Here is a 72,089-nt window from a genome sequence, read left to right as displayed (position 1 = left end):
ATAATATCCCCAACACTCAACTCTCTCTCATAGGATTTGGATTTGGTGGAAAAAATATTTGAGTGGAAAGCAACTTGGGGAGGCTAGATATCAAGATTCATATGGTAGGAATGGAATATATTGGTCTCAACACAAGTGTAGGTGGTTCTCTCTCAGAAAAAATATAGGTTGGAAGTGTAGGTTTGTTCTGATGGATCTCTCCACGAATGAAGAGGGGGTGGAGGGGTATATATAGCCTCCACACAAAATCTAACTATTACACATAACTTCCCAAACTCGGTGGGACCGAATAGTTAAAGTCGGTCTGACCGATTTAGCAAAGCTAGTGACCGTTAGGGTTTTTCGGTGGGACCGACATGCAACTCGGTAGGACCGATATGATTAGGGTTAGGGCATAACGTAATCTCGGTGAGACCAATTACACAAACTCGATGAGACCAATTTTGGTAATAAGCTAACCAGAGAGTTGGTCAGGTAAACTCGGTGGGACCGGTCGCTCATTTCTGTGAGACCGAAATGTTACGAAGGGAAAACAAAGAGTTTACATTGCAATCTCGGTGGGACCGATCGCTCATGTCGGTGAGACCGAAATGTTACGAAGGGAAACAGAGAGATTACAACCCCATCTCGGTGAGACCGAGATCCCTATCGGTGTGACCGATTTGCCTAGGGTTTGTGGCAGTGGCTATGACATTTGAAACACGGTGGCACCGGATAGGAAAAATCGGTGGGGCCGAGTTTGACTTTTGGTTTAGGTCATATGTGGATGTGAGAAAGTAGTTGAGGGTTTTGGAGCATATCACTAAGCATTTTGAGCAAGAACCTCATTAAGCAACACCTCATCCCTCCTTGGTAGTATTGGCTTTTCCTATAGACTCAATGTGATCTTGGATCACTAAAATAGAAAATGTAGAGTCTTGAACTTTGAGCTTGAGACAATCCTTTGTCCTTAGCTTTTTGAGGGGTCCACTTTTCTCATCCATGCCATGCCAATCATTGAGCTTTCCTGAGATATTAATCTTGAAATAGAATTAGCTCAATGAGCTATATGTTGTTAGGAATTACCAAAACCACCTAGGGATAGTTGCACTTTCAATCGCCCCCTTTTTGGTAATTGATGACAACATATAGATCAAAGCTTCGAAAAATTATAATAAGAGTGAAAAACATTGTCGCTTTGAGAAGTATGTGAAAAGCAAGAGCTCCCCCTAAATTTGTGCATAGTTTAAGATTTGCTTTGGACTGCAAATGCATAAAGAGTTAGGATCATGGGTTACTCTTCCATGTCACATACATCTTGGTGGAGCGCTCAAAATGATAATAATTAAAATACATGCACTCATCACCAAGCAAAGTGAATGACCATATGGAATATAAAAAGGATAATGTCATCCAACAAGCATTAAGGTAGCATATGATCAAACACATGATCATCCAAGTATCACAAAGGCATAAAGTATCTCAACCAAGCAAATAAACGAAGTTTAACCACCAAACAAAAAGAGAGAATAAAAAAGCAATGCTCTCTCTCGAAGCCAATGATCTATACATTTCTCCCCCTTTGGCAAAAAGTTACCAAAAAGTTCATAAAAATGCATAGTGCTAAATCGACTCTCAGGCTTGGTCTTCAGGTGGTGGTGTAGACAGAACTCCAAGAACGAAGGCATCAGTCGATGTAGATGGAGCTGGTGGAGTAGGTGCTGGAGCCGGTGGCACTGAAGCTGTAGCTGGTGCAGATGAAGTAGCTCTGGTGTCTGGAATAGGCACTGCAGCAGACCTCGGACCTCTGGGCACTCTAGCAAAAGCATCAATGATTGTCTTTCCCTTCTTCTCCTGCACTTCATCCTGAAGTTTCTCAACGACTGACTGGATCTCAGTGACCTTCACATCTAGGTCATAGAACTTCTGCTCCACGATCCTCTCCAAGCTCTCCTGGTTTTGAGTCAGGGTGGCCAGTCCCTTATCAATCCTCAGAGTGGAGGCAATCAAGTAGCCAAGCTGATCTTGCTTTCTCTTCAGAAGATACTGAGATGCTTCTTCAGTAGTTGGCATCCTTGCAGCCTTTTCAGCCTTTGCCTTCTCCTTCTTGGCTTGTGCGTGCACGGAAGATGGTTCATTTTCATCCATCACCATAGTGTTCTCCTCAAAGTCTGGGTAGATGGGCAGGTGCTCCTTGTCCAGCAGATATGTGTCAGTGCCCATCTTGGAGTTAATCAGCTCCTGGATCTGTGGGGCATACCCACAACTCCTCTTCTGATCTGTAGCTGTCCTCTTTATGGTTTCCACTATTAGGCTCGTGACTTTGAACTTTTGTGGGACATCAAAGATGTGAAGCAAGTTAATTGCATGGCCTCTGATCATCTTGTGATCACCTGACTTTGGCAAGAGAGTGTGCCTGAGGATCTAGTTGATAGTTGGCAAGACTGACAGAAGGTAATGTACAGATCCAAACATGTGTGTCTCAAGAGCAGCATCTAGGATCTCCTTGTACATGTGTGCCATCGTGTTGTGATCCTTCTTCTTCTTGGCATAGACATCCAGGTCATCTTCACTCTCTTCTGGGGCATTGATCAACTTAGCCCATTCTGCAACTATGGACTGGTACCTAGTACCTTTAGACATCCAGACAATCCTTCCATCTGTGTAGAAGTGAGCCGTGGAGTAGAACTGCATGATGAGCTCATCATTCCATTTTGTGAGCTTCTGAGCCACAAACTCATCAACTCCACAAGCCTTGAAGCTGTCATATACACTAGGGAAGTGATCCTCATTTTCCTTAATGAATGTCCAATCGACCCATCTCATGTCACACACTATGGGCTTCTTGTCAAGCAAGATGGTCTCATAGAAGTCATGTTGTTCCTTTGTATGGAACCTGTAGTCCATAGCAGTCCTTCTCCTGGTGGCATATGGATCAGACTCTCTCCATAGCCTTAGACCAGAGTCCTTCCTGACTTTCATGTTCTCTGCAACTAGATGAGCATCATTGTGGTCTGGAATTTTTAGCTTCAATTTCCTTAAGACAACAGAATTATCTTCTTCTTCTATTGCAACTTCAGGCATTGGGGCCTTGTTCTTCTCTGCTGTTGGGATGTTCCTGGTGCTCCTCTTGGGTGCAGTTTTGGGTTTTGGAGCAGCTGGCTTAGAAGATCCTTTGGGCTTAGATGGAGCAGCCCCTGATCTTATGGCATCTCCCATAAGCTTCTGAGCCTTGGGTGCTGGTGCTGCATCCTCTTCCTCTTCCTCTTCTTCAGAGTCATTCATGATTGAATATCTCCCAAGCACTCTGGCAGTGGTCTTCTTGACCCTTTCCTTCCTTTTCTTTTCTACCACAACCTGCTCTTTGGGTGCAGATCCCAAAGTCTCTTGTGTAGATGTTCTGGCTTTAGACATTGGAGCTCTCTTGGCAGGAACCTTTTGCTTAATCCCTGTCTTGGTGGCAGCAGTTGTGCCATATTCCTTTTTCAGGACTTTCCTCTTTGAGGTGGTTTCTTCTTCCTTAGCCACATAGTCCTCATCCTCTTACTCTGAGGTTCTTTTCTTGCTGGCCCTGGTGGCAGCCTTTGGCAGATTGCTGGGTGTGCTCCTGCTTCCATCATCTGAGCTGCTAGAGGGACTAGTTCCCTCACTCATCTGAACCTGCTCCTCAGATTTGTTCGGACTGTCACTCTGATCTGACATGATGCAAATACTGACAGCGGACCCTGTGAATAGATTATATATGAGGTAGAGTGGATAAGCATCACAAAGTATAGAGGTTTTTGCAAAAGAATAAATTAAAAACTTAGTTTTAGTTTTCCACAGAAAGCATTTCGGATCTACCGATTTGCAAACTCGGTGATACCGAAGTAGCTTTTGGAACCTAAACTAGTGAACTCGGTCAGACCGAGTCACATTTCGGTGGCACCGAGACTGCTAGGGTTTCACAAAGTGCTGAACTTGGTCACACCGATTTGCAATTCTCGGTCAGACCGAGAAACACATGTGCAATGGCCTAAGCCAAATTGGTGGAACCGATTTCATCAACTCGGTTGGTCCGAGATGGTTTCGGCGGAAACCTAACCCTAAATTTTCAATTCACGACTAAACTACAGAGTGTTTTCGATGGATAGATTGATCTCAATCGTGGCAAGATACATGGCAAAGCAATGTGCTGGGGAATCGGAGTTAGAACAGCACAAAGTTCAAGTCCATACCCTAGTTCGGCGATGAACTTGCTACGGCGACAACGGCGGAGACGATCCCGCTGATGGCAGCGAAGACCAGCGATAGGAGGCGGCTGGCGACGAGGAGGATGATCCGGAGACCCAGGGATGCAGAGGAGGTTCGGAAAGTTTTCCAAAATTTGACCCATCGATATATATAGCCTGACCCTGTCGATGTGACCGAGTGGAACAACTCGGTGTGATTGAAAAGTTCAAATCGGTTGCACCGAGATTGAAAACCTAGATCGACTTAGTGATCTCGGTATGACCGAAATGGATGAATCGGTCAGGCCGAAACGCACAAAGAAGTTTTGGATTTTTAAGTCTACGACGAATCGGGGACTCCGAGTGCTCCTCACACAAAGTGGTTCGAATCTGACTTGATAAAACTTTGTGATGCAGCATGAATAGAGTTTGAGACGAGAAAAGCATAGATAGCTAGAGAAGGTTCTTAGGCATTCTTGTCCATCCACTTGGCAAAAGAAAAAGAAACCAATCAATCAAAACAACAAGTGGATGTCCTTGAATGAGTAAATTATGCAACCAACATGCTCACACAATAAAATGACAAATGAAATATGTGGCAAAGCATGCACAAACAATTCTAGCATCTATCAAGCAATTGGCGATGACTAGGTCATCTATATATGAGTATATTGACTTAGGAGTCAAATGAGAACATTTGATCGTAGGTCATACTCATTGTTTAAGCACAAGTGGGGTTACCACTTCGTTGTTGTGTTCACACCATTAGAGTTGCTTTAACTCAATTGTTAGAGCAAAGCTCCCCCTAGATGTGAGATCCCCCCTAAGAGGGATGAACTAACCTTGGGTTTTGTCGATGATGACTTCATGTAGGTGTTGAAGATGTGGATGCTCTAAGTTGATGTAGATCATTCGGAGCTATCCTTTGGAGTGAGTTGCACTTTCAATACCTACACAGGTTAGTCCCACAAGGAACAAACAAGGATATCCATAGACATAGAGTGATGCACACACAATATGATGTCCATGAAAGCATTAGGTTACCTTGTCCCTTGTCTTACCAACAAGAGGGTTTGTGACTCCTTGAACTAGTGCAAGATGTGGAAGTTGATTGCACTTGTTCTTGCCAAAATGATAAGAGTGAAGTATGTTGGCGGAGTCACCCTCAAGAACTCTCTAGTTCTTCTTCTTCAGGATCCACACCATCTTGATGGGAATCCTCGGAGTTGTAGTTGTACTTGATGAAGTGGAACTTGATGTAGTCTTGGGAACCCACTTGACCAAGGCCTTAGGAGCTTCTTCAAATGCATCAATTTCCTCTTGAAGCTTGTCCTTGCCTTTTTCCTTGTGGTCTTGTGGGAAGATCATCTTGAGCTTGTGTCCCTTTGAAAGAAGTAGGATCATACTTCTCTTGTTGAGGAACAAACTCCGTCTTGGGGTATTGATCTTCTTCCCACTCAAATCCATTGGCATTGAACTTTCATTCAAAACCAATACCTTGATTCTTCCGGTGACTTCCTTGCTTGCGTACAATTTCCTCGAATTGCTTACTCCTCGCAAGGCTCTTGTAAACACCTTTATCTATGATTCCCTTCAATAAGCTATTTTCTTGCTCAAGTGTAACTTGGCTAAGAGAATCATTAGTGGAATCAAGAGAACTACTAGAAGCAACAACATTGGATTTAGCATGATTATTGTTACTACTAGAGGAAGAATCCTTCTTGTTCTTGTTACTAGACTTGACTTAATGCATGTATGTGGATAAGAGTAAACGCTTGGCAATGTAAGAAGAACTTTTCTTGCGAAGATCATCATTGATTGCCTTTAAGAACTCATGCTCTTGCTCAAGATTGAGATTCTCAAAACGTAATTTCTCATGAGTCCTTAAAATTTGTCGATGATCTCCTAAGATAGTTTCATGAGCTAACTTAAGAGTGTTTAGTTCTTTAGTTAGAGACTCAATCTTCTCCTTATCATTATCATTCGTTTCATCTTGATTAGCATGATTAATTGATGTTTCATGATAGTAATCATCATTAGAGTTGTCAACAAGTAAATCATCATCACCTAACAAGTCATCTTCATCACTATTGAAATCAATATACTCGGGGTGTGATACCTTTGGGCCTTTAGCCATGAAGCATCTTCCAATTCCTTCATTTGGTGAATCAAATATGTCGTAGGAGTTGGTTGACACAAGTGCTAGACCGGCAATACCTTCATCTTGAGTATATTCGGAGTCGGAGTGATAGCTTCTCTCGGAGTGACTGTCGGAGTCTGAGCCAGATACCCATTCACCAACATGATCTTGATGTCTTCGTTTTGTGTAGATCCTTGATGACTTGTCCTTCCTTTCCGAATCCTTGCTTCTCCGGGAGGGTCTTCGTTCATAACAATCATCCCTACTCCTTCTCTCCCTCGACGGTGATTCTTCTCTTCTACTTCTTCTTTTGGGAGAATCTTCTCTTCTCTTGTGGGGAGCCGTACACTCATTGGAATAGTGTCCGGGTCTTCCACAATTGTAGCAGTTTCGCTCTTGACTAGAAGATCTTTTGTCATTGTAGGACATTGACTTGGAACTTCTCTCTTTGCTTCTATTCTTGTAGAACTTGTTGAAGTTCTTCACCATTAGGCTCAATTCTTCATTGAAGGTTTGTTTCTCACTTGATGATGTGGGAGCTTCACATGAGGCTTTGTAAGCACCACTTGACTTGTTATGGAGCTCCTCCTTATCCTTGAGCGACATCTCATGAGCAACAATTCTTCCAATGACTTCTGTTGGCTTGAGATCTTTGTAATTTGGCATCATTTGGATCAATGTGCATACGGTATCGTATTTTCCATCCAAGGCTCTTAGGATCTTCTTGATGATGAATTTGTTGGTCATCTCTTCACTTCCTAAGCCGGCAATCTCATTTGTGATAAGAGCAAGCCTAGAGTACATTTCAGCGACACCTTCACCATCCTTCATTTTGGACTTGTCAAGTTGACTTTGAAGCACATCCAACTTGGATTCCTTGACGGAGTCGGTACCTTCATGCATATCAATCAAAGTATCCCAAATTTCCTTTGCATTCTCAAGACGGCTGATTTTGTTGAATTCTTTGGGGCACAATCCGTTGAAGAGGATATCAAAAGCTTGAGCATTGTATTGTAGCATCTTCAACTCTTCCGCGGTAGCTTCACAGTTCGGTTCTCTCCCATCAAAGAATTCACCTTGCAAGCCAACACACACAATAGCCCAAATGGCGGTGTTATGTCCAAGAATATGCATTTTCATCTTATGCTTCCAACTAGCAAAATTAGTACCATCAAAGTAAGGACCTCTACGGTGGTAATTTCCCTTACTAGACGCCATACTCTCCTAGGTTGTGAAACCAAGGCTATGACTTCCAAAAGCTATGAAAATCAAAGCAAATGGAGACCAAAGCTCTGATACCACTTGTAGGATCGAAAGTATGTCTAGAGGGGGGGTGATTAGACTACTTGACCAAATAAAGATCTAGCCTTTTCCCAATTTTAGTTCTTGGCAGATTTTAGCAACTTTGGACAAGTCAAGCAATCTTAACACAATTCAAGCAAGCATGCATAGAGTATATGAGCAGCGGAAAGTAAAGCATGTAACTTGCAAGAATGTAAAGGGAATGGTTTGGAGGATACAAACGCAATTGGAGACACGCATGTTTTTGTCGTGGTTCCGATAGGTGGTGCTATCGTACATCCATGTTGATGGAGACTTCAACCCACGAAGGGTAACGGTTGCGCGAGTCCACGGAGGGCTCCACCCACGAAGGGTCCACAAAGAAGCAACCTTGTCTATCCCACCATGGCCATCGCCCACGAAGGACTTGCCTCACTAGCGGTAGATCTTCACGAAGTAGGCGATCCCCTTACCCTTACAAACTCCTTGGTTCAACTCCACAATCTTGTCGGAGGCTCCCAAGTGACACCTAGCCAATCTAGGAGACACCACTCTCCAAGAAGTAACAAATGGTGTGTTGATGATGAACTCCTTGCTCTTGTGCTTTGCTACCTCTTGAGCACTGCGTTGGTTTTCCCCGAAGAGGAAGGGATGATGCAGCAAAGTAGCATAAGTATTTCCCTCAGTTTGTGAGAACCAAGGTATCAATCTAGTAGGAGGCTACGCGCGAGTCCCTTGTACCTGCACAAAACAAATAAATCCTCGCAACCAACGCAAATAGGGGTTGTCAATCCCTATAAGGCCACTTACGAGAGTGAGATCTAATAGATATGATAAAGATAATATTTGTTGGTATTTTTATGATAAAGATGCAAAGTAAAATAAAGGCAAAGTAAATAGCAAAGGAAATAACTAAGTAGTAGGAGATTAATATGATGAAGATAGACCCGGGGGCCATAGGTTTCACTAGTGGCTTTTCTCGAGAGCATAAGTATTCTATGGTGGGTGAACAAATTACTGTTGAGCAATTGACAGAATTGAGCATAGTTATGAGAATATCTAGGTATGATAATGTATATAGGCATCACGTCCGAGACAAGTAGACCGACTCCTGCCTGCATCTACTACTATTACTCCACTCATCGACCGCTATCCAGCATGCATCTAGAGTATTAAGTTAAAAACAGAGTAACACCTTAAGCAAGATGACATGATGTAGAGGGATAGACTCATGCAATATGATGAAAACCCCATCTTGTTATCCTCGATGGCAACAATACAATACGTGCCTTGCTGCCCCTACTGTCACTGGGAAAGGACACCGCAAGATTGAACCCAAAGCTAAGCACTTCTCCCATTGCAAGAAAGATCAATCTAGTAGGCCAAACCAAACTAATAATTTGAAGAGACTTGCAAAGATAACCAATCATACATAAAAGAATTTAGAGAAGATTCAAATATTATTCATAGATAGACTTGATCATAAACCCACAATTCATCGGTCTCAACAAACACACCGCAAAAAGAAGATTACATCGAATAGTTCTCCACAAGAGAGGGGGAGAACATTGTATTGAGATCCAAAAAGAGAGAAGAAGCCATCTAGATACTAACTATGGACCCGTAGGTCTGAGGTAAACTACTCACACTTCATCGGAGGGCTATGGTGTTGATGTAGAAGCCCTCCGTGATCGATGCCCCCTCCGGCAGAGCTCCGGAACAGGTCCCAAGATGGGATCTCGTGGATACAGAAATTTGCGGCGGTGGAATTAGGTTTTTGGCTCCGTATCTGATCGTTTGGGGGTACGTAGGTATATATAGGAGGAAGGAGTACGTCGGTGGAGCAACAGGGGGCCCACGAGGGTGGAGGGCATGCCTGGGGGGTAGGCGCGCCCCCCTACCTCGTGGCCTCCTCTTTTCTTTCTTGACGTAGGGTCCAAGTCTCCGGGTCTTATTCATTGAGAAAATCACGTTCCCAGAGGTTTCATTCCTTTGAACTTTGTTTGATATTCCTTTTCTTTGAAACCCTAAAATAGGCAAAAAAACAGCAATTTTGGGCTGGGCCTCCGGTTAATAGGTTAGTCCCAAAAATAATATAAAAGTGGATAATAAAGCCCAATAATGTCCAAAACAGTAGATAATATAGCATGGAGTAATCGAAAATTATAGAAACGTTGGAGACATATCATGCTTCAAATGATAGTCTCCCCAACACTCAACTCTCTCTCACAGGATTTGGATTTGGTGGAAAAAAGATTTGAGTGGAAAGCAACTTGGGGAGGCTAGAGATCAAGATTCATATGGTAGGAATGGAATATCTTGGTCTCAACACAAGTGTAGGTGGTTCTCTCTCAGAAAAAATATAGGTTGGAAGTGTAGGTTTGTTCTGATGGCTCTCTCCATGAATGAAGAGGAGGTGGAGGGGTATATATAGCCTCCACACAAAATCTAACCGTTACACATAACTTCCCAAACTCGATGGGACCGAATGGTTAAACTCGGTCTGACCGATTTAGCAAAGCTAGTGACTGTTAGGGTTTTTCGGTGGGACCGACATGCAACTCGGTAGGACCGATATGATTAGGGTTAGGGCATAACATAATCTCGGTGAGACCGACTACACAAACTCGGTGAGACCGATTTTGGTAATAAGCTAACCAGAGAGTTGGTCAGGTAAACTCGGTGGGACCGATCGCTCATTTCGGGGAGACCGAAACGTTATGAAGGGAAAACTGAGAGTTTACATTGCAATCTCGGTGGGACCGATCGCTCATCTCGGTGAGACCGAAATGTTACGAAGGGAAACAGAGAGATTACAACCCCATCTTGGTGAGACCGAGATCCCTATCGGTGAGACCGATTTGCCTAGGGTTTGTGGCAGTGGCTATGACATTTGAAACTCGGTGGCGCCGGATAGGAAAAATCGGTGGGGTCGAGTTTGACTTTTGGTTTAGGTCATATGTGGATGTGAGAAAGTAGTTGAGGGTTTTGGAGCATATCACTAAGCATTTTGATAAAGAACCTCATTAAGCAACACCTCATCCCTCCTTGATAGTATTGGCTTTTCCTATAGACTCAATGTGATCTTGGATCACTAAAATAGAAAATGTAGAGTCTTGAGCTTTGAGCTTGAGCCAATCCTTTGTCCTTAGCATTTTGAGGGGTCCACTTTTCTCATCCATGCCATGCCAATCATTGAGCTTTCCTGAGATATTAATCTTGAAATAGCATTATCTCAATGAGCTATATGTTGTTAGGAATTACCAAAACCACCTAGGGATTGTTGCACTTTCAGCCCCCCCTCTCTTTCCTTCTCCCTCTCCCACTCCTTCCCTCTCTTCCCTCTTGGAAAATGAAGGGGGATCCAACTAGGATTGGGAATCCTAGTTGGACTCCCCCTATAGGCGCACCCCTCCTAGGCCGGCCTCCTCTTCCCCCTCCTTTATATACGTGGGAAGGGGGGCACCCCAAAGGCACTGCAAGATTTGTCTTAGCCGTGTGCGGTGCCCCCTCCACAGTTTTCCACCTCGATCATATTGTCGTAGTTCTTAGGTGAAGCCCTGCGTCGGTAACTTCATCATCACCGTCACCACGCCATCGTGCTGAACAAACTCTCCCTCGGCCTCAACTGGATCAAAAGTTCAAGGGACATCACCGAGCTGAACGTGTGCAGATCGCGGAGGTGTCGTGCGTTTGGTACTTGGATTGGTTGGATCATGAAGATGTTCGACTACATCAACCGCGTTACTAAACGCTTCCGCTTTCGGTCCACGAGGGTACATAGACACACTCTCCCTTCCCGTTGTTATGCATCTCCTAGATAGATATTGCGTGATCTTAGGAATTTTTTTGAAATACTGCGTTCCCCAACATCTATGACCAAGGCTTTCAGTTCCATGGTGACAATGTTGTGCTTGAGCATAGAGGAGCGACAAAATTTGCATAGTTCACCCAATTTCACCATCAAATGTGTGATTGGGAAACTCACGTTCAATTACAAGATGGTTTGGTTGAGCATATGCGGGCTCACGCTGGCAACCAATAGATGTATCTTTTTTTAACTATTTGAGGCAATTCAATTTTTATTTGGCTTGTAAACTATGACATATTTATTTTGGCTTGTGAACTATGTGAAATGTTTGTATTTTTTTTGAATTGTGTTTGGAAAACAACAACAAGCCGGCTGATAGTCCCCAAGTGCAGGGAATCATCGTAGCAATTCCCAAAGGTGGAAGTGATAAGTATGAAGTGTCGAACCCACAAGGAGCTAAAGTTAAGATCAATATTCTCTCAAGTCCTATCTTCCACTGATATGACCCTACGTACACCGAACATTTGCTTCCAACTAGAAACGAGAAATAAAACTACGTTGTGGGTATGAAGAGGATAACTTTGCATGATATCGAGGAGCTAAAATATAAAAGTAGGTGTTGTTATCATAGTTAGAATATATTACCAAATATTATAAATAGCGAGTGTGGAATAATGATGGGTCGGTGTGCGGAATTGGCCTAGGCAATTTTTAACAAGACCGATATTCGTCATTGCAATTTCATATGAGGGAGCGGCACAAGCTAACATACTTTCTCTTCTTGGATCATGTGCACTTATTTAAGGAAATATGCCCTAGAGGAAATAATAAAGTTATTATTTATTTCCTCATATCATGATAAATGTTTATTATTCATGCTAGAGTTGTATTAACCGGAAACATAATACATGTGTGAATACATAGACAAACATAGTGTCACTAGTATGCCTCTACTTGACTAGCTCGTTGATCAAAGATGGTTGAGTTTCCTAACCATAGACATGAGTTGTCATTTGATTAATGGGATCACATCATTAGGAGAATGATGTGATTGACTTGACCCATTCCGTTAGCTTAGCACTTGATCGTTTAGTTTACTTCAATTGCTTTCTTCATGACTTATACATGTTCCTATGACTATGAGATTATGCAACTCCCGAATACCGGAGGAACACTTAGTGTGCTACCAAATGTCACAGCGTAGCTGAGTGATTATAAACGTGCTCTACAGGTGTCTCCGATGGTTTTCGTGGAGTTGGCATAGATCAAGAATAGGATTTGTCACTCCGATTGTCGGAGAGGTATCTCTGGGCCTTCTCGGTAATGCACATCACTATAAGCCTTGCAAGCAATGTGACTAATGAGTTAGTTGCGGGATGATGCATTACGGAATGAGTAAAGAGACTTGCCGGTAATGATATTGAGCTAGGTATTGAGATACCGACGATCAAATCTCGAGCAAGTAACATACCAATGACAAAGGGAACAACGTATGTTGTTATGCGGTTTGACCGATAAAGATCTTTGTAGAATATGTAGGAACCAATATGAGCATCCAGGTTCCGCTATTGGATATTGACCGGAGACATGTCTCGGTCATGTCTACATAGTTCTCGAACCCATAGGGTCCGCACGCTTAAAATTCTGTGACGATCGGTATTATGAGTTTATATGTTTTGATGTACTGAAGGTACTTCGGAGTCCCGGATATGATCACGAACATGACGAGGAGTATCGAAATGGTCGAGACATAAAGATTGATATATTGGAAGCCTACATTTGGACATCAGAAGAGTTCCGGGTGAAATCGGGATTTTACCAGAGTGCCGGAGGGGTTACTGGAACCCCCCGAGGGTTAATGGGCCTTATTGGGCCCTAGTGGAGAGAGAGATGGGCTGGCCAGGGCAGGTCGCGCGCCCCCTCCCCCTCTAGTCTGAATTGGACTAGGAAGGGGGGGCGGCGCCCCCCTTTCCTTCTCCTTCTCCCCCTTCCTTCCCCCCCCCTAGTAGGAGTAGGAAAGAGGGGAGTCCTACTCCTATTAGGAGGAGGACTCCTCCTCCTGGCGCGCCCTACAGGGCCGGCCGGCCTCCCCCCTTGCTCCTTTATATACGGGGGCAGGGGGCACCCTAGGACACACAAGTTGATCATTGATCTCTCCCAGCCGTGTGCGGTGCCCCCCTCCACCATAATCCACCTCGGTCATATCGTAGCAGTGCTTAGGCGAAGCCCTGCGTCGGTAGCTTCATCAACATCGTTACCACGCCGTCGTGCTGACGAAACTCTCCCTCGAGCTCTACTGGATCATGAGTTCGCGGGACGTCACCGAGCTAAACGTGTGCTAAACGCGGAGGTGCCATACGTTCGGTACTGAGGATCGGTCAACCGTGAAGACGTACGACTACATCAACCGCGTTGTCATAACGCTTCCGCTTAACGGTCTACGAGGGTACGTGGACGACACTCTCCCCTCTTGTTGCTATACATCACCATGATCTTGCGTGTGCGTAGGATTTTTTTTCAAATTACTACGTTCCCCAACAGTGGCATCCGAGCCAGGTTATTGCATAGATATTATATGCATGAGTAGAACACAAGTGAGTTGTGGGCGATACAAGTCATACTGCTTACTAGCATGTCATACTTTGGTTCGGCGATATTATTGGATGAAGCGGCCCGGACCGACATTACGCGACGCTTACGCGAGACTGGTTCTACCGACGTGCTTTGCACACAGGTGGCTGGCGGGTGTCAGTTTCTCCAACTTTAGTTGAACCGAGTGTGACTACGCCCGGTCCTTGAGAAGGTTAAAACAGCACTAACTTGACGAACTATCGTTGTGGTTTTGATGCGTAGGTAAGAATGGTTCTTGCTCAGCCCGTAGCAGCCACGTAAAACTTGCAACAACAAAGTAGAGGACGTCTAACTTGTTTTTGCAGGGCATGTTGTGATATGATATGGTCAAGACATGATGCTATATTTATTGTATGAGATGATCATGTTTTGTAACGGAGTTATCGGCAACTGGCATGAGCCATATAGTTGTCGCTTTATTGTATGCAATGCAATCGCCCTGTAATTGCTTTACTTTATCACTAAGCGGTAGCGATAGTCGTAGAAGCAATAGTTAGCGAGACGACAATGATGCTACGATGGAGATCAAGGTGTCGCGCCGGTGACGATGGTGATCATGACGGTGCTTTGGAGATGGAGATCAAAGGCACAAGATGATGATGGCTATATCATATCACTTATATTGATTGCACGTGATGTTTATCCTTTATGCATCTTATTCTGCTTTGTTTGACGGTAGCATTATAAGATGATCTCCCACTAAATTTCAAGGTAAAAGTGTTCTCCCTGAGTATGCACCGTTGCCAAAGTTCATCGTGCCGAGACACCACGTGATGATCGGGTGTGATAATCTCAATGTTCATCAACAACAGGGGTAAGACAGTTTTGCACACGCAGAATACTCGGGTTAAACTTGACGAGCCTAGCATATACAGATATGGCCTCGGAACACTGAGACCGAAAGGTTGAGCGTGAATCATATAGTAGATATGATCAACATAGTGATGTTCACCATTGAAAACTATTCCATCTCACGTAATGATCGGTTATGGTTTAGTTGATATGGATCACGTGATCAGTTAGATGATTAGAGGGATGTCTATCTAAGTGGGAGTTCTTAAGTAATATGATTAATTGAACTTAAATTTATCATAACCTTAGTACCTGATAGTGTTTTTGCTTGTCTATGTTGTTGTAGATAGATGGCACGTGATGTTATTCCATTGAATTTTAATGCGTTCCTTGAGAAAGGAAAGTTGAAAGATAATGGTAGCAATTACACGGACTGGGTCCGTAACATGAGGATTATCCTCATTGCTGCACAGAAGAATTACGTCCTGGAAGCACCGCTAGGTGCCAGGCCTTCCGCAGATGCAACTGACGACGTTAAGAATGTCTGGAAGAGCAAAGTTGATGACTACTCGATAGTTCAGTGTGCCATGCTTTACGGCTTAGAACCGGGACTTCAACGACGTTTTGAATGTCATGGAGCATATGAGATGTTCCAGGAGTTGAAGAGTTAATATTTCAAGCAAATGCACGGATTGAGAGATATGAAGTCTCCAATAAGTTCTACAACTGCAAGATGGAGGAGAATAGTTCTGTCAGTGAACATATACTCAAAATGTCTGGGTATAACAATCACTTGATTCAACTAGGAGTTAATCTTCTAGATGATAGTGTCATTGACAGAATTCTTCAATCACTGCCGCCAAGCTACAAGAGCTTCGTGATGAACTATAATATGCAAGGGATGGATAAGACAATTCCCGAGCTCTTCGCAATGCTAAAGGCTGCAGAGGTAGAAATCAAAAAGGAGCATCAAGAGTTGATGGTCAACAAGGCCACCAGTTTCAAGAAAAAGGGTAAAGGGAAGAAGAAGGGGAACTTCAAGAAGAACAGCAAACAAGTTGCTGCTCAAGAGAAGAAACCTAAGTCTGGACCTAAGCCTGAGACTGAGTGCTTCTACTGCAAACAGACTGGTCACTGGAAGCGGAACTGCCCCAAGTATTTGGCGGATAAGAAGGATGGCAAGGTAAACAAAGGTATATGTGATATACATGTTATTGATGTGTACCTTACTAGAGCTCGCAGTAGCACCTGGGTATTTGATACTGGTTTTGTTGCTAATATTTGCAACTTGAAACAAGGACTACGGATTAAGCGAAGACTGGCTAAGGACGAGATGACGATGCGCGTGGGAAATGGTTCCAAAGTCGATGTGATCGCCGTCGGCACACTACCTCTACATCTACCTTCGGGATTAGTTTAGACCTGAATAATTGTTATTTGGTGCCAGCGTTAAGCATAAACATTATATCTGGATCTTGTTTGATGCGAGATGGTTATTCATTTAAATCTGAGAATAATGGTTGTTCTATTTATATGATTAATATCTTTTATGGTCATGCACCCTTGAAGAGTGGTATATTTGTGATGAATTTTGATAGTAGTGATACACATATTCATAATGTTGAAGCCAAAAGATGCAGAGTTGATAATGATAGTGCAACTTATTTGTGGCACTGTCGTTTGGGTCATATTGGTGTAAAGCGCATGAAGAAACTCCATACTGATGGACTTCTGGAATCACTTGATTATGAATCACTTGGTACTTGTGAACCATGCCTCATGGGCAAGATGACTAAAACGTCGTTCTCCGGAACAATGGAGCGAGCTACGGATTTGTTGGAAATCATAGATACTGATGTATGCGGTCCGATGAATATTGAGGCTCGCGGCGGGTATCGTTATTTTCTCACCTTCACAAATGATTTGAGCAGATATGGGTATATCTAGTTAATGAAACATAAGTCTGAAACATTTGAAAAGTTCAAGGAATTTCAGAGTGAAGTGGAAAATCATCGTAACAAGAAAATAAAGTTTCTACAATCTGATCGTGGAGGAGAATATTTGAGTTACGAGTTTGGTCTACATTTGAAACAATGCGGAATAGTTTCGCAACTCACGCCACCCGGAACACCACGGCGTAATGGTGTGCCCAAACATCGTAATCGTACTTTACTTGATATGGTGCGATTTATGATGTCTCTTACTGATTTACCGCTATCATTTTGGGGTTATGCTTTAGAGATGGCTGCATTCACGTTAAACAGGGCACCATCTAAATCCGTTGAGACGACGCCTTATGAACTATGGTTTGGCAAGAAACCAAAGTTGTCGTTTCTTAAAGTTTGGGGTTGCGATGCTTATGTGAAAAAGCTTCAACCTGATAAGCTCGAACCCAAATCGGAGAAATGTGTCTTCATAGGATACCCAAAGGAGACTGTTGGGTACACCTTCTATCACAGGTCCGAAGGCAAGACATTCGTTGCTAAGAATGGATCCTTTCTAGAGAGGGAGTTTCTCTCGAAAGAAGTGAGTGGGAGGAAAGTAGAACTTGATGAGGTAACCGTACCTGCTCCCTTATTGGAAAGTAGTTCATCACAAAAACCAGTTTTCTGTGACACCTACACCAATTAGTGAGGAAGTTAATGATGTTGATCATAAATCTTCAGATCAAGTTACTACCGAACCTCGTAGGTCAACCAGAGTAAGATCCGCACTAGAGTGGTACGGTAATCCTATTCTGGAGGTCATGTTACTTGACCAAGGCGAATCTACGAACTACGAAGAAGCGATGGTGAGCCTAGATTCCGCAAAATGGCTTGAGGCCATGAAATCTGAGATGGGATCCATGTATGAGAACAAAGTACGGACTTTGGTTGACTTGCCCGATGATCGGCAAGCCATAGAGAATAAATGGATCTTCAAGAAGAAGACTGACGCTGATAGTAATGTTACTGTCTACAAAGCTCGACTTGTTGCGAAAGGTTTTCGACAAGTTCAAGGAGTTGACTACGATGAGACTTTCTCACCCGTAGCGATGCTTAAGTCTGTCCGAATCGTGTTAGCAATTGCCGCATTTTATGATTATGAAATTTGGCAAATAGGTGTCAAAACTGCATTCCTGAATGGATTTCTGGAAGAAGAGTTGTATATGATGCAACCAGAAGGTTTTGTCGATCCAAAGGGAGCTAACAAAGTGTGCAAGCTCCAGCGATCCATTTATGGACTGATGCAAGCCTCTCGGAGTTGGAATAAACGTTTTGATAGTGTGATCAAATCATATGGTTTTATACAGGCTTTTGGAGAAGCCTGTATTTACAAGAAAGTGAGTGGGAGCTCTGTTGCATTTCTAATATTATATGTGGATGACATATTGCTGATTGGAAATGATATAGAATTTCTGGATAGCATAAAAGGATACTTGAATAAGAGTTTTTCAATGAAAGACCTCGGTGAAGCTGCTTATATATTGGGCATCAAAATCTATAGAGATAGATCAAGACGCTTAATTGGACTTTCATAAAGCACATACCTTGATAAAGTTTTGAAGAAGTTCAAAATGGATCAAGCAAAGAAAGGATTCTTGCCTGTGTTACAAGGTGTGAAGTTGAGTCAGACTCAATGCCCGACCACTGCAGAAGATAGAGAGAAAATGAAAAATGTTCCCTCTGCTTTAGTCATAGGCTCTATCATGTATGCAATGATGTGTACCAGACCTGATGTGTGCCTTGCTATTAGTTTAGCAGGGAGGTACCAAAGTAATCCAGGAGTGGATCGCTAGACATCGGTCAAGAACATCCTGAAATACCTGAAAAGGACTAAGGATATGTTTCTTGTTTATGGAGGTGACAAAGAGCTCGTCGTAAATGGCTACGTCGATGCAAGCTTTGACACTGATCCGGATGATTCTAAATCGCAAACCAGATACGTGTTTACATTGAACGGTGGAGATCTCAGTTGGTGCAGTTCTAAACAAAGCGTCGTGGCGGGATCTACGTGTGAAGCAGAGTACATAGCTGCTTCGGAAGCAGCAAATGAAGGAGTCTGGATGAAGGAGTTCATATCTGATCTAGGTGTCATACCTAGTGCATCGGGACCAATGAAAATCTTTTGTGACAATACTGGTGCAATTGCCTTGGCAAAGGAATCCGGATTTCACAAGAGAACCAAACACATCAAGAGACGCTTCAATTCCATCCGGAATCAAGTCCAGGTGGGAGACATAGAGATTTGCAAGATACATACGGATCTGAATGTTGCAGACCCGTTGACTAAGCCTCTTCCACGAGCAAAACATGATCAGCATCAAGACTCCATGGGTGTTAGAATCATTACTGTGTAATCTAGAATATTGACTCTAGTGCAAGTGGGAGACTGAAGGAAATATGCCCTAGAGGCAATAATAAAGTTATTATTTATTTCCTCATATCATGATAAATGTTTATTATTCATGCTAGAATTGTATTAACCGGAAACATAATACATGTGTGAATACATAGACAAACATAGTGTCACTAGTATGCCTCTACTTGACTAGCTCGTTGATCAAAGATGGTTGAGTTTCCTAACCATAGACTTGAGTTGTCATTTGATTAACGTGATCACATCATTAGGAGAATGATGTGATTGACTTGACCCATTCCGTTAGCTTAGCACTTGATCATTTAGTTCACTGTTATTGCTTTCTTCATGACTTATACATGTTCCTATGACTATGAGATTATGCAACTCCCGAATACCGGAGGAACACTTTGTGTGCTACCAAACATCACAACGTAACTGAGTGACTATAAAGGTGCTCTACAGGTGTCTCCGATGGGGTTCGTGGAGTTGGCATAGATCAAGAATAGGATTGGTCACTCTGATTGTCGGAGAGGTATCTCTGGGCCTTCTCGGTAATGCACATCACTATAAGCCTTGCAAGCAATGTGAATAATGAGTTAGCTGCGGGATGATGCATTACGGAACAAGTAAAGAGACTTGCCGGTAACGATGTTGAGCTAGGTATTGAGATACCAACGATCGAATCTCAAGCAAGTAACATACCGATGACAAAGGGAACAACGTATGTTGTTATGTGATACGTCTCCGTCGTATCTACTTTTCCAAACACTTTTGCCCTTGTTTTGGACTCTAACTTGTATGATTTGAATGGAACTAACCCATATTGACGCTGTTTTCAGCAGAATTGCCATGATGTTGTTTTATGTGCAGAAAACAAAAGTTCTCAGAATGACCTGAAACTCCACGAAATATCTTACAATAAATAATAAAAAATCCTCGCCAAAGATGAAGACCAGGGGGCCCACACCCTTCTCACAAGGGTGGGGGCGCGCCCCCCTACCTCGTGGGCCCCCTGGAGACCCCCCGACTCCAACTCCAACTCTATATAACTGCTTTCAGGGAGAAAAAAATAAGAGAGAAGAAATTATCACATTTTACGATATGGAGCCGCCGCCAAGCCCTAAAACCTCTCGAGAGGGCTGATCTGGAGTCCGTTCGGGGCTCCGGAGAGGGGGATTCGTCACTGTCGTCATCATCAACCATCCTCCATCACCAATTTCATGATGCTCACCGCCGTGCGTGAGTAATTCCATCGTAGGCTTGCTGGACGGTGATGGGTTGGATGAGATTCACCATGTAATCGAGTTAGTTTTGTTAGGGTTTGATCCCTAGTATCCACTATGTTCTGAGATTGATGTTGCTATGACTTTGCTATCTTAATGCTTGTCACTAGGGCCCGAGTGTCATGATTTCAGATCTGAACCTATTATGTTTTCATCAATATATGAGAGTTCTAGATCCTATCTTGCAAGTCTATAGTCACCTATTATGTGTTATGATCCGTTAACCCCGAAGTGACAATAATCGGGATACTTACCGGTGATGACCGTAGTTTGAGGAGTTCATGTATTCACTATGTGCTAATGGTTTATTCTGGTTCTCTATTAAAAGGAGGCCTTAATATCCCTTAGTTTCCATTAGGACCCCGCTGCCACAGGAGGGTAGGACAAAAGATGTCATGCAAGTTCTTTTCCATAAGCACGTATGACTATATTCGGAATACATGCCTACATTACATTGACGAATTGGAGCTAGTTCTGTGTCACCCTATGTTATGACTGTTACATGATGAACCGCATCCGGCATAATTATCCATCATTGATCCAATGCCTACGAGCTTTCCATATACTGGTTAACGCTTATTTACTTTCCTGTTGCTATTGTTACAATCACTACAAAACACCAAAAACATTACTTTGCTTTCATTACTCTTTTGTTACCGTTACCATCACTATCATATTACTTTGCTACTAAACACTTTGCTGCAGATACTAAGTTTTCAGGTGTGGTTGAATTGACAACTCAGTTGCTAATACTTGAGAATATTCTTTGGCTCCCCTTGTGTCGAATCAATAAATCTGGGTTGAATACTCTACCCTCGAAAGCTGTTGCGATCCCCTATACTTGTGGGTTATCAAGACTAATCTCTGGCGCCGTTGCCGGGGAGCATAGCTCTATTCTTTGAGTCACTTGGGATTTATATCTGCTGGACACTATGAAGTAATTGAGAGATTCAAAAACCAAGATCTATCCCTCAACCACGAGGGGAGGTAAGGAACTGCCATCTAGCTCTGCACTTGATTCACCTTATGTTATGAGTAAGCTTGCGACACCTATACCTGCTTCTGCTATTCGTTCTGATATGTCACATGTTTTTGATGATGCTACTTCTGCTATGCATGATACTTATGATGAAACTACCTCTATGCCTGATACTACTATGCCACTTAGTGATTTTCTAGAGGAACAACTTGCTAGGGCTAGGGAGATTGAAAATATTGAATCTGATTATGAAGATGAAAGTGATGATGAAGAATCACTTGTTATTCCTGAGGGTTATTTATTTGATCAAGATGCTTCTTTAGCTATTTTAGCCTGCAAAGATAGATATGAACTCAAAAGGTTATTAGCTAAATGGAATAAGCAATCTCCAAATGCTAGGATGAGACCTGACCCTGCTTTTGCTACTTCACCTATCTGTGTTGCTGATAAGGATTATGAATTCTCTGTTGATCCTGATATAATTACTTTGGTTGAATCTGATCCTTTTCATGGTTATGAATCTGAAACTGTTGTAGCACATCTTACTAAATTAAATGATATAGCCACCCTGTTCACTAATGATGAGAGATCTCGCTACTTTTATATCCTTAAAATATTTCCGTTCTCATTAAAGGGTGATGCTAAGATATGGTTTAATTCTCTTGATCCTGGTTGTGTGCGTAGTCCCCAGGATATGATTTATTACTTCTCTGCTAAATATTTCCCTGCTCATAAGAAACAAGTTGCTTTAAAGGAAATATACAACTTTGTGCAAATTAAAGAAGAGAGTCTCCCACAAGCTTGGGGGAGGCTTCTCAAGTTACTTAATGCTTTGCCTGATCATCCTCTTAAGAAAAATGAAATACTTGATATCTTTTATAATGGACTAACCGATGCTTCCAGAGATTACCTGGATAGTTGTGTTGGTTCTCTTTTCAGAGAAAGAACACCGGATGAAGCTGAAATCTTATTGAATAATATGTTGACAAATGAAAATAATTGGGCAGCTCCTGCTCCAATTAATGATCCTATTCCTAAACCAACTCCGAAGAAGAGAGGTGTTCTATTTCTCAGTCCTGAAGATATGCAAGAGGCAAAGAAATCTATGAAAGAAAAGGTATTAAAGCTGAAGATGTTAAGAATTTACCTCCTATTGAAGAAATACATGGTCTTAATTTACCGCCTAATGAAGAAATATATGATCTTAATCCTTTATTTACTGAAGAACCTCCAGACCTTGATAACCCGACACAGGTAGTAAAGGTAAATTCTCTCTATAGATATGATAAAGCTGAAATCCCTCCTACTAAAATTGCTAGTCAATGCTTGGATGAGTTTGATAATTTTATGTTTAAGCAAGAAGACTTCAATGCTTATTTTGGTAGACAATTAAAACAAGAAGCTGATATGATTAAATACTTGGGTGATTATATGGCTAATATTAGAGGTGAACTTAAACTTGTTAGCAAACATGCTTCTATGGTTACCACTCAAGTAGAACAAGTACTTAAAGCTCAAAAAGAATTGCTCAATGAGATGAATAGTAAGAAAAATGATTATGCTGTTAAAGTGGCTACTAGAACTGGTAGAATGACTCAGGAACCTTTGTATCCTAAAGGCCACCCTTGAGAATTGAGCAAGATTCTCAAAGAATTAAAATTGATGCACCTAGTTCTTCAAAAAAGAAGAAAAAGAAAAATGATAGAACTGTGCAAACTTCTAGTGAACCTATTGCTGGACCACCTGATAATCCAAATGATATTTCTATTTCTGATGTTGAAACTCAATCTGGTAATGAACATGAACCTAATGAAAATGTTAATGATGATGTTCATAATAATGCTCAACCTAGTAATGATAATGATGTAGAAACTGAACCTGTTGTTGATCTTGATAACCCACAATCAAAGAATCAACGTTATGATAAGAAAGACTTTGTTGCTAGGAAACATGGTAAAGAAAGAGAACCTTGGGTTCAAAAACCCTTGCCTTTTCCTCCCAAACCATCCAAGAAAAAGGATGATGAGGATTTTGAGCGCTTTGCTGAAATGATTAGACCTATATTTTTGCGTATGCGATTGACTGATATGCTTAAAATGAATCCTTATGCTAAGTACATGAAAGATATTGTTACAAATAAAAGAAAGATACCGGAAGCTGAAATTTCCACCATGCTTGCTAATTATACTTTTAAGGGTGGAATACCAAAGAAACTTGGGGATCCAGGAGTACCTACTATACCATGCTCCATTAAAAGAAACTATGTTAAAACTGCTTTATGTGATCTTGGAGCCGGTGTTAGTGTTATGCCTCTCTCTTTACATCATAGACTTGATTTGAATAAGTTGACACCTACTGAAATATCTTTGCAAATGGCTGATAAATCAACTGCTATACCTGTCGGTATTTGTGAGGATGTGCCTGTTGTGGTTGCAAACGTTACTATTTTAACGGACTTTGTTATTCTTGATATTCCCGAGGACGATAGTATGTCTATTATTCTTGGAAGACCTTTTCTTAATACTGCAGGGGCTGTTATTGATTGCAACAAAGACAATGTCACTTTTCATGTTAATGGTAATGAGCATACGGTACACTTTCCGAGGAAACAACCTCAAGTTCATAGTATCAATTCTATCGGAAAAATTCCATCGATTATATTTGGAGGTTTTGAATTTTCTCTTCCTACTGTCAAGAAGAAATATGATATACTTATTATTGGGGATGTGCATATCCCCGTTGAGGTAACCTAGTGTTATTCGAAATTTCTCCAGTTTCATGTTAATCGGAATGAGTTTGTTAACAAGACTTGATCAACCTTGTTAGTAGATTCCTTTTGACGAGCATGAGATGGATGAAACTAGAAGCACAACCTTATGTACCCTCTCTATACTTTCTGTTATTTAGTTGAAATAAAGTAAAAATAAATAATTTCCCGTCTGTTATCTGATTATCCGTGCAATATAAAAATACCTCGAAAATAAAAGTTCTCCAAATGCCCTAAAAATTAAATATGATTTTTTATAGAATATTTGAGGATTTATGGAACAAAGAACACACCAGGGGGGCCAACCACCTTGCCACGAGGGTGGAGGGCGCGCCCCCCTGCCTCGTGGGCCCACGGTGGCCCTCCTCCACTTATTCATGCACCCATCATCTTCTTCTTCCTCACACAAACACGAAAAACCAGCTCAAACCCGAGTCCAAGCTCGTTTTGCTGCCATTTTTTATCTCCTTGCTCAAAGCACCTCTCACAAAACTGCTTGGGGAGATTGTTCCTTGGTATGTGACTCCTCCATTGGTCCAATTAGTTTTTGTTCTAGTGCTTTATTCATTGCAAATTTGTGTTGCTTAGGTGACCCTGTTCTTGAGCTTGCATGTCAAATTTATATGGTCAAAAGTAGTTTTGATGCATGATATAGGCCCTAGGCACTTGTAGGAGTAGTTACTATCAATATTATTGAGTTTGGTTTACTTTTATTTTGAAGTTACTAAAATTTTCAGAATTTTTCCGAAAATGATGAGGAGATTATTGAGGGGATCATCGAGCCAAAGCTCGAAGGAAAAGGCACCGAAGCCTAAGTATAATTTGCCACGCACCGCGGAGGTTCGGACGTGTGAATGGACTTCTGAGGATTTCTTGAGAGCAGCCGAGATTTATGAAGATTTTCATGAGTTGGCTCATAATGCAGGCCTCACCACTTTCCTCCACGACCAATGCGATCAGTATCTCTTGCTCACAAATACCTTTGTGCAAAACTTTCATTTTCATTCTAGGAACTCACCACCTACGGTGGAGTTTCATTTATATGATGAGCATAAGGAGATGTCACTTTATGATTTCTGTCGGATTTGTTTAGTCCCTTTTGGGGGCAAGACAGAAGAATCATGATGATGTGGAGGGATTTATTAATACTATCACTGTAGGTGAAACTAGGAAGGTTTCCGATGCACGAATCACTAGCATACATTTTCCTGTTTTACGTTACTTTGCATTATTTGCTAGTCGTTGCTTAATTGGTCGCGGAAACTGTGGAAACCTTATTATCCCTGATATTATTATTTTGCTCCAAGGTTTATACAGTGATAACACTTTAGTATGGGCGGCATTATTGCTAGACGGTTAAGTATGAACCGTACTAAGGGTCCCATCTTTGGAGGCATCTATGCTACATGCCTAGCTGCACATTTTAACATACCTATTAGGCATGCTACGAAGGAAGAAAAAGTGTTGCCTCGTGTTTATTTAGATTATAAAAGTATGGTGGCACATGATTTTATTGTTAAGAATAGGGCAGGAGAGCTTAAATATCAATTGTTCTTTAATAAACATCATCCTGAGACTATTACCTTGCCTGCTCCTACTTTGTTTGATTTGACTGTAGGCAAGTACCTTGTTCCGTTGACGGCTATCCACGCCTACTGGAACCCTACACCAGCCGAGGAGCCAGAACCGGAACCACAATTTGATCCTTCACGATAGTCTAACTATCAGTGGGATCTGGAAATGATTGCCAGCCAGTGGCAATCGGAGCCTTCTTCTTCCTCATCACAGTACAACCCCAACAACTATTATTATGGATATCAGCCAGGCCAGCCGTGGCCATAGACCAACTTAGGCCAAAATCCTAAGCTTGGGGGAGTATGTATTTCTCACCGACATTACATTTATGTTCACACACACTCATTGCTAAATGTCGGTGCTCATACTTTTTCATTGTATCATCCATGCTAGTTTATTTTCTTTTATGCTTTCTTCTTGTGTGATTAATAAACCTTAAGAAAAACCAAAAAATTAGTTGTAGCTTTTAATTAATTTACTTTCCATGCTTGTAGTAGTAATTAAAAAGAAAACCCAAAAATATTTCCTGTTCTTCTTTTGCTTGTTGGGAGCTTTCCCGTGTAAATAGTTTTATTTCTTTTCTTTTCTTTGAGGGTCAGTAGGAGAAGACCATGATTAAATTGCTGAAATGGCTCTTATATGCATTAATGTTGATTTAACTAAGAGCCCATGTTGCTTTGTCTTCTCCTATTTATTGAATGCTCGCAGATTCCAGCTTAGTCCAATGCATGTGCACTCTTATTATTATTCACATCGTTCGGTCGTGCAAGTGAAAGGCAATTATGATGATATATGATGGACTGACTGAGATGAGAAAAGTTGGTATGAACTCAACCTCTTTTGTTTTTGTAAATATGATGAGTTCATCGTTCTTGATTGAGCTTGTTATGAATAAACATGTTTGCAATGACAATTAGAGATCATAGTTGCTTGTGCCATGCTTGATTAGCTATGAGTTATAATGGTTTACCTTGCGTGCCAACATGCTATTAAAATGGTTATGATGTGGTATGATAGGGTGGTATCCTCCTCTGAATGATTTAAGTGACTTGACTTGGCACATGTTCACGCATGTAGTTGAAACAAATCAACATAGCCTTCACGATATTTATGTTCATGGTGGATTATATCCTACTCATGCTTGCATCCGATGTTTATTAATTTTAATGCATGTACATGGCTATTGTCGCTCTCTAGTTGGTCGCTTCCTAGTCTTTTGCTAGCCTTCACATGTACTAAGCGGGAATACTGCTTGTGCATCCAAACTCCTTAAACCCCAAGTTATTCCACATGAGTCCACTATACCTTCTATATGCGGTATCTACCTGCCGTTCCAAGTAAATTTGTATGTGCCAAACTCTAAACCTTCAAATAATCATCATGTTTTGTATGCTCGAATAGCTCATGTATCAACTAGGGCTGTCTGTATCTTCCATGTTAGGCGGGTTATTCTCAAGAGGAGTGGACTCCGCTCCTCACTCACGAGATAAAGGGCTAGTCACCGAGATGCCCAGTCCCATGCTTTATGCAAACTAAATCAAAATAATTGCAAACAAAACTCCCCCTGGGACCTGATGTATGTTGGAGGCACTCGTTGTTTCGAGCAAGCCATGGATTGATGTTTGTTGGTGGAGGGGGAGTATAAACTTTACCATTCTGTTTGGGAACCGCCTATAATGTGTGTAGCATGGAAGATATCGCCATCTCTTGGTTGTTATGTTGACAATGAAAGTATACCGCTCAAAATATTATTCACCTCTATTTCAAAACCGAGCTCTGGCACCTCTACAAATCCCTGCTTCCCTCTGCGAAGGGCCTATCTATTTACTTTTATGTTGAGTCATCACCCTCTTATTAAAAAGCACCAGTTGGAGAGCACCGTTGTCATTTGCATTCATTACTGTTAAATTATATTGGGTGTGACTATGATTGGATCTCTTTTACCATGAATTACAATGTCTAGTCAGTCCATGATCTTTAAAGGTGCTCTGCATTTATGTTTTGCGGTCTCAGAAAGGGCTAGCGAGATACCATCTTGTTATATCATATTATGATTGTTTTGAGAAAGTGTTGTCATCCGAGATTTATTATTATGGCTTGCTAGTTGATTATGTTATTGATATGAGTAATCATGATACCTGAGAATTATTGCAAATGTGGTTAGTTATAATCTTTGCTGAAAACTTGAATGCTAGCTTGACATATTTACAAACAACAAGAGCATACAGAGTTTGTAAAACTTTTTCTTTATTTCTTTCAGTTTGTCAACTAAATTGCTTGAGGACAAGCAAGGGTTTAAGCTTGGGGGAGTTGATACGTCTCTGTCGTATCTACTTTTCCAAACACTTTTGCCCTTGTTTTGGACTCTAACTTGTATGATTTGAATGGAACTAACCCGGAGTGACGATGTTTTCAGCAGAATTGCCATGATGTTGTTTTATGTGCAGAAAACAAAAGTTCTCGGAATGACCTGAAACTCCACGAAATATCTTACAATAAATAATAAAAAAAATCCTCGCCAAAGATGAAGACCAGGGGCCCACACCCTTCTCATGAGGGTGGGGGGCGCCCCCCCCTAGGGCGCGCCCCCTACCTCGTGGGCCCCTTGGAGACCCCCCCCCCCCGACTCCAACTCCAACTCTATATATCTGCTTTCGGGGAGAAAAAAATAAGACAGAAGAAATTATCGCGTTTTACGATACGGAGCCGCCGCCAAGCCCTAAAACCTCTCGGGAGGGCTGATCTGGAGTCCGTTCGGGGCTCCGGAGAGGGGGATTCGTCGTCGTCGTCATCATCAACCATCCTCCATCACCAATTTCATGATGCTCACTGCCGTGCATGAGTAATTCCATCGTAGGCTTGCTGGACAGTGATGGGTTGGATGAGATTCACCATGTAATCGAGTTAGTTTTGTTAGGGTTTGATCCCTAGTATCCACTATGTTCTGAGATTGATGTTGCTATGACTTTGCTATGCTTAATGCTTGTCACTAGGGCCCGAGTGCCATGATTTCAGATCTGAACCTATTATGTTTTCATCAATATATGAGAGTTCTAGATCCTATCTTGCAAGTCTATAATCACCTATTATGTGTTATGATCCGTTAACCCCGAAGTGACAATAATCAGGATACTTACCGGTGATGACCGTAGTTTGAGGAGTTCATGTATTCACTATGTGCTAATGCTTTGTTCCGGTTCTCTATTAAAAGGAGGCCTTAATATCCCTTAGTTTCCATTAGGACCCCGCTGCCACGGGAGGGTAGGACAAAAGATGTCATGCAAGTTCTTTTCCATAAGCACGTATGACTATATTCGGAATACATGCCTACATTACATTGACGAATTGGAGCTAGTTCTGTGTTACCCTATGTTATGACTGTTACATGATGAACCGCATCCGGCATAATTATCCATCATTGATCCAATGCCTATGAGCTTTCCATATACTGGTTTACGCTTATTTACTTTCCCGTTGCTATTGTTACAATCACTACAAAACACCAAAAACATTACATTGCTTTCATTACTCTTTTGTTACTGTTACCATCACTATCATATTACTTTGCTACTAAACACTTTGTTGCAGATACTAAGTTTTCAGGTGTGGTTGAATTGACAACTCAGCTGCTAATACTTGAGAATATTCTTTGGCTCCCCTTGTGTCAAATCAATAAATTTGGGTTGAATACTCTGCCCTCGAAAGCTGTTGCGATCCCCTATACTTGTGGGTTATCATTATGTGGTTTGACCGATAAAGATCTTCGTAGAATATGTAGGAACCAATATGAGCATCCAGGTTCTGCTATTGGTTATTGACTGAAGACATGTCTCGGTCATGTCTACATAGTTCTTGAACCCGTAGGGTCCGCACGCTTAAAGTTCTGTGACGATCGGTATTATGAGTTTATATGTTTTGATGTACCAAAGGTAGTTTGGAGTCCCGAATATGATCACGGACATGACGAGGAGTCTCGAAATGGTCGAGACATAAATATTGATATATTGGAAGCCTGCATTTGGACATCAGAAGAGTTCCGGGGGAAATCGGGATTTTACCAGAGTGCTGGAGGGGTTACCGGAACCCCCCGGGGGTTAATGGGCCTTGTTGGGCCCTACTGGAGAGAGAGGGGCCAGCCAGGGCAGGCCGCGCGCCCCCTCCCCCTCTGGTCCGAATTGGACTAGGAAGGGGGGCGGCGCCCCCCTTTCCTTCTCCCCCTTCCTTTCCCCCTCCTAGTATGAGTAGGAAAGAGGGGGGTCCTACTCCTACTAGGAGGAGGACTCCTCCTCCTGGCGCGCCCTACAGGGCTGGCCGGCCTCCCCCCTTGCTCCTTTATATACGGGGGCAGGGGCACCCTAGGACACACAAGTTGATCATTGATCTCTCCCAGCCGTGTGCGGTGCCTCCCTCCACCATAATCCACCTCGGTCATATCGTAGCGGTGCTTAGGTGCAGCCCTGCGTCGGTAGCTTCATCAACATTGTCACCACGACGTCATGCTGACGAAACTCCCCCTCGAGCTCTACTAGATCGTGAGTTCGCGGGACGTCACCGAGCTGAACGTGTGCTGAACGCGGAGGTGCCATACGTTCGGTACTGAGGATCGGTCGATCGTGAAGACGTACGACTACATCAACCGCGTTGTCATAACGATTCCGCTTAACGGTCTACGAGGGTACGTGGACGACACTCTCCCCTCTCGTTGCTATGCATCACCATGATCTTGCGTGTGCGTAGGATTTTTTTTGAAATTACTATGTTCCCCAACACTTATGATTGGAACTCTAGGAAGCATCTGCAACTACTAAAGATCATTAAGGTAAAACCCAACCATAGCATTAAAGCATCAAGTCCCCTTTATCCCATACGCAACAACCCCCTTACTCGGGTTTATGCTTCTGTCACTCAAGCAACCCACTATAAGCGAATCATGAACGTATTGCAACACCCTACAGCGGGAATCCCTCACGCTTGCATGACACGGAGGGCACAATAGGACAACACCAAAATAAAACATACAACACGTACCAATCTAGATCATCAATCAACCCAAAGACAAAGGATATCTACTCAAAACATCATAGGGTGGCAACACATCATTGGATCATAATATGTGCCATAAAGCACCATGCTCAAGTATAGATTACAACGGGGTGCGGGAGAGTGGACCGTCTAAAAGAGATGATGATGGTGATATTGATGAAGACGATCACCGCGGCGATGATTCCCGTCCTGATGGCACTCCGGCGCCACCGAGAGAGAGGAGGAGAGGCTCTCCCCCTTGTGCTTCCTCCTCCATGGCCTCCCCCTGGATGGGGAGAGGTTCCCTCTGGTCCTTGGCCTTCATGGTGATGATGGCCCCTCCGGGATCCTCCTCCATGCCCTCCGGTGATGATGGCCCCCTCCGCCAGGGTGCCAAAGAGGGCCTAGATTGAGTTCTCGTGGCTACAGAGGCTTGCGGTGGCGGAACTTCCAATCTAGGTTATTTTCTGGGGTTTCTGTATTTATAGGAATTTTTGGCGTCGGTTTCACGTCAGGGGGGTCTCCGAGTCGTCCACGAGATAGCGGCCCACACCCAGGGGGTGGGGCGTGCCCCCCACCCTCGTGGACAGCCCGAGACTCTTCTAGCCCAACTCTTTTACTCCGGGGGCTTCTTTTGGTCCATAAAAAATCGTCAAAAATTGGCACGTCAATTGGACTCCGTTTGGTATTCCTTTTCTGTAAAACTCAAAAACAAGGAAAAAACAGAAACTGGCACTGGGCTCTAGGTTAATAGATTAGTCCCAAAAATCATATAAAATAGCATATAAATGCATATAAAACATCTAAGATGGATAATATAATAGCATGAATACTTCATAAATTATAGATACGTTGGAGATGTATCACCGACCGCGCGGGCGAAAATGGGTCCGCGCGTTGGGCGCACTGCCGACCCAAACAAAAAACAGTGCGAACGACGAGCGGGCGGCGTGTCCGTTTGGGTCAGCGCATTGGAGTTGCTCTTATTTTGAGACGGAGAGAGTAAATCTTAGAGCATCTCTAACCGATGGATTATAATTTAGGCCTCGATATGGCCTCATATCTTTTAACTCCTTATATTTACCCCTCTATAAATTTGCGGTTTCTAACCAAACCCTAAAACTCCTTGAAATAATTAACACAAATTATTTTACTTTTGGGCCATGGAGTTAAACTTCACTACTCAATTACTTCATTAAATGACATTTGGTCACATACTTCATCAGTTCTTCGCTAAGAGAAAACTAATCCAAAGGAAACTACAAGTAAAATTACACACTTCAATAAAAACACCCCTTTCTTCACTACCTAATACGGGGTTGCCTGATCTTCATGAAGGATCTGTTCGGCAAAGTAAATCAGCGCCACCTGAAGGGTACGAAGAAAACCCTCAATCCTGGCCAATAACGTTGTCGGGTAAAAATAACTAGTGCAACATGACGAGACCGAAGCCAACTATTTGATACACAACAATCAACAAGTATTCGCCCAACCACCCTCTAAGTTTTCAATACACACAACCATGCAAGAAGTTTGAAGCATGAACTGGTCATCACGCTCAACAGCTACTGTTGTAAAATCACAAAGTGAGTTTACTCTCTCACAAGGCAAGATTACAAGAGCTAAGGGGGAAGTGAACTCTAAAATAAGATTATGATTTCACTTAGCTAACCTATGATGAACCAAATTGCGAAAGAGTTGTGGATAAAGTGGGAAGGAGTATTTATACTAGAAACAACCCTCCTAGCTTAGGAGTGAAACCATTCCAAAATAGGGGCTCAAATTCATGCTAAATAGCAGGGAAAGGGAGCAAACACATTGAGCCTCGTGTAACAATTATTGCTATGGTCAATTTGCATTGGAACTCTCATATCCTTTGACTCAGGACTCCAAATGATGCACCGTTTGATTTTCTTGAAAGTAAATGATGTCTACTATGTAACTTTATTTCTTGTAGACTCTGTTGGGTCTTCAAGCATAGAGTTTTGTACGACAGTAGCAAGTTTCTCTCAAGTGGATGATCTAGATTTATCAATCTGTGGGAGGCGTAGGATGAAGATGGTCTCTCTCAAACAACCTTACAATCAAATACAAAAAACTCTTATGTCCCTAACACACCCAAATACAATGGAAAAATTTATAGGTGTACTAGTTCGGCGAAGAGATGTTGATACAAGTGTAACATGGAAGTAGATATAAGTTTTTGTAATCTGAAAATATAAAAATAGCAAGGTAGCAAGTAACAAAAGTGAGCACAAACGGTATTGCGATGCTTGAAAGCAAGGCCTGGGGTTCATACTTTCACTAGTGAAATCTCTCAACAGTGCTAACATAATTGAATCATATAACAATCCCTCAACAAGCGACAAAGAATAACTTCAAAGTTCTTATCTAGTGGAGAACATAAGATGAAATTGTTGTAGGGTACGAAACCACCTCAAAAAGTTACATTTTCCGATCAATCTATTGAGTCATCCCTATAAGTGTCATAAACAACACTAGAGTTCGTACTAAAATAACACCATATGATACACATCAACCAACTGTAATGTCACCTAGATACTTCAATGTCACCACAAGTATCCTTGATTATTCGATATGCATCAAACAAGTTTAGATTCATAATATTCAATCCAACATAAAGAACTTCAAAGAGTGCCTCAAAGTTTCTACCGGAGAAAGTATGATGAAAACGTGCATCAACCCCTATGCATAGATTACCCCAATGTCATGATAATCCGCAAGTTGAATACCAAAACATATATCAAGTGAATTAATAGAATACCCCATTTTCACCACGGATATCCACATGCAAGACATACATCAAGTGTTTTCAAATCCAAAAAGTATACAATCCGATAATAGTGAAATCTTAAAAGTAAAAATTCAATTCATCACAACAAGGTAGATAGAGAGAAACACCATATGATCTGGCTATATTAACAAAGCAAGTGGATGACGTGCGCCACTGTAGGATAGGTTTAGGGTCGGAAAATTTCTTAATGAAAAATGTTGTAAAAAATTTCATCTGTTTATATAAAAATTCACCATGTTTGCATGAATTTCGTCCAGTTAGTTGAAACTTGGTTCGAAATGTATGCGAGCAGCGTTAGATGGCCGACTCCCGCATCCGAATCCACGGACAGATGCGGCAGCAAATTTGCGGGTCAGGAAATGTCCTAAGACAAAAGCCGCTCCTGAACCCCGCAAAAAAACTGCTAATGAGTAGCATGTCACTGCAAAAAAGAGTAGTCCGCACTGCTTAACACACGTGCCAGAATTATATTTTCTGATAGGCATCGTTCGACCAGCCCAAATTTCGGTCGGTCACTGCGCCCATCGCATAATCTAGTTTTTTTAAACCATACAATTCCTTAGTCAACCTTATAGAAAACGTTGCAGAAAAAAGCAGAGGAGAAAAAAGAAAGGGGAAAGATACCAACGCCATGCTCGTCCTCGGCCCCCCACGATCCGCGCTCGCCGAACCTTACCTGTTTGCCTCGCCGCAGACGCTCACGGTCGATGCTCGCCGCCGCTACTCACAACAAAAAGGTTGTTGACCGTAGCAACTTTTTCTTTCGCCTCCGTGTTGCATCCATGGTAGCTCTGCGGCGCCGACCGCAACACTGCCCCTCGCCGGTTGTGCCCACCGCCGGTTGCAGCACCAATGGCGACAGCGGACTTGTTCGCAGACAAAGCCGATGGTAGCAAAAAAAATGTTGGTTCCATAAAAAATCGAAGCCAGTGAAAGCAAAATTGGGGATGGTTCCAGTAAAAACAAAAGAAAGTGTTAGTAAAAATGATTGCTGAGTTCGAGCAAAAATCGAAGCCAGTTATAGAAAAATTAGGTCTGGTCCAGGAAAACCAAGATAGTAGTAGCAAAAAAGGATGCTAGTTCCAGCTTTCCTATGCACTGGTCCCAGCACCAATAGACACCGGTTCTAGCACCGCTCGTAGTATAACTCGCTAGGACGTAGCAGCGCTCAATGCCGGAGTTGGAACCGGCCAGTGGAGGAGCTGCAACCGCCAGGGAGTAGAGCTGCATCCAGCAAGGGCAAAGTTGGAACCTGCGAATGACGGAGCTGCAACCATTAGGCCAGAGTTGCATCCGTTTTGGGGTGGAGCTGGAACCAGCTAGTGGCAGAGCTGCAACCGCGGCCAGAGTAGAGTTGCAATCGGTGAGTGGCGAAGCTGGAATGGGCTAGGTGTCCTCCTCTGCAGATGTGCGTCTTCCCCCTTCGTCACACGATGACCTGTTGGTTAAAGCATTGCGACACCGTGGTTGTAGCTCCGCGACCTGTTGGTTGTAGCACACCACGCATCGGTTGGCGGTGGCCGGCTAACAACAGAGCGGCTGGTCAGGGCTTGAAGCAGCGCGCGGCGGCTCAAAAGAGGGAGATTGACGAAGTAGAGATTAGTCAACGTGCGGGAGACATCTACTATCTACTACCCCTATAAAAGGAAGAGAGGGGCAGATCCAAACAATCACATCCATCCATCATCAAGATCTAATGGCTCTTAATCCTCTGATGTTTAACGCTGCAAGCCACACATTAAGCCCACTAACCCATCGATCGCTAACCCTCACCACCGTTAGAAAAAAACGCTGCAAACACGACTTTCGCCCCAACGGATGCCACAACACGACCACACGACCTCTCGCCCCAACTCCCCCCCCCCCCCCCCCCCCCCTCCCCCCCCCCCCCCCGCCGCGCTGTTCCTCCTCTCGCCCCTGGAGGGAGCCGCCGCCCCCCGTCGCTCCTCCCTTCGCCGCGGGAGAGAGTCGCTGCCCCCGCCGTTCCTCCTCGCCGCGGGGAGCCGCCGCCCCCTGTCGTTCCTCCCTTCGCCGCGGGAGAGAGCCGACGCACCCTTCACCGCGGGAGTTGATGCCCTCATCCATCTGCATAGCCCCGGCTTCTTCTCCTCCGCTCCGAGGCCGTACGCGCCCTTGATTTGGACAGCAGTACCACCTGGCGCATCACCTTCTTGCGCCTCCCACATCGGCCTCCATGGTCGTTCTCCTCTGTACCCAATCTCTGTCTATAAGCTCCATGTGCATCAGTAGGATTGAGCCGGCGATCTAGATCGAGCAGGTCACAGGAGCTTGCCGGTAACACCACATCTTTGATCTGGTTTGTAGGCATGCGTGTGTATGATCTGGTTTGTAGGCATGCGTGTGTATGATTAGTTTCATCGGCCGCACGGCAGACGGCGTTGCAGTAACACGATGCATCACGCATTGAACGGAACTGTAAGGCGACGAGGCCACACGCGTGTGCACATACCGGCGTCAGAGGCACGGTGGCAAGCAGCGGAGAGGGCATCCGGCAAGGCAGCCACCAGGTTCTCCATCTCCTCTTGAATTATGCTAATTATCTTGGCCATTTATTCATCTGCTACTAACGGAAATCAAACAACAACGTCCATGTCACCATCTCCCCCGTATACCTTGTACTGAACACCAAACACCACTGACTTTGATTCAGTACGGTCATTAGTCTTGCCTAATTCTCTAGATCAAAGCATTGTGCTATACTGCTTCCCAGCGTGGAAACAAAAACTTTTATATATTACAATTCCTTTGCTATTTCTCAGTATCTATTTTCTGAATCCCAGTTTTTGTTTGATTATTAATCGATGAGGCAAAAGCATATGCTTCTGTTTCGAAATCATAGTTTTGTTTTTCAAAAACATATAAAAGCTTGAGAAGTGTGCAGAGCATCCAAATGCAACAACAAAATTCAGGTAAAATATTCCTCTAATCCTCTTCCAAGATATTGTGTCTTTGCTAACTTGATGACCGCATGCTAACAGTCAGTTGTTGCTAATAGCCGAGGAGGAAGGGCAGGGGCCCGGCAGCCTCAATGGTGGCCCTCCAGAGGCCATGGTATTCTGCGAGAGGCGGTGCATGGCGCCGATGCCAGTCTATGGGGTTGCGGCAACTTAGCTGCGGCAGCTCGGTTGTTTGGATACGTTTGGATTGCCGGCCAAAGGTTGAGCATTTTGGGTACGTTTGGATCACCACCAAACCTGGTCTTACAAAATATTGGCATGAAATTATGAACATTTGAGCATTTTGAACTTGTTGGATCCTTAGTTCTTAAACTTTGAACACGATTGATCATCTGTCATTTTTGTTGATTAGAGCTTGAAATTGCATCCATCCATCTTGTTGGCAGTACATGTATTAGACTGACGAGGCAACAAAGCTGATGCATGCTGTATATTAAGTCTGATGTTATTACCTTGAATAATATATGTATAAACTATGTCGACTGAAAATTCAGTTAGTCTGGCTTGCAACGATAGTATTATAAGTTCCATTGCATGTCATACTCCAGTAACATATATCGAATTAGCACATGGAGCTTATAGACAGAGATTGGGTTTAATACTTGCATGCATGTAGTCATAATGACACTGTGCTACTTCCTTTCCATTCCTTCCTTGCATGTATGCAGACGTATTAATGAATCCGGTTAATGAAAAGAAAAATTGGCTTTCAAAGCAGTCATTAAATTTTACCTTAGTACCTGCAATCTGAATTTGTTTCCTTGTATAAGGGAATTGTAACGCCCTGAGACCGATGTGCTAGGTGTCCTCCAGTTATTCATTGTTGTTGCCTTGTCATTGCTTGCATGTCATGCATTGCATATCATGTCATCATGTGCATTTCATTTGCATACATGTTCGTCTCATGCATCCAAGCATTTCCCCGTTGTCCGTTTTGCATCCCGGCGCTCCGTTCTCCTCCGGTGGTCATTTCTACCTCTTTTTCGTGTGTGGGGTTAAACATTTATGGATTGGACCGAGACTTGCCAAGCGACCTTGGTTTACTACCGGTAGACCGCCTATCAAGTTTCGTGCCATTTGGACTTCGTTTGATACTCCAACGGTTAACCGAGGGACCAAAAAGGCCTCGTGTGTGTTGCAGCCCAACACCCTTCCAATTTGGCCCAAAACCCACCATAACCCTCTCCATCATCTAGATCGTTCGATCACGATCGCGTGGCCGAAAACCACACCTCATTTGGACTCTCCTAGCTCCCTCTACCTATAAATATGTGGCTCTCCCCGAATTTTTCGCGCAGTCCAAACCCTAGCTTCTTCCCACTCCGCCGCCGGACATGTCCGCGCCCGCCGGACGCGTCCAGCCTCCACCTCACTCCGGCCAACCAGAGCTCACCACGTCGCCTTCCCCGCCGCCACAACCAATCGCACTACGCCACCTCAGCCGCGCCTCTCTCTCCTCTCTGCCGCGGCCCGCGCAGCCCACCGCGGGCCCGCCCGACCCGAACCCCGTCGCCCCGCGCCTATAGCTCGCCGCCGCCTAGCGCCGCCCGTCCGTGCCCGCCACCGCCATCTCTGCCTCCGCGCCACCATGTGCGCCGCTGCTCCTGCCCGGACGCCGGCGCGCGTCTCGGCAGCCGCGCCGCTCGGATCCCCCGCAGCTCACCGCGAGGAGCTCCGCCGCCGCCTCGCCAAGTCACCGGCGCCGCCCTCCGCCGTCGCCTAGCTCGCCGCCGGCCGGATCCGACCAGATCCGGGCCGGGACGGCCTCCCCGCGCCTCCCTGTGCCGCTCCTGCCTCAACTCCGGCGAAGGCCCGGCCCCGCCTCGATCTGCATGCACCCGGGTCAAAACCCTAGATTTGGAGGTGGTATTTTTCGTCCAAGTCCCAGATTCCCAGATTCAAATGCCCATGTTCATCGCATCGTAACTTTGCATCCTAGATCCGTTTTGGGCATATAGCATATCAAAATGTTCATCTCAGAGAGCATATCATTTCATCTCATTGCATCATTTTCATTTGAGTTCATTTTGATGCCCGAAATGCTGTTGGAAGAGTGCTATTTGAGTTAATTGTCAGATCTGCTGCATCAATTAGTTATTTGTCATTTTTGCCATGATTATTGTGTGCATGTTATGCCCCTGAGCTCTACATGAGTTTTGTTATATGCCATGCCATCTTTCCAGAGGTGCTTACCATGTATTTTTGTGACATGTGTGGTGACTAGCACAAGCTTGCAAAGTGGTGCATTCGTTAATGCTGATTTCAGGGACTTAGCAATTCCACTAAGTCCTTGACCTGTTTTTATCAATATGCCATATGTTCATATTGTTTCCTAGTGATCCGTGCCTTTTTTGAGGATGATCAGTAAGGATGATTTGTTAATCTTGTGGTGCTCTATCCATCCATGTCTTTGTTTGCAATTATGGAGCACCCTAGCTTGAGTCAATCAAGCTCTACTTTTGCTATTTCGTGAATCTGGGCAGATTGTCTACTTGTTAGCAATTTTGTCGAGGAAGTTGTTGTTGATCCGTGCATGCCATGTTATTGTTCTTGCCATGTCTAGCTTTTATTATGTGTATTCTTGATGGATGTATGCTTAGATTGTCATGCCTTGCTCTGTAGAGAGTGCATCGAGCTCGTAAACATGCCTACTTGATATCTGATTTGCATGCTCCGGTTTTTCACTAAGTCTGTGATCTGATTATGTTTTTGCCATGTTCACATGCTTGCAATTGTATTTTCTGATTCCTTTTTGGCTCAAGGTCACTAAGGGACTTTTGTTAAGCTCTTTTAGTAGCTCCATGCCATGCCTTGCTTTTCCATGTTAAGTTCCTGTATCATATAGTTTTCATGCTCCAAAGTGTGCTACCTGATCTGAAATTCTAGGCTTGTGTTAATTTCACTAAGTCTGAAACCTGTTTACCAATTGCACTTTTGCCATGCCTGTTTGAACCTGTTAATGGATGAATTGGCCGTAGCTCAGTGTTCATCTTTTGTTAAGCATCATGAGTGGATCCCTGCCATGTATTTTGTTGCCATGTTTGAGTGCTGTAGCATGTTTGTCTTGATGCTTTTAGATGGCTACTTGTTGTTTATCGCAGACCGGTGCCATATTTGTTTTGCTTGCCATTTCCAAACCGTGCATCCGATTCCGGTGATCTTTATATCGATTTCAACCGAAATCACCTCACCTTTCCAGTGGCACTCTTGGATTTCCAAGTTGAGGCCAGGTTCCATCATTCCTTTGCAAATCATGCATATGCATCGCATACCGCATCTCACATATCATACCATGTTCATGTGTTGGTTGTTTACTATGTTGTGTGTTTCTTTCCGGTGTTTGCTTCTTCGGGTTGGTTCTGATAACGTAGCGTTTGTGAGGACCCGTTCGTCTACGTCCGCTTGTCTTCTTCATGGACTCGTTCTTCTTCCTTGCGGGATTTCAGGCAAGATGATCATATCCTCGAAATCACTTCTATCTTTGCTTGCTAGTTGCTCGCTCTTTTGCTATGCCTATGCTGCGATACCTACCACTTGCTTACCATGCCTCCCATATTGTTGAACCAAGCCTCTAACCCACCTTGTCCTAGCAAACTGTTGTTTGGCTATGTTACCGCTTTGCTCAGCCCCTCTTATAACGTTGTTAGTTGCAGGTGAAGATTGAAGTTTGTTCCTTGTTGGAACATGGAGATGTTGTTCCTTGTTGGAACATGGTTACTTGTTGGGATATCATAATATCTCTTATTTAATTAATGCATCTATATATTTGGTAAAGGGTGGAAGGCTCGGTCTTATTCCTGGTGTTTTGTTCCACTCTTGCCGCCCTAGTTTCCGTCATATCGGTGTTATGTTCCCGGATTTTGCGTTCCTTACGCGGTTGGGTTATAATGGGAACCCCTTGACAGTTCGCCTTGAATAAAACTCCTCCAGCAAGGCCCAACATTGGTTTTACCATTCGCCACCTAGCCTTTTCTTTCCCTTGGGTTCTGCAGACTCAAGGGTCATCTTTATTTTAACCCCCCCGGGCCAGTGCTCCTCTGAGTGTTGGTCCAACTGGGCGATGTCCGAGGCTACCAGGGGCAACTCTGGGCTGGCTTACCCGACGTCTTGCTCATCCGGTGTGCCCTGAGAACGAGATATGTGCAGCTCCTATCGGGATTTGTCGTCACATCTGGGTGGCTTTGCTGGTCTTCTTTTACCATTGTCGAAATGTCTTGTAACCGGGATTCCGAGTCTGATCGGAATGTTGCTGGATTTATCGGCACATTCGGGCGGTGTTGCTGGATTTGTTTTAACTTGTCGAAGTTGTCTTGTAGAACCGGGATACCGAGTCTGATCGGAATGTCTCGGGAGAAGGTATATCCTTCGTTGACCGTGAGAGCTTGTCATGGGCTAAGTTGGGACTCCCCTGCAGGGATTTGAACTTTCGAAAGTTGTGCCCACGGTTATGGGCAGATGGGAATTTGTTAATGTCCGGTTGTAGAAAACCTGAAGTTGACCTTAATTAAAATGCATCAACCGCGTGTGTTACCGTGATGGTCTCTTTCCGGCGGAGTCCGGGAAGTGAACACGGTGTTGGAGTTATGCTTGACGTAGATTGTTCTAGGATCACTTCTTGATCATAGTTTCTCGACCGTGCTTTGCCTTCTCTTCTCACTCTCTTTTGCGTATGTTTAGCCACCATATATGCTAGTCGCTTGCTGCAGCTCCACCTCATACCTTTACCTTTCCCATAAGCTTAAATAGTCTTGATCGCGAGGGTGCGAGATTGCTGAGTCCCCGTGGCTCACAGATACTTCCAAAACCAGCTTGCAGGTGCCGATGAGTCCGTGCAGATGACGTAACCAAGCGCAGGAGGAGCTCGATGAAGATCTTGTCCTTTGTGTTGTTTCGTTCTAGTTGATCAGTAGTGGAGCCCACTTGGGATCGATCGGGGACCTTGTCGCATTTGGGGTTCTTCTTTTATTTTGGCTCCGTAGTCGGACCTTGATTGTATTTGGATGATGTAATGCTTTATTCATGTACTTGTGTGAAGTGGCGATTGTAAGCCAACTATGTATCTTTTCCCCTATTGTATTACAAGGGTTGTTTGCGAAGATTACCTCACTTGCGACATTGCTTTCAATGCGGTTATGCCTCTAAGTCGTGCTTCGACACGTGGGAGATGTAGCCGCATCGAGGGCGTTACAGGAATGGAGGGAGTATCTTTTGTTGACTCATCACTTAAACTCTGAATTTCAGTACCAAACCACACACATACCAATATATGTTGCCAAATGTTCTGAAGTCTTTTGGCTTCAACCAAAATGGAAACCTATGATTTTGCCAGAAAAAGGTAGGTGACATGGCTACAACCAAACAACGGAGACTTTCCAATATTTGGGTCATGCCCTTGGTTTGGCGATGCCAAATTTTGGCAATGCTGCATGGGGCACAAACCAAACATACCCACTATTATTCCATGTCTAGATGTAAACTGAATTTTTGATGTCTTGTTCTTTGGGTTTTGATTGTTCTCTTAACAAATAGGACGAGAATCATGCAGGCCAATGAATTTTAAAGAATCTTACCATCGCTTATCAATGTCTTTGAAAGTTGATGTTTCATGTCCAGTGTTGATTCACAGCTGCATATGGCATCCTCTCAGCATAATGGGATACAGACACCATTTTAGAACCTAACGAACATTGGAAATTTGGGATACGAACACCATTTCAAAACCTAACGAACACTGGAAATTCAGGTAATTATATATCACCAATTCTTGCCTATGCCATCCACGTATCCTCACGGACACCGGCCATTAGTGAATAATTACTTCAGCAATAGATAAATGGTACTCCCTCCGTTTTAGTTTGCAAGTCATGCGCATATACGTAGGTTGCCAATTTTATCACCGTAATATAAACTATATAACACAAAAATTATACCGTTTGAAATTAGAACATCTGAAGTTTATAATGGTATGTTTTTTGTAATATATGACTTCTATTAGGTTGGTCAAATTGACGACCTAGGGATACGCGCACGCCTTGTAAACTGAGAGAGAGGGAGTAGGTCTCTTTGCTAGACTGGGTAATATCCAATTACTTCAGCATTAAAGTAATGCTAAGAGTGTCTTCTACATAATGAAGATGTCATTTTAATTCTCTTTAGTTTGGCTTCACCGGAATATCTAACCTTTTGTCTTCAGGTGGCATTTGTGTTTCAGTAAAGTATGCGTAAGTTCTTGCTAAGATAGTGGTGATCCTGCAGTGTGGTGTCTCTATTCATCAAGCTCTGGTATTGAAGTAACTATTGTCAACTGTTGCTTTTACAGTTTGCATGTATTCTTGTGCAAACAGAGTTACCAGTGTTGCAGGTGCAAACAGAGTTATTCTTGTGCAAACCTGATTATCTACTCATGTATATCATCATTGCTACAGCTAATTGGAGCAACTACAATCAATGCATCAGCTAATTGGAACATCAAGCAAGCAATGATGATATACATCACATTGCTACATGCTATAGATTCAGCAAAGTTCAGGTTCTGTATCCAACACACTGTTGCTTCAAGCTTCAGGTTCAGGCGCCGATGACAAAGTGAACAAAACATGTATCTATAGCATGTCGGGTGTGTCTCAACTGCCACAAGATGCCGACCGTCATCAACATCACCAACACCAAACACCAACGGCGACTTGGGAGGCTGCAGACGGCAGTAGAAGCAATGCAGGCAGTGGCCTAGGGTAGTGCAAGGGGCGACTGGGTTGAGCACGGGAGGAGCTAGCAGCCAGGAACATCGGAGGCGGCAGCGGCCGGTAGCAGTGCTGGCAGCAAAAAAGAAAAGGAGTGTTGAATTCATGAATTGGCCCAAGGGGCAATGTCCATGTAAAAAATACGAACGGAAATATGTACATGTCCTTCAACTGCTTATTCAGCTGCACATTCCTGCTGTAAATTTCTTTAACATGACGTGATAGGTATCTTGCTAACTCCTCTGTTACGGACCAAATTATTCTATTTCATTGTAAAATTACATTGTGCGAACTCGACCAGTCTTCTCCAGATGGTGCAAACTTGATCATCCATGTCATAAGGATAGGGCGATGCAACCAACCCATGGCACTGGCAATGACATAACAATATATTTTCCTTTTTATTTTTGTGTAAACCAACTAATTAAATAAATTATAGCTATAGCAACATCAAAATAAACATATTTGAAAAATTATACTCATTGGTGGACTCACCACTGGTTGAAATAGAGGTCTTTACAATTGCGTTTAATGATCAATAAAAACATTTGTTGAATTGTATCCATTATTTTGATGAAAACTCCACTATTTTTAGTATTATTACATATTAAAAATAATAATTTTGTATCCTAATGAAGACGTGCGTTGCACGTACACATTTACTAGTGGAAAGATAGGAAAATGAGTGGCTGAGAGGCTTCGTCGAAGATAAGCACGAGAGATAAAGCACGAGTGGAATAATTACGTGGTGGCTACCAAGTGATGCGGGAGCGAATCTCGTGTGATCTTTGATCAGACGGCCGGGAGCCAGCGGTGCATTGTTGATCAGATGGCCCGCGAGCGACCGGCGCTAGCGTTAGCCGGCCGACCGGCCAGAAAAATCCTGCGTTTTAAGTCGTTCAATAAACTTGAAAAAAAAACTGACGGTGAGAGACCAAGCGCAGCGGCCTCTCCTCGTATAACCAGACCACCCACCACCTTCCGTCCTTCCCATTTCGGTTTGAGTTTCAAATCTCTCTGTCTCACGCGCAACGTTAGTGCCGCCCCCCTGCGAAACCCTAACCCTAGCCACCACCAGCGCGCTCCCTCCCTCGATCCTCATGTCCGATTCCGAAGCATCCCCGACGCCCGCGGCTGCGGTTGTGGCAGCGGAGGCGGCGACGGGCGAGAACTCCCCGTCTCCGGCGGTGAGCACCGGCCAGCCCATCCTCATCCTCCGATCTCAGTACCCGCGGTCTGGTTTCTGATCGTTTGCCTCGTTTTGCAGAGGAGTGAGGAGCTGCTGCCGGTGGCGGAGAAGATCTCGGTGAGGATCCCCTTTCCTCGTATTTCTTTCTGAAGTTCTCTTATATTAGCAGCATTTTTTTTAGGCTACGATGAATTGTAGGTTTCCTGAATCGCAGCATTATTTGTGTGTGTGTGTGTGTGTGACATTTGTGAGCATGAAGACGGGGAGATAGAAAAAAACAAGTGCAACTAGAACACATGTTAGCTAAGCGTTACTGGTTGGATTGCCAGCTACGAGCAGATTTGTATAGTGGTTGTAACCATGACTGTTGTAAATGCTTGCATCATCAAGTCCTAAGGAACACGACTGCATTACCAACTTGCGTCATGTTTGAGAAGTCATTACAGACATACCATAATTAGTTATTTTACTTGCATTCCTACATACTAGGTTCCTGAATTCCACCAAAGCCCAGCACTTTGAGAACAACATCCATATTCTCCACCTCATTAGTAGGGACTAGGGATACTAAACAATGGCTTCATCGTCAAAGTTACAGACCATGCTTCTAGAATTCAGAAGATTTGGAGTTCAGTGATTAAGATCAGAAAATCACGTGTTCAATCTTCAATGAAAAAAGTGATAAAAATAATGTTCAAGAACCAGTTTCATCTGAATCAATGTGTGGGGGTAACCTTCTTCTGTGTTGAGCGCTGAATCCTGGACCTTCCTATTCTAGGATTCATGGATGAACAATTCTAGTTCTGATATATAGGTATGTAGCATTTTGTCAATTTGTCAATGCGACCAATCTCATAATTGTTCAGTAAGTGGTTACCATGCTATGTTATTTTACCCATAAATTGTCCCAAGTCCCTTGTTTCTGATTATATTGAATCTATCATAGCTCTTCGATTCAGCATTGTCCTTTTGTGCTGATATGTTTATAAACAATGCTTGTATTCTAAGATTCTGAGAGAAAGAAGGAAATAAACCTTTCTGTGTTTTTGAATAACAGGAATTAAATGAATCACAGTCAGAGCTTTTGGGAAGACTTCGAGGTCTTAAGGAGGTATGCTGAAATATTGTAAAGTAGACATCTTTATTCTTCTTTTCATGCATCTTTCTTAATTTATTTAATGAATGTTTTGCTTTGTTAGATGGTTCCCATTTGTTCCATAGTAGTGTAATAACATGGTATCTGTGCGCGCAAGTTTCATCTTACCATTTGAAGGGCACACCTTAATGAGCGTGGGCTCACCAGAAATAGAAATTACATCTTTGTTGTCTTTACTTGTAATACCTAAAACATGGAGTAATATGGATATGGTTATATTTTCAGAGCAAAGCCCTTAAATGCATAATGGGCGTGTTTACATTTTGTTACAATTTGCACATTATTTCATTTCTTCACTTGGAATTGTTGTGCTTTGTTAATATAATTACCCTGTTTCCTTTTTAGGATTTGCAGAGCTGGAGAAGCAATTTAGACACCCAAGTGCAGAAATACAAAACTGTGAGTCTCTGCGCACTTCACTTGATGATATCTTCTATATCAATAATTTGTTTTTCTGAATTTACATATGTTCTCTCTTGTATCACCAGAACTACTGTATTGTATCGACACATTATTTGCAGAACGGTTGTCATATTTCAGTGATTGGATGATAGTTTGCTTTGTTTTTGGGTCTGGGTTCAATAAAACATGCAAGGGGATAATGAAGGATGATAGTTCCTTTGGTCAGAAAGTTTCTACATGTGTCCATACTTCCAAACAATACAACCTTCCTTGAACGAATGCAAACTAACTGTGAGCTAGCACTTGTGCTGCAGCACTCCTTGCATTTGAATACCAACTTATTTATCATTCTATGTCTTGCAGGAAATCTCCGATATCAAAACTGCACTTAATAGTGAAATAGACCAGCTGAAATCAGTAAGGACGTGTCCCAATATTCTGTAAAAAGGTTTTAACTATTAATCTCTTATTTTGGTACCGTTGGCTAACTGCTTTATCTCCTTTGCCCATACCAGGATTTCCAAGAACTGAGGACCACCCTTAAGAAGCAACAGGAAGATGTGACTATTAGCTTGAAGAATTTGGGGGTGATTACCTTTTTTACATTCATGATGGTGTAAAGCATTGCTGTCTACCTTTTTTGTTCAATGTCTGCTTCATTTTCCTTTAGCTAGAAGATGCTACCGAAACTGATGGGAACAAAGGAACTGGAGAGGAAAATACAAGTGAGGGTGCATTAGCAACTGGAGAGGAAAATACAAGTGAGGGTGCATTAGCAAACATGGGGGACCTGAAAGTAAGTGTATTTCTGGTTTAATATACCTGCTCTTTTTTTTGCGGGTGGTTTAGTATACCTGCTCAAACATTAACTATCCTGTCAATATATTTTCGGATGGGTAATTGCCTATTTTACATTCGATGATGGTGTAAAGCATTGCTGTCTACCTTTTTTGTTCAATGTCTGCTTCATTTTCTTTCAGCTAGAAGATTCTACCGAAACTGATGGGAACAAAGGAAGTGTGGAGGAAAATACAAGTGAGGGTGCATTAGCAAACATGGGGGACCTGAAAGTAAGTATATTTCTGGTTTAGTATACCTGCTCAAACATTAACTATCCTGTCAATATATTTTCGGATGTATAACTTATTGCAACCATACGGTATTAATTACTTGTGTTCTTATAATGATTAGTTTGAGCAATTCATGGATACATAGGTAGTTGCAACCATATATGATAAGCACTTGTCTTATTAATGGTTATAGTAGCACTTCATTAAATTTTGTGAAACGGTTTCTTAACCTGTGCCCCTTCCCCTCTTTTCTCAGTTGGAGGATAATCCAGAAAATAATGATGAAGGCAGTGGGGTTGAGGAGGAAAAGAATGTGAGTATTTACCTATTACACGGCTAGCGGCTAAGGCAGACTGGCAATGATTGATTTTGTACCTCTTGTTGAATTACAGAACCTGCCCATGTTTCTGAACAATCAAGAATGTTGAGAACTGTAAATCCAAATCCTGAAATTTAGCATGACATCTTCTCCTAACGTAGCTTGATCTTTTTAGAGGATTCACAACTAGTTCTCTTTTGAAATCATTGTGCATGTGCTAAGTAGGTATGTTAACACTAGTACCAGGAAAACAAGTAGATATAAGTGACAGTATGGTGGAATCATACATGCTCAGATGATTGTCTAGTAATTACTTCGCCTGACCTTTTCCATTCTTGATTGCAGCAGGAGGCCCCTGAAGAAGATGGCATGGCGGGCATAGAAGGTACGAAGACGGAAGATGACATGGTGGGCATAGAAGGTACCAAGACGGAAGATGACACGGCGGGCATAGAAGGTACCAAGACGGAAGATGACACGGCGGGCATAGAAGGTACCAAGACGGAAGATGACACGGCGGGCAAAGAAGATACCAAGACGGAAGATGACATGGCGGGCATAGAAGGTACGAAGACGGAAGATGACATGGCGGGCATAGAAGGTACCAAGACGGAAGATGACACGGCGGGCATAGAAGGTACCAAGACGGAAGATGACACGGCGGGCATAGAAGGTACCAAGACGGAAGATGACACGGTGGGTATAGAAGGTACCAAGACGGAGTAGAAACTTAAAGAGCAGTGGTAGATCGGTTCCTCTACAAGGGACGGCCCATGCTCTGTGTGATCATCTGGTCGTGTAGCGTGGTCTTTCTCGAACGCTGCTGCAACGAGTGGGCTCCAGCACTCGGGAATTGTTGCAACCTCTTTAACTACCTTATTAATGTAAGAGTGTCCGCATGAAAATTTCACCGTTTTTGCTTGAGCTGGGTTGTTTTGCTGACATGGGAACATGAGTGTTGGCATGGAAGAAACTTCTGTAGAGATGTTTTTCTTAACCGTCAGCTTGCATATGTTCATGCATTATTCTTTTTAGAAACATCTTCATGCATTATGAAACTGATATGACTATATGAACGGGGAGGTACATCACTGAACTGTGTTTTTTTTTTCTGTTGGGTGGTCGGTGGATACGCTGAGTACAAATATGTGCACAAACCGCCGGAATCCTATGATGCAGGTGTTTTTTTTTTTTGCGAGCCCTGTTGAATTTGTGCGAATGGATTCGCTGTAGGAATGCTTAGACCATACGACACCACGTTTGTTGTCCTGGTTATTGTGGTATTACTGAGGCCGCGCTGCCTGTACATTTATATACTTAGAGCATCTTCAATAGAAGATGGAAATTTAAAGATGTAAAACAGGAGAGGTGAAAATTTACATATTCAAAAAGTGTTTTTTACATCTCCAAAAAAGCGGCAACTTCAACGAATGATGTAAATTGATGATATAAAAGTGTAACTCCAATAGATGATGTAAATGAAGATGTAAAAACTAGAATTGAGACGGCTGAGCGACGGCAGTCATAACGCGGCGTTTGAACCGGGCCGCAGCCGTGGGACAAAAGCTGTGCGGTGGGGCGGCAATGGCTGATGAGCGGCAGCGACAACGAAAACGGCGGCAGAAACGAACCAGGCGCCGGCAGTGGAGCGGCACAAAATACGGTCGATTCGCAGCATGCGGGCGGCGCGGTGATGGATGGGTGGATGCTTGGCGGTTGGGTGGTGGCTGCGGCGACGGCAGAAACAGCGGCGGGGACGAACCGGACGGCGGCGGTGGAGAAAACGCTCAAAAACAGCACTGTCTGTCCCTGTCCTATCAGATAACCACGGTTCTTACAAGGTGTCAGATAGACAGCCACGGTTTTTACAAGGTGGAGAACCTGCACACGCACGACTTTGAAAAAACCTGCACACACACACACATGGGACACGCACAACTGACCGACGGAACTCTCCCCTCAGAAAAAAAGACCGACGGAACTCAAAGGCAACCCGTCGGGGCAGCGGAGCGGGCCAGGTCCAGCGGCACAGCAAAACTGCGCGCCCCGTCCATCCCAGCCATCCACTGCTAGCATCAGTCTATCACCTCTGCTCCTCCGTTTCGTTTCCAGATAAGGCTATATATCCCCAGCGACCCCTCCGCCTCCTCCTCAGCCTCCCTCCCTCTCCTCACGACGGCCACCGCGGGAGCTCGCCGTCGCCCCGACGAGGTAACGCCGTGTTCCCGCCCGTGCCGCCCCTGTCCCGCGTAGCTAGCTCGTCGGCGACCCTAATGCGGCCAGCGCCGTCGTCCATGCCTCTCGTCTCCCTCCCGCCCTTGCTCTACCCTCTTAAGCATCTCCTTTGCCATCGCTTGCGCGGGACGTGTTTGTGGGTATGCCTGCGCCGACTGCCGACGGTCGTCTTGTTTCGGAGCACTACAGCCCGTTCTCCCACCCTGTAAAGCGATAAATTGTAGGGTGGTACTCGCTGTGTACGTAGGCACTGGAATGCTGGACAGGAAGCATATTCAGAATCCAGTGCAATAGTTGCTCCCCCAAAATTTTGCTGGGTCAGAGACTGCCTACGCATGCATGTTTGCACTTCTCAAGTGATGCTCTTTCACAGCATCTCTTATCATGTATTGCTCTTTGTTCGTCAGATTATTTTGCTCTTCTTGCGTGGTGCTGAAACGAGTCTCTGTCCTCGTGCAGGGTTCTCAAGGAATCAAGATTCTGATACAGCTCCCCTGAATTCAGCATGACGCCGGTGGTTCATTGCTCTGTTGGCACCATCAGCCTGTTCCACATAGGCAGTTTCAGGCCCAGCCGAGAAATCCAGATAAGAAGGTTCCGTGGTTCTGAGAGGTATTCAAGAGTCACATCGCCCTCGCGCCATGGGCTGCTGCAGCCACAGACACCATTCCACTTGATCAGCATGTACAAAAGGAGCTGGTCCTCTGCTAACAACAGGCTAAGGACCTTGTCGGCAGCAGCTGTTGGGACCGATGTCACGGTGGAGGGTTCGTCATCTCCGGCAGGAGAAACTTCCGATGCCGCACCTGCCGCTGCTGAAACTACTGGGCAGGCTGTGGCTAGCAAGAGCCCGGCTTCCTCCCCTCCCAAGTTAGGTCGCAACCCACGTAAGAGCGAGATGCCGCCGTTGAAGGATGGTGATCTAGTTCCTGGTGCATCCTTTACCGGGAAAGTCAGGTCTATCAAGCCATTTGGAGTCTTTGTCGACATTGGAGCATTCACCGAAGGCCTTGTTCATATCTCCAGAGTAAGTGACGGTTTTGTCGAAGATATATCTACCCTCTTCACTGTTGGGCAAGAGGTGTCAGTGAAATTAGTGGAAGTAAATAAAGAAACAAGGCGCATCTCCTTGACAATGCGGACCGGTGGAGATTATGTCAAGGAAGCACCTACGGCTCCAAGCGGTGGGAGGAGCCCAACTGCAGCTGCGCCTAGAAGCTCACCAAGGCAAACAAAGGATTTCAAGAAGATAGACGAGGCAAAGTATACACGAGGACAATCTCTGACTGGCACTGTGAAAAATTCGACAAGAACAGGGTCATTTGTGACACTGCCTGATGGAGAAGAAGGATTCCTCCCAAGGGAAGAGGAAGCAGCGGCACTGTTTACCCTTATCGGGCATTCCGCACTGGAGGTTGGTCAAGAGGTAACGGTGAAAGTGTTGAATGTAGCACGAGGCCAGGTCACATTGACGATGAAGGGGGGAGAAGATGATGACGACGAGTTGTCGTCGTTAAACACCAACCTGAAGCAGGGATGGTCCAGAGGGACCAACGCTTTCGAGTTAGCTTTCCGTAGGAGCAAGGAAATCTCTGCATTCTTGGACCAGAGGGAAAAGGTTACGGCTCCAGAAGTGAAAACAGAAGTTGAGACTGAGACTTCAGTTTCAACTTCTGGGGTTGAAAGCACCGTTGACGACAAGCTCGTTGAGCCTCCTACTGAAATTGAAAGCAAAGAGGATAGTTCTTTAACAGAAGCTGTCACTGGCGTCGTTGAGCCTCCTACAGTTTCTGTTACTGAAGTTGAAAGCAAAGAGGAGGACAGCGCTTCAACAGAAGCTGTCACTGGCGCCGTTGAGCCTCCTACAGTTTCTGCTACTGAAGTTGAAAGCAAAGAGGAGGACAGCCCTTCAACAGAAGCTGTCACTGGCGCCGTTGAGGAAATCACTCCTCTTGATAAGGTTGAGGAGCCAGAAGAATCAGTGCCGGAGGTTCCTGCAACTGCAAGTAGCGAGCCTGCTGTGGTAACTGAGGAAGTAGCAGCCTCGGATGAGAAAACCACAGAGGTTTCTGCTGCTGGAGCTGCAGAAGCAAGCACAACCACAGGTCAGCAGTAATTTTGTCGACAAGATCTTATCTGCAAAAGGCCCTGACATGTAGTAATTTGATCAGTCACATCCTGTCTGCGAAAGGCTCTTCAAGCAACTCTACCTAATTAGGAAGAGTATTAGGATAGATTGCATGTAAACTGTTCAAGCAACTCCTTTTGCCAGTTCTTTTTACATTTCTTCTTGTGGTATTGTTCCTTACTTTGGTAAATGACGCAAGAATCAATGCACTTAATTTTGTTTCCTCGCTGGCTCAAAGGTTTGAGTTGGTCGGATAAGCCTCAACATGTACAATCCAGATATCACCTCATCCGCCACTGTACAGTTTTGAACTATGGAGGATAAGCCTCAACATGATACTTTGGTTTGGCTTCAGTTTTTGGAACATCGCATTAGGATGCTTTCTTCCTCTTCATTTGCATAGCTTCGGTCTGATTTTTGTTTTGTTTCATGTGGCAACTACACATTTTCCTACAAATTTGTTGACAGCACTGAAAGTTTTAAGTTTTTTGTTTAATATATGGCATAAAGAGATTTCTCTATGACGTGTAACTGTGTCCCGTAAATGCATTTAGAAAGTGATTGCCCGATGCAAATTTTGATTTTCAAATATCAATCAGAACTTATTATAAAATGCGACACCAGTTGATGGTCCTAAAGCTTTTATGGATGCAGTGTAAGTTAACAGGTGCACTAATTCTTCTAATTAACACCTCCATTATTTGCAATTTCATTTTAAAAAACATACCTGTCCCTGCATTTTCTGCAGCACAGTTCACTGCATATTGTACTTTATTGATGAACTGTTGTTAGGGCAGCAGAAGAAAGATTTTGATGTTCTTTTCTGCATCTGTGCAGCAACTATTTCTCCTGCTCTTGTCAAGCAGTTGCGTGACGCAACTGGAGCAGGCATGATGGACTGCAAAAAGGCTCTTGCTGAATCGAGTGGTGACATTGATAAAGCTCAAGAATTCCTCCGGAAGAAAGGGCTGGCTGCTGCTGACAAGAGGGCTGGAAGAGCCACTGCAGAGGGAAGAATTGGTTCTTACATACATGACAGCAGAATCGGTATCCTTATTGAATTGAACTGTGAGACTGACTTTGTATCACGAGGTGATGTCTTTAAGGAGTTGGTCGATGATCTTGCCATGCAAGCTGCTGCTTGCCCTCAAGTAAATTACATTTCCATTGACGATGTCCCTGAGGAGGTTGTGAAGAAGGAGACAGAGTTGGAGATGCAGAGGGAGGACTTGCTGTCGAAGCCTGAGCAGATCCGCGCTAAGATTGTCGAGGGCCGAGTAAAGAAGAGGCTTGGAGAATTTGCATTGCTTGAACAACCATTCATCAAGAATGACAAGGTCACAACGGGTGAATGGGTGAAGCAAACTATTGCTACAATTGGAGAGAACATGAAGGTGAGGAGGTTTGTTCGGTACAACCTGGGAGAAGGGTTGGAGAAAAAAAGCCAGGATTTTGCTGCTGAAGTTGCAGCCCAGACAGCCGCGAAGCCACCACCAGCTGCTCCTCTGAAGGATGACAAGCCTGAGGAATCGGTTGAAGCTGCAGAGAAGTAATCTTCCTCTCAGAATCTCATGTTGCTCATATGTGCTGTTTATGTTTCTTGGGGTGTGCATAATATGTGCACCAGAATGTTTTTACTGTCTTGGCATTTCTAACTTCTAATTGCATAGATCATTTCCCCTAAAGTCAACACTCAATATAACTTGACATACCTATGTTTCCAGGAAACCAGCTGTGGCAATTTCAGCTGCATTGGTAAAGCAACTCCGAGATGAAACTGGCGCTGGTATGATGGACTGCAAGAAAGCGCTGGCTGAGACTGGGGGTGACCTTCAGGGGGCTCAGGAGTTCCTCAGGAAAAAGGGCCTCTCGTCTGCAGACAAGAAGTCTTCTCGCCTGACCGCTGAAGGCCTGATTGGCTCGTACATCCACGACAACCGTATAGGGTGCATGATTGAAATCAACTCTGAGACCGACTTTGTGGCTCGCAATGAGAAATTCAAGGAGCTGGTGAATGACCTCGCAATGCAAGTGGTGGCATGCCCACAGGTTGAATATGTCTCAATGGAGGACATACCAGAGAGTGTTGTCAGCAAGGAGAAGGAGATTGAGATGCAGAGGGAGGACCTGCAGTCGAAACCCGAAAACATCAGGGAGAAGATCGTGGAAGGGCGGATATCAAAGAGGCTCGGAGTGATGGCCCTCCTGGAGCAGCCCTTCATCAAGGATGACAGCAAGACGGTGAAGGATCTTGTTAAGGAGACGATCGCCGGCCTGGGGGAGAACATCAAGGTACGGAGGTTTGTCAGGTATACCCTCGGCGAGAACTGATAAATGAGACAGTGACCTCCGCTACAATCCATGGCATCAGGAGCCGGGCACATTTTGATTCATCGTGGTGCATAGCTGCTGCTAGTTTGTACTGAGTTCCATGTATTATTTTGTATCACTTGTTACCATTGTTCCTGGTTACAAACAACACACTTTTTTGCACACCTTCAATGTAGATGACAGGAGAGATCAATATATTGTCCATGAAAGGATACGGCAAATTAAATTGGTTTCTGGTTCCATGTTTTACTTCAGAGTTTTTGCTTTAGCCAGAAGAATTGATTTTACACTTTTTATCCCTGGTGGTACTATATGAAAACATAGGTCGAAATGTCTTTCACTTATTAGTACAAGACAGATGAACATACTGCAATTGCAGATTACATGTGAAAAATAGTACAAGGGCTTATGATGTGTGCCCAGTTGCTCAAAAACTATGACAATTGGTACTCATGATTAATGTTACAGTGTGGTCTACACAGGCTCAACAGTATCCCTAAGATTTACAGGCTACAAACAAGATGTTTCACTACATGTTCATGTGAGTTACAGGAGCTTCCACATCCAGCGCAATTCAAACAGCCCGCATGCTCTCCCGCTCGACGTTAAAATCCAAACCATCAATCCAATCTAGCAGCTCGGGGAGAAGATTGCCCACCAAGAGACACGGAAGCTAGAGATGATGCCCAGACTCTCATGTTTATGGCTCCAACCATGAGCCTCCATTTGCTCCACATCTTCCTTACATCCACCGCATGGGGCACACATTCGAGCAGCTGGGTCAATTTGGCAAGGACTCCAAAGTTGGCATGCCGGAAGTATTGGGCCCACAAGCCTTTGATGCAGGCGAAGAACTTTGGGAAGAAGAACAAGAATATCCTCAGGCAAATAAAGAGGATGCTGAATGCTAGGTAGGGCTCGCTCTTCACTGATTCGCTGACTGAACCACTCCAAAGCTTCGCATACTGTGTGCTTCTTTCGGTTGTGTTCCCCTTCCGTGGACCAAGATATGCAACTGGTTCTTGTCCTGCATCGAACAGAGTCTCTGTTAAGACAGAACAAGAGTACCACCACATACTTCCTATTTTTCTATGAATTTAGTAACATTATCGAAGTGTGACGAGCTAATGCTAGTGCAGTATCTAATCTAACAATCATACTGGTTAGGTTATAGTAAAATAATGGCAATTACATCTGTGCATATTTAACATACATATAATTGTATTGCCATTTCTCCTCCAGAGAATTACTGTTGCCATCTTATCCATAGAACTACTATTCCCGTCTTTCCAGTTGTGCCAATAGAGCACAGGCTGTTTGGACAGTAAGATGATTAATATTTCATACTAAAACAGTGGCGTACCACTGTACCCATAATTTGCTAATCACATAAGGATATCAGGTGGGTTACAACTCAGTAAATGCACAATGAGCATTGAGAAACCTACCAGTAACAGCAGAGTAGAAGTTGACCAGTGAGTTGAGATCTTTGGCAACAAGAGGCCAAAATGCATATGACTCATGTGCTATTAGTATAGAAGGAAGGCTGCGGACACCATATCTTGATAAAACTCTGCAAATCATAAGGAGGTATTAGTTAAGGCCGTCGGTCATATTAATGGGCAAGGATGACAGGAACACCACTACGCATAACGGTCTTACGTTGGCATCACGTTGGACTGTTCTACAGCCAAGTGCTTAATATGTGGATACATTGAGCTAAGATCGTCGAAGATTGGTCTCATTCTATGAGAGAAAGGGCACCATGATGCATAGAAGAGGACAGCAGTGTACTCCTTTCCACCCAACTCTCTGATAAGTTCCTCCCCATTAACCTGCAAAGTTTTTCAAGGTGAGGTTAATATTAAGCACGGCACGGACCAAAGGACTCACACCTCATAAGAGGATGATTTTCAGTCTATTTGCTAATTATCCACACTACAGCAAATTGACTAGAGAGCAGAGACTATAGGGAACTGCTATGACATAACCATCATATTACCGCCGTTTCATTGGCAGGCAATCCATTGAGGCATTTAAACCTCTTAGAAAAGTGAATCCAAATGCAGGCATCCCAAACGCTCAATGGTAACTTATACGTTCTGATTCACTACTACATGAAATTTTATTTTACTTGCAGAATGAACTGACAAGAACTGGTGTCATAAGCACAATAAGTTGCGGAAATGAGGACACTGATCCGCTCAATGACACCGAAACAACACACGGAATCTAGCTGAATTGCCCCTAAATTGGCATCTTGAAAAGCTTGAACCGATGAAAGATGCCAACGCATTCCAAATAAATTTATTTTCGAGCGCAATATTTGTGGAAAACAAAAGATGATTTGATGCAGGATAAGAGCCAGACTAGCCACCCAACTGAACCTTCATACTCCTGCGTTGACTAATACCCAATCAGCTTGCACAAAAATAAATAAAACAAGAACGGTTTATTTCGCCCCGAATGAAATTGAAGGGAAATCGCCTAACCAAATCAAAACTATAGAACAGAATCCCATCATGATAAACGTCAACTTTTTCCCCCAAGAATTGCAAAGTGAATTCGCTCAATTTACTTCTGAAACCTGTAAAAAAACAAAACTAACTTGGTGGCACCTAAATAGCATCAAGATTTAGGAACCGGACATTAAATTGTGTGACATACGAATCGAGGGGCGAACCCGAATTCACGAGAGAAAGAGATCGATGAAGAACCGTACGAACGAATCTCCGGATTCATCCACACAATAAATGCACAGGCACACCCAAAAAAAGCAAACAATTTGTAGCCAACCAATCCAGCTCGGAGCTATGGTTGAGATACGCACCTCCTCGGCCGGGTGCCCCTCCGTCGCGGTGCAGCAGGTTCGCCGGAGCCCCTGGAGGAACGGCGGCGGCCTCTCCTCCGGCCTTCGGCACCGACCAGAGTGTGCCGCCGCGAGCGGGTACGCGTGCACCTGGGACGGCACGGGGAGCTGGAGGAGCACAAGGAGGAGGAGAGGGGCGGCGAGGAGGCGGCCGGCCATGGCGAGAGGGGGGAGGAGAGGAGTGGGAGGAGGACGCGTCGTGAGATTTCTTGGTTGTTTTTGGAGGTCAGCTTTGTCACCAGAAAGAAAATGTGAATGTAACAAATTTGGAGGGTGTTTCCGGACAAGAGCAGATTCTCGGAGGGCAGGAATGGAAAACCTGGTACTAGTAGTGTGTACTAGTAGTTGGGATTGGAGTTGGAAAGCGTAGTTTAGCCCTAACCGGTTTATTTAACTCGCGTTGCTGTTGTTTATTTATTTTGTTGCCTGAATTGGTTTTCTCAGCTTTGGTGGATTTGCCTCACACTTTCCCTTCATCTTTCCTTTTCCCTGCCAGGTCAACGCTGAGATCATCGATAACACGTTTGACCTAGACTAAGCATTGCACGAAGCATGAACTAGGTGGCTGACTAGCGGAGCATGGGAGGCGAGAATTCAAGCGGTATGCCAGTGCAAAGAGGACGTGAATGCTTTTGCAGCATTATTCTCTAAAAATTATCAAGAATGTGCAAATTAGGATGAGTCACATATAAATGTCAACTAAGGAACTCTAATCTCTCTAATGTCGCTCATCTGCGATTTCTATAGACTTAGAACCACACACAAGAGTTTGCACGAACGCGCGTGCGCGCGCGCGCGTGAGAGAGAGAGAGAGAGAGAGAGAGATGACCCTGTGCAGTGCGTGCTAGATCAGGTGTTTGTGACTAGTGATTGGGAGACTAGATTCTCGTGATGGTCCCTCGCAGCGGAACTTAAGCTGGGATCCAATCATTGTACTCTCCAGTTGTTCTCTAGGGAGGAGGAGAGGTGGCTTGTGAGGCGTTTCTTCATTGAGAAACAATGGTTGATCCAACTGTTTCTTGTGGACATGGTGATCGACGTGTGGAATCAGGCGAAGGCTCGACCCCCGCACCAATGCGTGCCTTTGTGTGATGAGTTGGATGGATGGCAACATTGTATTAGTCGGTTGTGACATCATCTTCGAGGTTGGGCGCGAATATGGGTAGCAATCTTAAGCGTAGGAAAGAAGCCATCATGGCTGAGGGTATGGACTGGACCTTTCGTCCATGGAGTGGGCACGAAAGCATGAGATTGAAGACAAAACTGGCCTTTCTCACATGCTACGAGGAGTTATACTAGCAGCAAAGGGGGAGGTAACAATGGATTCTAGAGGGGGACACGAGCACCACACTTTTTCATGCTATCGTTAATGGGAGGCGGAGCCAATATATGATTAGGGCTCTCCGGATGGATGACACGTTCATCTCTGGGGATCTTGCGCTCCGGCACCACATCTATGATTTATACCACGAGTTCCTAGGGGTCTCGGAGCCGGGAAGGGATCATATCTCGAAAAGGGATTGGGGGAAGGTCGGGTCACGGAGAAGGACAATATGGAATTTGTGACACCCTTCTTCCTCACAAAGATCATGAAATCCCTCGAGGAAAGTAAGACGCACACGACCCCATGCCCGGACGTTTCCCATGATTTTCTATAAGAGATTATAGGCTATTGTGGGATCCCATATTTTTTAGGTTGATTGATGACTTCACACGAGGTCTTATTGATATTAAGGGGCTTTAATATGGGGTGCTAATGTTACTCCCGAAAGTGAATGGGGTGGACAACATTTGGCAGCTTAGGTCGATCACATTAGTAAATGTGAGTTTTAAACATATGGCAAAAGGGCTTGCCTCTAGACTTGCACCAGTGGTTCATAAGGTAATCCGGCCTAACCAGATGATGTTTATCCAAGGGGGGAGTGTCCTCGATGGGATCGCAATCCTTCACGAAGACATTTATTTCTCAAGCTAGACTTCGAGAAGGCGTATGATTGTGTGATATGGTATTGCACAGAGGAGGTGCTTCATAAGAAAGGGTTTGACCTGAGATGGACTAGCGAAAGTATGAACCCTAGGCCTTGTTTCCAAGTATTGAGACACTGTTTTGCCTACTTTTATTACTTGGTACCTAGCTTTTTCTATTTGTTTAGATTATAAAAATATATTTCTACCATCCATATTACACATATATCACCCTCTCTTCGCTGAACCGGTGCACTTATACACTTGAGAACTTTATTCGGTGTGTGTGGGGGGGGGACACAAGAGATTTCTTGTATTTGAGCAAGGTTATTTGAGACAGAACCATCTTTAATATACACCTCCCATGGATTGATAAATCTTAGGTCATCCACTTGAGAAAAAATTGCTACTGTCCTACAAAACTCCGTGCTTGGAGGCCCATGATTACTTCCTTTGGTGATCCGGAAATGGAGCATAAAAGGATTCTCGCCTTTTTCCCCAAAGGTGACCCTGAGTTATCGAACCCATGGGAGGATGATGCCCTATAAGCTAGGCTCTCAGACAAGCTTTCTCTAAAGGATTATTCCAGCTTTTGATCGGGTCGTAAATCAAACTTGGCACTAGAAACACTTATAATAAAAATAGGTACGTGTATGAGGTCTTAATGCTTACAACCATATGTGTGTGAAGGGGCCATATATGATCTTAATTTGTGCATTGGAAGTCACCCATCGAGATGTGCTTGTTACAAACTCAAGTGGGGGATATGTCCAAATTACGTCATGACCAGCACGCATCTTGCATCAAGAGTCAGTTGTCCAACCGAACACCCTATCCATCTTGCAGGGTTGCCTCAATAATTAAGATTGCAATAATAAGACAAAAGCATTGGGCGTTTAATGACTACACCTCTTGAATCCCCAGAGATAGGATCCGTGTTACCGTACTAAACCTCTGTCACTGATGTTCAGAATAACACTTCACGGTCTCCCTGCCCTTAGCCTCTCTATGGCCATCATCCATGATCCTGGGTACCTGCAGGGATGAAGAACGCAAACGAGAAAAGAGACAACTACGGAACAATTTTATTTCACACATACAAGTGTTGGGGAACGTAGTAATTTCAAAAAATTCCTACGCACACGCAGGATCATGGTGATGCATAGCAACGAGAGGGGAGAGTTTTGTCTACATACCCTTGTATACCGTTCGCGGAAGCGTTATATCAACGCGGTTGATGTAGTCGTACGTCTTCACGATCCGATCGATCCAAGTACCGAAAGCATGACACCTTCGAGTTCTGCACACGTTCGGCTCGGTGACGTCCTCGCCTTCTCGATCCAGCAAGAGGGGCGAAGTAGTAGATGAGTTCCAGCAGCATGACGGCGTGGTGACGGTGTTGGTGAAGAACAATCTTCGCAGGGCTTCGCCTAAGCACTACGAAAACTATGACGGAGGACAAACTAGAGGGGACGGGGTTGCCGGCACACGGCTTGGTGTTTCTTGATGTGTCTTGGGTGCTAGCCCTACCCCTCTATTTATATGTTGAGCCTTGGGGTCGAAACTTGGAGTAAAAGCCTCCACAAATTCGGTTTCACCCGAAAGGCAAGAGTCCTTCTCGGACTCCAGGGCCAGACGCCAGGGTTCCCGGCGCCTGGACCCAGACGCCAGGGACCCTGGCGTCTGGCCCCTGGACTCTGCAAAACTTCCCTTTGCGTTTTCCAAAAACCTTGTGGGCTTTCCCCTTTGGCCCAAATAAAGTGTTCTCGTACCCAAACATTTCGAGAAACATCTGGAACCCCTTCCGATGAATTTCGGAACCCTTCCGGTGACCAAACACTATTATCCCATATATCAAACTTTATCTCCGGACCATTCCGGAGTTCCTCGTCATGTCCGTGATCTCATCCCGGACTCCGAACAACATTCGGTCACCAACATACATAACTCATATAGTACTATATTGTCAACGAACGTTAAGCGTGCGGACCCTACGGATTCGAGAACTATGTAGACATGACCGAGAAACCTCTCTGGTCAATAACCAATATCAGGACCTGGATGCCCATATTGGCTCCTACATATTCTACGAAGATCTTTATCGGTCAGACCGCATAACAACATACGTTGTTCCCTTTGTCATCGGTATGTTACTTTCCCTTGATTCGATCGTCGGTATCTCAATACCTAGTTCAATCTCGTTAACAGCAAGTCTCTTTACTCGTTCCGTAATACATCATCCCGCAACTAACTCATTAGTTGCAATGCTTGCAAGGCTTATAATGATGTGCATTACCGAGTGGGCCCAGAGATACCTCTCCGACAATCGGAGTGACAAATCCTAATCTCGAAATACGCCAACCCAACAAATACCTTCGGAGACACCTGTAGAGCACCTTTATAATCACCCAGTTACGTTGTGACGTTTGGTGGCACACAAAGTGTTCCTCCGGTAAACGGGAGTTGCATAATCTCATAGTCATAGGAACATGTATAAGTCATGAAGAAAGCAATTGCAATAAACTAAACGATCATCGTGCTAAGCTAACGGATGGGTCAAGTCAATCACATCATTCTCTAATGATGTGATCCCGTTAATCAAATGACAACTCATGTCTATGGTTAGGAAACATAACCATCATTGATTCAACGAGCTAGTCAAGTAGAGGCATACTAGTGACACTCTGTTTGTCTACGTATTCACACAAGTATTATGTTTCCGATTAATACAATTCTAGCATGAATAATAAACATTTATCATGATATAAGGAAATAAATAATAACTTTATTATTGCCTCTAGGGCATATTTCCTTCAGTCTCCCACTTGCACTAGAGTCAATAATCTAGATTACACAGTAATGATTCTAACACCCATGGAGCCTTGGTGTTGATCATGTTTTGCTCGTGAAAGAGGCTTAGTCAACGGGTCTGCAACATTCAGATCCGTATGTATCTTGCAAATTTCTATGTCTCCCACCTGGACTAGATCCCGGATGGAATTGAAGCGTCTCTTGATGTGCTTGGTTCTCTTGTGAAATCTGGATTCCTTCACCAAGGCAATTGCACCAGTATTGTCACAAAAGATTTTCATTGGACCAGATGCACTAGGTATGACACCTAGACCGGATATGAACTCCTTCATCTAGACTCCTTCATTCGCTGCTTCCGAAGCAGCTATGTACTCCGCTTCACATGTAGATTCCGCCACGACGCTTTTGTTTAGAACTGCACCAACTGACAGCTCCATCGTTCAATGTAAACACATATCCGGTTTGCGATTTAGAATCATCCGGATCAGTGTCAAAGCTTGCATTGACGTAACCATTTACGACTAGCTCTTTGTCACCTCCATAAACGAGAAACATATCCTTAGTCCTTTTCAGGTATTTCAGGATGTTCTTGACCGTTGTCCAGTGATCCACTCCTGGATTACTTTGGTACCTCCCTGCTAGACTTATAGCAAGGCACACATCAGGTCTGGTACACAGCATTGCATACATGATAGAGCTTATGGCTGAAGCATAGGGAACATCTTTCATCTTCTCTCTATCTTTTGCAGTGGTCGGGCATTGAGTCTTACTCAACTTCACACCTTGTAACACAGGCAAGAACCCTTTCTTTGCTTGATCCATTTTGAACTTCTTCAAAACTTTGTCAAGGTATGTGCTTTGTGAAAGTCCAATTAAGCATCTTGATCTATCTCTATAGATCTTGATGCCTAATATATAAGCAGCTTCACCGAGGTCTTTCATTGAAAAACTCTTATTCAAGTATCCCTTTATGCTATCCAAAAACTCTATATCATTTCCAATCAACAATATGTCATCCACATATAATATCAGAAATGCTACGCTCCCACTCACTTTCTTGTAAATACAGGCTTCTCCAAAAGTCTGTATAAAACCAAATGCTTTGATCACACTATCAAAGCGTTTATTCCAACTCTGAGAGGCTTGCACCAGTCCATAAATGGATCGCTGGAGCTTGCACACTTTGTTAGCTCCCTTTGGATCGACAAAACCTTCTGGTTGCATCATATACAACTCTTCTTCCAGAAATCCATTCAGGAATGCAGTTTTTACATCCATTTGCCAAATTTCATAATCATAACATGCGGCAATTGCTAACATGATTCAGACAGACTTAAGCATCGCTACGGGTGAGAAGGTCTCATCGTACTCAATCCCTTGAACTTGTCGAAAACCTTTCGCAACAAGTCGATCTTTATAGACAGTAACATTACCATCAGCGTCAGTCTTCTTCTTGAAGATCCATTTATTCTCAATGGCTTGCCGATCAACGGGCAAGTCGACCAAAGTCCACACTTTGTTCTCATACGTGGATCCCATCTCAGATTTCATGGCTTCAAGCCATTTTGCGGAATCTGGGCTCACCATCGCTTCTTCATAGTTCGTAGGTTCATTATGGTCTAGTAACATGACTTCCAAAACAGGATTACCGTACCACTCTGGTGCGGATCTTACTCTGGTTGATCTACGAGGTTCAGTAATAACTTGATCTGAAGTTTCATGATCATCATCATTAACTTCCTCACTAATTGGTGTAGGCGTCACAGGAACCGGTTTCTGTGATGAACTACTTTCCAATAAGGGAGCAGGTACATTTACCTCATCAAGTTCTACTTTCCTCCCACTCACTTCTTTTGAGAGAAACTCCTTCACTAGAAAGGATCCATTCTTAGCAACGAATGTCTTGCCTTCGGATCTGTGATAGAAGGTGTACCCAACAGTCTCCTTTGGGTATCCTATGAAGACACATTTCTTCGATTTGGGTTCGAGCTTATCAGGTTGAAGCTTTTTCACATAAGCATCGCAGCCCCAAACTTTAAGAAACGACAACTTTGGTTTCTTGCCAAACCACAGTTCATAAGGCGTCGTCTCAATGGATTTCGATGGTGCCCTATTTAACGTGAATGCAGTCGTCTCTAAAGCATAACCCCAAAACAATAGCGGTAAATCAGTAAGAGACATCATAGATCGCACCATATCTAGTAAAGTACGATTACGACGTTCGGACACACCATTACGCTATGGTGTTCCGGGTGGCATGAGTTGTGAAACTATTCCGCATTGTTTCAAATGTAGACCAAACTCGTAACTCAAATATTCTCCTCCATGATCTGATCGTAGAAACTTTATTTTCTTGTTACGATGATTTTCAACTTCACTCTAAAATTCTTTGAACTTTTCAAATGTTTCAGACTTATGTTTCATTAAGTAGATATACCCATATCTACTCAAATCATCTGTGAAGGTGAGAAAATAACGATATCCGCCACGAGCTTCAATATTCATTGGACCACATACATCTGTATGTATGATTTCCAACAAATCCGTTGCTCTCTCCATAGTTCCGGAGAACGGCGTTTAAGTCATCTTGCCCATGAAGCACGGTTCGCAAGTACCAAGTGATTCATAATCAAGTGGTTCCAAAAGTCCATCAGTATGGAGTTTCTTCATGCGCTTTACACTGATATGACCTAAACGGCAGTGCCACAAATAAGTTGCACTATCATTATCAACTCTGCATCTTTTTGAAGGAAATATGCCCTAGAGGCAATAATAAAGTTATTATTTATTTCCTTATAATCATGATAAATGTTTATTATTCATGCTAGAATTGTATTAACCGGAAACATAATACATGTGTGAATACATAGACAAACAAAGTGTCACTAGTATGCCTCTACTTGACTAGCTCGTTAATCAAAGATGGTTATGTTTCCTAACCATGAACAATGAGTTGTTATTTGATTAACGGGATCACATCATTAAGAGAATGATCTGATTGACATGACCCATTCCATTAGCTTAGCACCCGATCGTTTAGTATGTTGCTATTGCTTTCTTCATGACTTATACATGTTCCTATAACTATGAGATTATGCAACTCCCGTTTACCGGAGGAACACTTTGGGTACTACCAAACGTCACAACGTAACTGGGTGATTATAAAGGAGTACTACAGGTGTCTCCAAAGGTACATGTTGGGTTGGCGTATTTCGAGATTAGGTTTTGTCACTCTGATTGTCGGAGAGGTATCTCTGGGCCCTCTCGGTAATGCACATCACATAAGCCTTGCAAGCATTGCAACTAATAAGTTAGTTGCGGGATGATGTATTACAGAACGAGTAAAGAGACTTGCCGGTAACGAGATTGAACTAGGTATTGGATACCGACGATCGAATCTCGGGCAAGTAACATACCGATGACAAAGGGAACAACGTATGTTGTTATGCGGTCTGACCGATAAAGATCTTCGTAGAATATGTAGGATCCAATATGAGCATCCAGGTCCCGCTATTGGTTATTGACCGGAGACATGTCTCGGTCATGTCTACATTGTTCTCGAACCCGTAGGGTCCGCACGCTTAAGGTTACGATGACAGTTATATTATGAGTTTATGCATTTTGATGTACCGAAGGTTGTTCGGAGTCCCGGATGTGACCACGGACATGACGAGGAGTCTCGAAATGGTCGAGACGTAAAGATTGATATATTGGAAGCCTATGTTTGGATATCGGAAGTGTTCCGGGTGAAATCGGGATTTTACCGGAGTACCGGGAGGTTACCGGAACCCCCCCGGGAACCATATGGGCCTTGATGGGCCTTAGTGGAAAGGAGAAAGGGGCAGCCCAAGGTGGCCGCGCGCCTCCCCCCTTCCCCTAGTCCTATTAGGACTAGGAGAGGTGGCCGGCCCCCCTCTCTCTCTTCCCCCCCCTCAAGGAGTCCTATTCCAACTAGGATTGGGGGGGGAATCCTACTCCCAGAGGGAGTAGGACTCTCCTGGCGCGCCTCCTATGGCCGGCCAGCCTCCCCCCCTCTAGTCCTTTATATACTGAGGCAGAGGCACCCTAGAACACACAAGTTGATCCACGTGATCTATTCCTTAGCCGTGTGCGGTGCCCCCCCACCATAGTCCTCGATAATACTGTAGCGGAGTTTAGGCGAAGCCCTGCTGCTGTAGTATCAAGATCGTCACCACGCCGTCGTGCTGACGAAACTCTTCCCCGACACTTTGCTGGATCGGAGTCCGGGGATCGTCATCGAGCTGAACGTGTGCTCGAACTCGGAGGTGCCGTAGTTTCGGTGCTTGATCGGTTGGATCGTGAAGACGTACGACTACTTCCTCTACGTCGTGTCAGCGCTTCCGCAGTCGGTCTGCGTTGGGTACGTAGACAACACTCTCCCCTCTCGTTGCTATGCATCACATGATCTTGCGTGTGCGTAGGAGGAATTTTTTTGAAATTACTACGAAACCCAACAGGTGGTATCCGAGCCAGGTTATTTATGTTGATGTTATATGCACGAGTAGAACACAAGTGAGTTGTGGGCGATATAAGTCATACCGCCTACCAGCATGTCATACTTTGGTTCGGCGGCATTGTTGGACGAGACGACCCGGACCAACATTACGCGTACGCTTACGCGAGACCAGTTCCCCCGACGTGCTTTGCACATAGGTGGCTTGCGGGCGACTGTCTCTCCAACTTTAGTTGAACCAAGTATGGCTACGCCCGGTCCTTGCGAAGGTTAAAACGGAGTCTATTTGACAAACTATTGTTGTGGTTTTGATGCGTAGGTGAGATTGGTTCTTGCTTAAGCCCGTAGCAGCCACGTAAAACTTGCAACGACAAAGTAGAGGACGTCTAACTTGTTTTTGCAGGGCATGTTGTGATGTGATATGGTCAAGACATGATGCTGAATTTTATTGTATGAGATGATCATGTTTTGTAACCGAGTTATCGGCAACTGGCAGGAGCCTTATGGTTGTCGTTTTATTGTATGCAATGAAATCGCGATGTAATGCTTTACTTTATTACTAAGCGATAGTGATAGTCGTGGAAGCACAAGCTTGGCGAGATGACAACGATGCTACGATGGAGATCAAGGTGTCACGCCGGTGACGATGGTGATCACGACGGTGCTTCGGAGATGGAGATCACAAGCACAAGATGATGATGGCCATATCATATCACTTATATTGATTGCATGTGATGTTTATCCTTTTATGCATCTTATCTTGCTTTGATTGACGGTAGCATTATAAGATGATCTCTCACTAAATTATCAAGAAGTGTTCTCCCTGAGTATGCACCGTTGCGAAAGTTCTTCGTGCTGAGACACCACGTGATGATTGGGTGTGATAGGTTCTACGTTCAAATACAACGGGTGCAAAACAGTTGCGCACGCGGAATACTCAGGTTATACTTGACGAGCCAAGCATATACAGATATGGCCTCGGAACACGGAGACCGAAAGGTCGAGCGTGAATCATATAGTAGATATGATCAACATAACGATGTTCACCATTGAAAACTACTCCATCTCACGTGATGATCGGTTATGGTTTAGTTGATTTGGATCACGTAATCACTTAGAGGATTAGAGGGATGTCTATCTAAGTGGGAGTTCTTTAATTAATTTGATTAACTGAACTTAAATTTATCATGAAACTTAGTACCTGATTAGTATCTTGCTTTTTTATGTTTGATTGTAGATAGATGGCTCGTGCTGTTGTTCCGTTGAATTTTAATGCGTTCCTTGAGAAAGCAAAGTTGAAAGATGATGGTAGCAATTACACGGACTGGGTCCGTAACTTGAGGATTATCCTCATTGCTGCACAGAAGAATTACGTCCTGGAAGCACCGCCGGGTGCCAGGCCTGCTGCAGGAGCAACGCCGGATGTTATGAACGTCTGGCAGAGCAAAGCTGATGACTACTCGATAGTTCAGTGTGCCATGCTTTACGGCTTAGAATCGGGACTTCAACAACGTTTTGAACGTCATGGAGCATATGAGATGTTTCAGGAGTTGAAGTTAATATTTCAAGCAAATGCCCGGATTGAGAGATATGAAGTCTCCAATAAGTTCTATAGCTGCAAGATGGAGGAGAACAGTTCTGTCAGTGAGCATATACTCAAAATGTCTGGGTATAATTATCACTTGATTCAATTGGGAGTTAATCTTCCAGATGATAGCGTCATTGACAGAATTCTTCAATCACTGCCACCAAGCTACAAGAGCTTCGTGATGAACTATAATATGCAAGGGATGAACAAGACTATTCCCGAGATCTTCGCGATGCTGAAAGCTGCGGAGGTAGAAATCAAGAAGGAGCATCAAGTGTTGATGGTCAACAAGACCACTAGTTTCAAGAAAAAGGGCAAAGGGAAGAAGAAGGGGAACTTCAAAAAGAGCGGCAAGCAAGTTGCTACTCAAGAGAAGAAACCCAAACCCGGACCTAAGCCTGAAACTGAGTGCTTCTATTGCAAGCAGACTGGTCACTGGAAGCGGAAATGCCCCAAGTATTTGGCGGATAAGAAGGATGGCAAGGTGAACAAAGGTATATGTGATATACATGTTATTGATGTGTACCTTACTAATGCTCGCAGTAGCACCTGGGTATTTGATACTGGTTCTGTTGCTAATATTTGCAACTCGAAACAGGGACTACGGATCAAGCGAAGATTGGTTAAGGACGAGGTGACGATGCGCGTGGGAAACGGTTCCAAAGTCGATGTGATCGCAGTCGGCACACTACCTCTACATCTACCTTCGGGATTAGTATTAGACCTAAATAATTGTTATTTGGTGCCAGCGTTAAGCATGAACATTATATCTGGATCTTGTTTGATGCGAGACGGTTATTCATTTAAATCAGAGAATAATGGTTGTTCTATTTATATGAGTAATATCTTTTATGGTCATGCACCCTTGAAGAGTGATCTATTCTTGTTGGATCTCGATAGTAGTAACACACATATTCATAATGTTGAAGCCAAAAGATGCAGAGTTGATAATGATAGTGCAACTTATTTGTGGCACTGCCGTTTAGGTCATATCGGTGTAAAGCGCATGAAGAAACTCCATTCTGATGGACTTTTGGAACCACTTGATTATGAATCACTTGGTACTTGCGAACCGTGCCTCATAGGCAAGATGACCAAAACGCCGTTCTCCGGTACTATGGAGAGAGCAACAGATTTGTTGGAAATCATACATACAGATGTATGTGGTCCGATGAATATTGAGGCTCGTGGCGGATATCGTTATTTTCTCACCTTCACAGATGATTTAAGCAGATATGGGTATATCTACTTAATGAAACATAAGTCTGAAACATTTGAAAAGTTCAAAGAATTTCAGAGTGAAGTTGAAAATCATCGTAACAAGAAAATAAAGTTTCTACAATCTGATCGTGGAGGAGAATATTTGAGTTACGAGTTTGGTGTACATTTGAAAAATTGTGGAATAGTTTCGCAACTCATGCCACTCGGAACACCTCAGCGCATGGTGTGTCCGAACGTCGTAATCGTACTTTACTGGATATGGTGCGATCTATGATGTCTCTTACTGATTTACCGCTATCGTTTTGGGGATATGCTCTAGAGACGGCCGCATTCACGTTAAATAGGGCACCATCAAAATCCGTTGAGACGACGCCTTATGAACTGTGGTTTGGCAATAAACCAAAGTTGTCGTTTCTAAAAGTTTGGGGCTGCGATGCTTATGTGAAAAAGCTTCAACCTGATAAGCTCGAACCCAAATCGGAGAAATGTGTCTCCATAGGATATCCAAAGGAAACTATTGGATACACCTTCTATCACAGATCCGAAGGCAAGACTTTTGTTGCTAAATTCGGAAACTTTCTAGAGAAGGAGTTTCTCTCGAAAGAAGTGAGTGGGAGGAAAGTAGAACTTGACGAGGTAACTGTACCTGCTCCCTTACTGGAAAGTAGTACATCACAGGAAACTATTTCAGTGATACCTACACCAGTTAGTGAGGAAGCTAATGATAATGATCATGAAACTTCAGATCAAGATACTACTGAACCTCGTAGATCAACCAGAGTGAGATCCGCGCCAGGGTGGTACGGTAATCCTGTTCTGGAAATCATGCTACTAGATCATGATGAACCTACGAACTATGAAGAAGCGATGGTGAGCCCAGATTCCGCAAAATGGCTTGAAGCCATGAAATCTGAGATGGGATCCATGTATGAGAACAAAGTATGGACTTTGGTTGACTTGCCCGATGATTGGCAAGCAATTGAGAATAAATGGATCTTCAAGAAGAAGACTGACGCTGACGGTAATATAACTGTCTACAAAGCTTGACTTGTCGCAAAAGGTTTTCGGCAAGTTCAAGGGGTTGACTACGATGAGACCTTCTCACCTGTAGCGATGCTTAAGTCTGTCCGAATCATGTTAGCAATTGCCGCATTTTATGATTATGAAATTTGGCAAATGGATGTCAAAACTGCATTCCTGAATGGATTTCTGGAAGAAGAGTTGTATATGATGCAACCAGAAGGTTTTGTCGATCCAAAGGGAGCTAACAAAGTGTGCAAGCTCCAGCGATCCATTTATGAACTGGTGCAAGCCTCTCGGAGTTGGAATAAACGTTTTGATAGTGTGATCAAAGCATTTGGTTTTATACAGACTTTCGGAGAAGCCTGTATTTACAAGAAAGTGAGTGGGAGCTCTGTAGCATTTCTGATATTATATGTGGATGACATATTACTGATTGAAAATGATATAGAATTTCTGGATAGCATAAAGGGATACTTGAATAAAAGTTTTTCAATGAAAGACCTTGGTGAAGCTGCTTACATATTAGGCATAAAGATCTATAGAGATAGATCAAGACGCTTAATTGGACTTTCACAAAGCACATACCTTGACAAGATTTTGAATAAGTTCAAAATGGATCAAGCAAAGAAAGGATTCTTGCCTGTGTTACAAGGTGTGAAATTGAGTAAGACTCAATGCCCGACCACTGCAGAAGATAGAGAGAATATGAAAGATGTTCCCTATGCATCAGCGATAGGATCTATCATGTATGCAATGCTGTGTACCAGACCTGATGTGTGCCTTGCTATAAGTCTAGCAGGGAGGTACCAAAGTAATCCAGGAGTGGATCACTGGACAACGGTCAAGAACATCCTGAAATACCTGAAAAGGACTAAGGATATGCTTCTCGTATATGGAGGTGACAAAGAGCTCGTCGTAAAAGGTTACGTTGATGCAAGCTTTAACACTGATCCGGACGATTCTAAATTGCAAACCGGATACGTGTTTACATTAAACGGTGGAGCTGTCAGTTGGTGCAGTTCTAAACAAAGCGTCGTAGCGGGATCTACATGTGAAGCAGAGTACATAGTTGCTTCGGAAGCAGCAAACGAAGGAGTCTGGATGAAGGAGTTCATATCCGATCTAGGTGTCATACCTAGTGCATCGGGTCCAATGAAAATCTTTTGTGACAATACTGGTGCAATTGCCTTGGCAAAGGAATCCAGATTTCACAAGAGAACCAAGCACATCAAGAGACGCTTCAATTCCATCCGGGATCTAGTCCAGGTGGGAGACATAGAGATTTGCAAGATACATACGGATCTGAATGTTGCAGACCCATTGACTAAGCCTCTTCCACGAGCAAAACATGATCAGCACCAAGGCTCCATGGGTGTTAGAATCATTACAGTGTAATCTAGATTATTGACTCTAGTGCAAGTGGGAGACTGAAGGAAATATGCCCTAGAGGCAATAATAAAGTTATTATTTATTTCCTTATAATCATTATAAATGTTAAATATTCATGCTAGAATTGTATTAATCGGAAACATAATACATGTGTGAATACATAGACAAACAAAGTGTCACTAGTATGCCTCTACTTGACTAGCTCGTTAATCAAAGATGGTTATGTTTCCTAACCATGAACAATGAGTTGTTATTTGATTAACGGGATCACATCATTAAGAGAATGATCTGATTGACATGACCCATTCCATTAGCTTAGCACCCGATCGTTTAGTATGTTGCTATTGCTTTCTTCATGACTTATACATGTTCCTATAACTATGAGATTATGCAACTCCCGTTTACCGGAGGAACACTTTGGGTACTACCAAACGTCACAACGTAACTGGGTGATTATAAAGGAGTACTACAGGTGTCTCCAAAGGTACATGTTGGGTTGGCGTATTTCGAGATTAGGTTTTGTCACTCCGATTGTCGGAGAGGTATCTCTGGGCCCTCTCGGTAATGCACATCA

At 43.7% G+C, this 72,089-nt stretch overlaps 3 protein-coding genes across 3 annotated transcripts; 2 read left to right on the top strand and 1 right to left on the bottom strand.

Annotated features, from left to right (window-relative positions):
• The first annotated feature begins 44,303 nt into the window (after positions 1-44,303).
• On the top strand, positions 44,304-48,207 carry LOC125508177 (spore wall protein 2-like). The gene is made up of 11 exons (XM_048672784.1): positions 44,304-44,532; positions 44,613-44,651; positions 45,592-45,645; positions 46,036-46,089; positions 46,456-46,509; positions 46,608-46,679; positions 46,763-46,823; positions 46,860-46,888; positions 47,073-47,162; positions 47,419-47,475; positions 47,827-48,207. Exons 1-11 carry the CDS (start codon positions 44,446-44,448, stop codon positions 48,205-48,207), a joined length of 978 nt encoding a protein of 325 aa, XP_048528741.1. The 5' UTR covers positions 44,304-44,445.
• A 1,255-nt stretch (positions 48,208-49,462) lies between these two features.
• LOC125508176 (polyprotein of EF-Ts, chloroplastic) lies at positions 49,463-54,424 on the top strand. Its single transcript, XM_048672783.1, has 4 exons — positions 49,463-49,692; positions 50,176-51,821; positions 52,682-53,393; positions 53,569-54,424. The coding sequence occupies exons 2-4, from the start codon at positions 50,222-50,224 to the stop codon at positions 54,173-54,175; spliced, it is 2,919 nt and encodes a 972-aa protein (XP_048528740.1). The 5' UTR covers positions 49,463-49,692; positions 50,176-50,221; the 3' UTR covers positions 54,176-54,424.
• A 72-nt stretch (positions 54,425-54,496) lies between these two features.
• Positions 54,497-57,319, bottom strand: LOC125508178 (5'-adenylylsulfate reductase-like 6). The gene is made up of 4 exons (XM_048672785.1): positions 57,006-57,319; positions 55,838-56,010; positions 55,624-55,748; positions 54,497-55,202 (listed from the first exon to the last, which is right to left on the bottom strand). The coding sequence occupies exons 1-4, from the start codon at positions 57,201-57,203 to the stop codon at positions 54,796-54,798; spliced, it is 903 nt and encodes a 300-aa protein (XP_048528742.1). The 5' UTR covers positions 57,204-57,319; the 3' UTR covers positions 54,497-54,795.
• Between the last annotated feature and the right edge of the window lie 14,770 nt (positions 57,320-72,089).

This window comes from Triticum urartu, chromosome 5, assembly GCF_003073215.2.
Source record: "Triticum urartu cultivar G1812 chromosome 5, Tu2.1, whole genome shotgun sequence".
Lineage (NCBI taxonomy): Eukaryota > Viridiplantae > Streptophyta > Magnoliopsida > Poales > Poaceae > Triticum > Triticum urartu.
This window is presented reverse-complemented; position numbering and strand designations above follow the sequence as displayed.

What these genes read in the sequence shown, in the direction of transcription:
- LOC125508177 (XM_048672784.1), top strand. Translation starts at nt 44,446, where the DNA reads ATGTCCGATTCCGAAGCATCCCCGACGCCCGCGGCTGCGGTTGTGGCA. An exon ending in GACTTCGAGGTCTTAAGGAG is followed by an intron (nt 45,646 to 46,035) that starts GTATGCTGAAAT and finishes TTTCCTTTTTAG; the next exon opens with GATTTGCAGAGCTGGAGAAG. An exon ending in GGGTTGAGGAGGAAAAGAAT is followed by an intron (nt 47,476 to 47,826) that starts GTGAGTATTTAC and finishes TCTTGATTGCAG; the next exon opens with CAGGAGGCCCCTGAAGAAGA.
- LOC125508176 (XM_048672783.1), top strand. Translation starts at nt 50,222, where the DNA reads ATGACGCCGGTGGTTCATTGCTCTGTTGGCACCATCAGCCTGTTCCAC. An exon ending in AGAAGCAAGCACAACCACAG is followed by an intron (nt 51,822 to 52,681) that starts GTCAGCAGTAAT and finishes GCATCTGTGCAG; the next exon opens with CAACTATTTCTCCTGCTCTT. An exon ending in TCGGTTGAAGCTGCAGAGAA is followed by an intron (nt 53,394 to 53,568) that starts GTAATCTTCCTC and finishes CTATGTTTCCAG; the next exon opens with GAAACCAGCTGTGGCAATTT.
- LOC125508178 (XM_048672785.1), bottom strand. Translation starts at nt 57,203, where the DNA reads ATGGCCGGCCGCCTCCTCGCCGCCCCTCTCCTCCTCCTTGTGCTCCTC. An exon ending in AGGGGCACCCGGCCGAGGAG is followed by an intron (nt 56,011 to 57,005) that starts GTGCGTATCTCA and finishes AAAACTTTGCAG; the next exon opens with GTTAATGGGGAGGAACTTAT. An exon ending in CTTCTACTCTGCTGTTACTG is followed by an intron (nt 55,203 to 55,623) that starts GTAGGTTTCTCA and finishes TGTTCGATGCAG; the next exon opens with GACAAGAACCAGTTGCATAT.